At 39.2% G+C, this 72,089-nt stretch overlaps 2 protein-coding genes and 1 pseudogene across 2 annotated transcripts; 2 read left to right on the forward strand and 1 right to left on the reverse strand.

Annotated features, from left to right (window-relative positions):
- Window positions 1-6,393: 6,393 nt before the first annotated feature.
- Window positions 6,394-30,353, reverse strand: LOC145778885 (vacuolar protein sorting-associated protein 16 homolog). Its single transcript, XM_082590476.1, has 18 exons — window positions 30,234-30,353; window positions 28,801-28,898; window positions 24,962-25,052; window positions 18,552-18,681; window positions 17,876-17,995; window positions 17,403-17,559; window positions 16,351-16,463; window positions 15,665-15,959; window positions 15,362-15,438; window positions 14,349-14,480; window positions 13,849-13,979; window positions 13,414-13,558; window positions 13,027-13,161; window positions 12,575-12,781; window positions 11,742-11,924; window positions 11,348-11,517; window positions 10,481-10,681; window positions 6,394-10,099 (listed from the first exon to the last, which is right to left on the reverse strand). Exons 1-18 carry the CDS (start codon window positions 30,278-30,280, stop codon window positions 9,958-9,960), a joined length of 2,574 nt encoding a protein of 857 aa, XP_082446602.1. The 5' UTR covers window positions 30,281-30,353; the 3' UTR covers window positions 6,394-9,957.
- Window positions 30,354-31,309: 956 nt separating this feature from the next.
- On the forward strand, window positions 31,310-36,695 carry LOC145779092 (uncharacterized). Its single transcript, XM_082590663.1, has 3 exons — window positions 31,310-31,907; window positions 32,132-32,707; window positions 36,241-36,695. The coding sequence occupies exons 1-3, from the start codon at window positions 31,310-31,312 to the stop codon at window positions 36,693-36,695; spliced, it is 1,629 nt and encodes a 542-aa protein (XP_082446789.1).
- A 1,091-nt stretch (window positions 36,696-37,786) lies between these two features.
- On the forward strand, window positions 37,787-39,813 carry LOC145779093 (uncharacterized; annotated as a pseudogene).
- Window positions 39,814-72,089: the final 32,276 nt, after the last annotated feature.

Raw genomic sequence — 72,089 nt, forward strand, 5'->3', positions numbered from 1 at the left:
CTTCCGCGCGCATTTTGGCATTGGTTGCTTGCAGTGATTCTTTCACTTAAACAAAACGTTTTGTTTCAGCAGTTTTGAGTTGTTTGATTCTTAAGTTGTAAAGGAGACTCAATTTCTCCAATATTTATCATTTATGCTTCTTCTTTAATCTCAGCAGAGTATAAAACTTGTAAAAGTTTTTCATCCATACGACGTCATGAATGAAATTATATCTCAAATCGGCGTAATGACGTGACATCATCTAAACATTTTACCGAATAATAAATTAACAAATTCGATCGTCAAAAGTGGTTTGGTGGTGGTAAATATTACGTAATGAAAAAAATGTGATAAGGTTGGAAGACATTACATCATGTTTTTTCAATACAAATTGAAGTTTAAAATTTATTCTTTTGTTCATAGTCGTAATCCACCTTCAAAGCGGTACTACAAAGAACAATTTTCGATAAGGGGGTCATCAAAAATGAGTCGACATGACTTTTAACCCTGAGTGGGCTCTTGGAGTCTTGCTCAGTTTGGGGGGGGGGGGGGCTGTCGATTCTTCTTATGCTTTAGGAGTGATATTTCTGTTATTTTGGCACGGTTTCAAAATTTGGGATTCACTTTGTAAAATTATTCACGCTGAGCATATCCGAAAATTAAAACTATGTGAATTTTAGAACTGCTCATATACGTTGAAATGTTGAGGTCATTTATGAGTGTAATTTGTAGCGTGGGTTTACACATTATTTTTTGGTAGAGTAATGAAGAACGTGCATTGTAATGTTGTGATTAATTTTTGTTTACATTATTTTACATACAGCCAATGCCCTTCACGCTGTGAAACAGTTAGGATTAACGAGACATGGGCCAAATTAATTACTTTCATCCAGCTGGTGGGAAAATGTTTCACAATAGAATATGAAATGTTTCAGAGGATGTGCTGAGAAATGCCTTATATCTTTCAATTTATAATCTTTATTCGCTCAAAATTTCAGCTCAATAGAGGTGAACAAAAGTTAGGAAAAGTCAAGAAATCTCGTAGTCGCAGCCTCAGTGGTTTTAGAGATACAACCTGTAGCGCACCCAGCATGGGGCTAAGGGGGCTCAAGCCCCCCCCAAACCTGCCACCAAAAATGAAGTTTTTGTATGTTCCCCATTTATCCTTTTTGCTTACAGGTTAGATATGAATAGCCTAAGACACAACAATGCAACAGGGCTGAGCATTATAACATTATATTTTACATATTCACAAATAGTTTTAACAGTCGAGCGTTTTCGGCTTAACTTAACCATGACCTACTAGAACACGGCCAAATATGTTGCTATTTGAGGAAATTTCTAAGAGTCTGAATTGTTACAATCATAGCTATGACAAACCTGTCATCTTCCCATTTCCAGAAGTAAGTTAAATAAGCAATATTTGCATCTAGACATATTTTTGGCTTGTTTAACCGGAGATTAGGTATGTACGTTGAGCACAGTTTACACAATAACAATTTAATATGTAAAACTTTTCAACTGCATCCTGGAGGTAGCATCGTTTAGTGCAATTGCATGTTCCATTTAAAATATCAAGGATTTTTTGTGAATTGTATGTTGTAAGTTGTTCATTTGATGTGCCAATTTAAATTTTAGTTCGTTTTGTTTTTCGCCAAGTTTAATTTTGAAAGTAAAATATGGCTTTTGGCGAAAGATCCTGCTATACAAAAAACCTAACGACTGTATGATAAGACTACCTCCAGGATGAAGTTGGAAAGTCTTACATATTTTACATTATTATTGCATAAATTGTGCTTAACATACATATGTAAATCTCCGGCAAAACAAGCCAAAAAGATGTCTAGATGCAAATATTGCTTATTTTACTTACTTTTGGAAATGGGAAAATGACAGGTTTGTCATAGCTATGATTGTAACAATTCAAACTCTTAGAAATTTCCTCAAATAGCAACATATTTGGCCGTGTTCTAGTAGGCCGTGACTTAACCCTATCTTAATACGAGCTGTTTTCGTACGCGGAAAGCACGTCACGGGCTATCTTAGCCCCGTGCTAATTAATCGCTAATAACGGAGCTATGAAAATCACAGAGCCAAAATATTTTACAAGATAAATAATAGCCATGTGTATTGTGCGCATAGAAATTAAATTTTTACCCAACAAATTCATTGAAATAAAGTGTTTGAGATGAAAAAACGTCAGAAAGTCGGTTTTTATTCTACTTTCCCAAAAATAGCTTCAAAATTGAAATTTTCGAATTATAACAAAGCATGACTACCTAAAGATACGGCCTGATTTGTCACATTTTGCAGAAATTTCCAGATTTTGCTAACTTTGGGCGAATGTTTCAATACATATTTCTAAAAAATATATTTCTACGCTTTCTTTACTCACATGTTGAAAAACAAAGAAAATTTGATTTCGAAGATTTTAGTCTGATTCAGCGTTTTTCAACTTACTTTTTTTCTTTGGTATTGCTTCCCCAAGTTAACAAAAAGCTTTTATATCCTTAGGAAACAGTAAAAAGTAAAAAAATCTCAGAAAATGTCAGTCAAACACCAACAGTAGCTGTAATCAAAATCTGTAAGATGTGACAAATCAGGCCGCATCTCCAGGTGGCCGTGCATAAAGTAATGCTAAACTAAACAAAAATTTACTTTTGCTCATTAATATAAGGCATTTTTGGGCGTTTTTACATTTCAAAGTAATTGCACTAACATTTATATTGCACTTAAATTAAATTATATATATCTAGCATTGCACGAAAATGTCTAGGCACCTGAGACGAAATGCTTTTTGTGAAGGGTAGGAAAGTAGAAAACTTGCCAGTGTAGGTTTAAAAAATTCGCCAAGAACAAAAACTAAAAGTCAAGAAATTTCACATTTCTAGCAGATTTCTTTCTGAGAAATATTTCACTACTAGAGTGGGGCGTCCTCTTAAAACCCCGTGTCGCTACACATAGGGTTAAGCCCTCATCAGGAACCTGAAAATATTTATAAAAATGCAATAAATTTCAACTTCTTGAAGGTAAAACTACATTCGGAAAAGGCAACTACATGACTAACTACAAAAAATTTTGCACCCCAGAGAACGTGATACCTACATCAAGTAAATGTTGAGGAGAATAGACGCGCCTCCAGCAAATAAATTAATTGTTTGTTTAAATTTGGGTTGTAGAGTTTGATTAACAGCGCTTCCTGAATTTTGTGAAATGTGTGTATATGATATGGTCTTTGATGACATTTAGTTCAGATGATCTCGTGGTCAAATGTCTGGTGGACATACCGTTGTATCGTACATCAATGCCGAATCACACGGACATGTAAAACTATAGGCCTATACGAAATTTGAGCAGCGAGACAAAGGCGTCTGGGACTTTAGTTGAAAATACGAACTAATTTTGAATGTTTTGTTATTGTTTACAAAATTAGTATTCGTGCTAGTTGTTGTTTTCGCACTTATTTGTGTTGGCAAACAGAATTAAGCGAATTCTATTTTGTCATACATGAGGAAAAATCGAGATCTATAGAAGATTGCGAGAGTAGACGTAGAAATGAGCATGGGGTTCACTAGGCCAACTTGTGATCTGATTGAGAGAACAAATCTTGTGCCTTTAAATATTAATCAAATGGATGGGTATTGGCCTATTGTCACTGTCACTATTGTCACAAATCACTCGGCCGACATTTCTGAATTAGCCCCCCCCTAAATTTTTTTCTGGGTGCGCTACTGGATACAACTGTTGATACAAAAAAGTTGAATTGACAGCCCCCCTCCCCAACCTTCAAAGGGTTTGCATTGAGTCAACAGATCTGCCTTAAGGTTTACGTCAGCTCCAGAGATCAGTAAAATATAAGGTTGTCATCTTCGGTGCAACAAGACCATTGATTGATTGGTTTAGTGAGGATTCGTAGTCCCATTGCTTTCATTTTGAGTGATTATACTGATTTTCAATTTATTCCTACAAGACGTTACGTAATGAAAAATATATAACTAAGGTTGGAAGACATTACAGTACGTCATGTCTTTTCAATTCAAAACGAAGTTTAAAATTTATTCTTTTGTTCATAGTCGTAATCCTCCTTCAAAGCGGTATTACAAAGAACAATTTTCGATAAGGGGGGCATCAAGAATATGTCGACATGACTTTTAAGGTTTACGTCAGCTCCGGACATCAGTAAAATATAAGGTTCTCATTCTCGTGATTGTAAGCCGCGGGAAATTTTTTCTCTAAAAAACAGGTTCCCGGGAAGCTAAACATATTTTCCAGCCCTGGTAGAAAACAAGAGAAATTAAATAACATATCACTGTCTTGCACCAGTGGCGTAGCCAAGGGAGGGGGTTTGGGGGTTTCAACCTTTCAAATTGAATTTACGGATGTTAATACACTGTTTACAAGAAAAGCTTTAGCCTATGATGCAATTTCTCGTTAAACTGTGCAAGGATGCAAGCCATTTGCAACTGCTGAGATCGCTTGTTCGAGCTAGATTCTAGATTAACATCTAAACAGCTATTTGTTATACAAAACTTGAATATACCAGAAATAGCTTAAAGTAACTTCATTGTCTCAAAGCTTTTTGTTTGACACTTTTCAAGATGTATGACCTCTATGACCTTACATTTTCTAAACTTTGGGTTGACTTCAGAGCATAAAAGTTAGTGACTTACCGGAATAAGATCGCTTTTTGAATCAACCAAGGAGAAAATTGATAAATAATAAAACTGTAATAATCTCGCAAAAAAAAGCAATCAACCTATGTGTCTAAAACAAAGTTTGACTAATTTTAAACGAAACTGCATTAAAAGAGCGAGTTTTGCCAATACCAAGCATTCAAATATCTCAGTCTGGAATTAGCAACAAAAAAACATAGAGACTTAGCTTTATTTCCGAAAAATGCCGATGAAAACATGATCTTATCCTTTTGCTATGCCACCGGACAGCACCATTTTACAGAAATATTCATACCCACAATTTTGTTGAAAATGCTCTCAGAATGCACCAAACTGAAAGTAATTTTTCAAAATTTTCTGGGGGAGGCCCCCCAGACCCCCCGTCGCTAAGTGTCGCCTTCGGCGAACACGCCATCGGGCTTCGCCCGTCGGCTGTCAACACCCCCCCTTTCAAAATGTTTGACTACGCTACTGTCTGGCACTGTCAATATTTTGCCCCCCCATTGTTGAAGGTCTGGCGGCGCCACTGATAATAGAGGTCCACCATAGTTGCACAATACACTCTAGGTTTAGATAAACTGTCGGGAGCAGTATTGAGGGGCGCCGGAACGATTTTTTACTGGGAGGGGCAAGATTATGAAAAAAGGGCACTTTTGTTGCTGAAAAGCTCATTTTTTTATAGTTTTAAAATAACATATAACGATAATGCTCATCTTTCAGCTCATTATCGAGAAGGCTAATGATACAAGTGTCCGGTATACAAAGAACAATGGCACAGAAGGGCATCATGCTGTTATAATGATGTAATCTACAGTGATACAGAATTTTGTGTCGTGAATATTATGTTGAGGCAAAAATAAAAGATTATAATTAGGCTGAAAGGGACTAGCAGAAATTGCTATATTGTAAAATATAGGCTACAGTAGCTTACATGACCTCAAAAGGGCACCATTGCCCCCCTGCTCCCTATCCACAAAAAATTGAGGGCAGGGGGGCATTCGCTCCTTCCAAATTTGAAGCCTGCATGTTAAAACTGCTTGTGTTGCCTATTAAGTCGTTATGGTAGGCTAGTTGTCCACTACCGGCACTAACACTGTTCAACCTCTTATCAGAACATGGTTTGACAACTTGTCAGCATCGATTTTTCCTTGCTAGATAAGCTTCAGCTCAGCGACGAAAGAGAACTTTTGTGTGACCAAGAGGTGTAATAAGTTTGGTTTGAATCTTTATATTCGCGCTGACAAGTTTTTGATTATCAGTGGCATGAGGCCGGTTACCGAGATGTACTTTCCTCTTGTTGCTGGGAATTATTCTATCCACTAGGTGCCGCTGAATGGAGTCAGTCCTGAAATGCGTTGCTCGAGATGTTGCCATGGCTGATCAGTTTTTAAGTTTTGCTGTCAATCAATACATCTAGTGACAAAATATCAAAAACAATAAAAATAGAAAGTTTGATCTTTTTTTTTAGCAGCTCTGCACACGACTAACCCTCCGACTCCAAAGCCCTGATCGCAAGTCCAACAAATTTTCCCAAAGGCGTCACAACGAAAACAGTTCGAGAACCGCTGATCTAAACCACCACAAGATGTCGCACCGTGCCTTTCAATTGCAGGTAAGTTTTGATTCCACTTTTAGCGGAAAAATGTTGGAAACCCTGTGGTGCAACTCGCTTGATTAAAATTAACTCTCTTCCAAATACTTTTGGAAATGTATCATTTATAACTTTGTTCTGCAGTTACAATTTATTTATTTTTTCACAAGTTAAGCTGGTTCTGCTACACGCGCACTGCGGCACAAACGCGTTAAATCTATGTCTGAAACAAGCACTTAAACAAATAGGATGCTTCTACAACTTCAAAAAACATTTATTCATTTTGAAACATGATTAGATAGGAATAAATAGTTCAGGTGTAGTTATCATTCAGTAAATCTTCAGACAGAGGAAACCCTGTGCAATTTGAACTGTTGTCGCTGTTGTTTCTGCACAAAGTCATCAAAATGTTGCCCATCAGCTACAATTACCCATCAGTTGTGGTCAGGTGTGCATTTTATACTCTAGGTCAACTATTTGTACCCGTGGGTTGTCAATAAAATAGTTTATTACCATTTAATAAACAAAAGAACACGGCAAAACGCAATAAAAGATTTAATTGACTGACAATGGCAGCGGTTGAGAACCATGTGGCATGATTTAGTGGTGCGATACTGATGAGCCCAGCCAGGCCCGCAACCAGCAAATATTTTCGGGGGGGGCATTTAATTTTTATCAAAGAACAAACATTAAAATGATGCATTGTGACATTTTTATGTTAATGTCCACAAACAAAATCGTTAGCATGGCTTCCAACCAGCGTAGCCTACTTTCGGTTTCGATAGTCTACACCAGTGGCGTAGCCAGGAAAAAAAAATTGGAGGGGCCAAATATTTGATGAATTGAAGAGAACGACAAAGTGTTTGATTTAAGACATCGCCACCTGATGTGCAGTGGCATATCCTGGTGGGTTGAGCAAGGGAAGCAATGAAACTGGTGGGGGTGAGAGCGTGCCAAACGCACGCGTATTCTAGGGCGGTCCGGGGCATGCTCCCCCGGAATTTTTTTTGCAAAATTACACTCCAATAATGGATTATAGCGCTTTCTGGAAACACTTTTAGGACAATATTTGTATGAAATTTATTAGCAGATAAACAGCTATTAACTTATTAAAGGTAGCTCTTACACACGAACGGGCAAAATCTGCGGATAAAATTAGAGAACACCAAAAACTCAGCTACACAAAAACCCAACAGAGTAAGCCATTCTGAAATTGCTTCCACAAATTAGTTAAAAGAAACGTAAATTGAGTAAATTTTGCGCGATTTACGATTTGCAAAATTTATTGGTGTCTTTCTGTGGGTCTAAAACAGCGGTTCTCAACCAGTGGGCCATGGCTCACTGGTGCCGGTGGGTCATAGAAGCATTTTGAGGTGGGCCACAGACATATTTTAAAAATTGAAAGATTTATTGAAACATTTTGTTTCATTTTTGTCACTATAGTCAATTTTACACTTGTGTGTTTGTTTAGTTACAATGAATGATGTTGCTGTTTTTAGCTACAAAGTGGCAATCATCATTCTATCTAATTATTGCAACATACAGTAGGCTACAGTTTTACATCAACTCAGTTTTTACAACACTGTATGATGTAATAGACTACTACTTTATGGTTACAATTAAGCCATCTTTATAAGCGGTAGCCTTGTTGAACTTCTGCAGATCCGCGTTTTTGTTTTGTATTTTGTTTATGTATTTTATGTATTTATGTATTTATTTTATTGTATTTTATGTATTATGTATTTATGTATTTTATTTATGCAGCATTTTGTTTTGTGGATTATTTTGGGGAGGAATTGACAATACAGTAGCCTACTTGAAGCTTTAAGTTTGATAAAAATTACATTCAGTATGCAGCCTACATCAATTTTTGATAACAGAGAAGAAAAAGGACAATGCGTATTATGTTGTAAGGTTCTTAGTCATCCAAATTACAAGGAGAAGGATGAAGATGTGAATTTTTTTTAATGAAAAGAAGATACTGTGAAGCGTCAGCGCCTGGATTCAACAAGGGGATCCCAGCAACATTCCAAAGGCAATGTTCTGCTGCTTTTGTTTATAAACCTGTTTTGTAATTTTTTTCTTACATAAAAACTGAATGGGCCACAGAACTTTTATGCAAACAAAAATGGACCACGAAAGAAAAAAGGTTGAGAACCACTGGTCTAAAACAAGTCCTTGTGGTGTTCATAGCCAGATGTCTTGGAAAACGTTATAAATTTCTACAAATTTTATTATATTTTCAACAAAGCGCTCAACTTCGGAATTCAAGCTTTGAAAATTTGGGGGGGGCCATGGCCCCTTTAGCCCCCCTTGGCTACACTTATGGTCTACACTCTACAGTATGGCTGTACGTGTACGACGTACGTCTATTCATAGTAGGCTACATTTCATACTGCATAGAACGCTGAAAATTTTTTCAAAAAATTTCGGGGGGGGGCAAATACCCCCAATGCTTCCCCCCCCTGGTTGCGGGCTTGAGCCCAGCCTCATGGGCGAAACAAGTGTCTATCGCTGTCGATTCTTGTTGCACTCGACTGCCGAGAAACATAAAAGGTTTTGTAAGAACGCACCAAGAACGTAAGATTGCAAAAAAAATAAATAGTAGTAAGAACAAAGAGATAGAAAAACACTACAAAAACGAAAAAAAGCAAACGGAAGGACTTGGACCTGGAGAGCAAAAATCTTGCAACCGACTTTCAACAAGCGTGAAAAAAAGAAGAAATTCTTGAAAAACTGACCACCGCAAATAGGCTGCCAAGGTTTCCATTGCGATGACGGCACAAGAAGTGACTATAGGCAATGCCATTGTGATGTAACAATACGGCTTTCTCACACAATAACATGCGCGACAGTAAGCTTGCGCGAAAAGTCGGGCGAAGTTTGATGGGCATTTTCAGATTTTTTGAGCAATTTTAGAGTGAATTTTATCTCATTGGGGAATAAGAGTGTATTTTATTTGTTAATTACTTGAAAGTTCAAAAACGCATCGCGGGCCGCGAGTTTGATACCCTTGCTGTAGTATGAACCAGAGTGAAGTAAACCCCACAGAGTTTTGACCTATCCCTGGTTTTGACAAAGATTATTATTTTAACATAAGAACGTTTTAAATGGGGTGTAGTTGTAATTTGAATCACATAAGCGCGGCAACACCGGAGCATACTACGACAATAATGCTTCACTAAAACTGAGGACCATGGCTCGTGCTGAAGTTGAAGTTTTTGTCCTTAAAGGTTCAAATTACACCAGGCTCCCTTATCTTTCAACTTAACCATCCAGATATGCCACAGATCCACCACTACGAACGGCGGTAAGGCTTGAAAACAAAATGGTTATACACTACAGATATCAATATTGACAAAAGGCGAAAAGAACGTATGACGATTATGACAAAATGATACATTCTACATTACACAAGTTATACTGCACATTGGTAACCAAAGTTGGCAAAATGAAGGCTTTCAATATGTTTCTACGTTGTCAGACGTTGAAACGATGTAGAATTAGTAACTATTGCTAGCTTGGACATCGCAAGAATCCTCTGATTGCCTTGCAAGACCGACTCCCTTCCAACGCGGGTACGAGGGGTACATCCGCACCATGGGATCATGTCCTCGGTTTGAACCGGAATCAATTTCTTGGCGAATCACGTTCCCACCTAATTGTATGATGGTTCCCTGTTCGTCTGATTGGTAGGAATAGATCACGTGGTAACTATCGACGCAGCACCTGGTTCAATGTGGTTTTAACCTGTTCAGCAACCGCCCTGTGCTCGGCGCCGCACTTCTTGAGCACAAGGTCCAGGTCTACTGCGCTCTTCGTCTGAATAGCGAGTTCGGCGGCTCGTTCCACGCTCCTGCGAAGCACCACAGTTACAATTCCTTATTTTCACAACAAGCAAGATGCAAAACACTTAATAAAAACCACCATATAGGCTATAGGACATATAGGACTTTTAATGACAGTAAGCACAAGAACTGAGCAGAGATCTCTAACATTTCTGTCGAAGGAAAGAAAATTGCGAGACTACAAAAGAGATGGTCTGAGTTGGTGAAAGAAGAGATCAGTGTCACGAATCTGGATAGAATCAACCCCAACAACAGGTTAGCATGGCTGCAAAGTGTTAGCGGGAACAAACGTCAAGTCTCATCTACTAAAGAAGAGACAAATAGATGACGTATGAACCATAAACCTTTAAACCACAAGCTCGATGTGGCCACGATATTTGAAGACTCACCCGATCTTAAGCAGGGCTGGCACTCTCTTGTCTTGAGATATCCTCGACAAATACTTGCTGACCTCTCCCGGGGCAGAGTGCTGCATGCACACCTCGATGAACGGAAGGTAACCAATCGGTGACTTCTTGCTCTTGGAAAAGCTTTCCAGCTCACTGAAGTTTCTCTGTTCAGCTAGAGCCGAGATGCGCAACCACCACCACCTGAAAGTGACCATTAGTTACTATTCATGTCGTTATCATCATTCGCATTACGTGACAATGTGTTTCCACTGTCCTAAGCATTTTAAGAGTCACGCTCCGAGTCAGACCAATCACAAGCCGGCACATTAAACACATCATTGATGGCACGCTCACCTGTCCTAGCAGAGGGGTGCCACAAGGCCAACCTACTTTCTATGAAGCAGAGACTGGGCTGCTTACGATGAAATTTCACCTTCCCTATTGCCTTGCTGTTGCGCATTCGCGGGAGAAGGAACAACCAAGACCAGCCCACAACCGGCTCATCAATACCTAGGCCGCGTGGTGAGTACGTCGCGCGACGCTCAACAGGACCTCGGTTCGGCATAGCCCCAGAGCGAGCGGCTGTGTCTCAGCAAAGACACTTAATGACACCCCAGAATTGTTTGAGCAGCGACCTCCATGGCTATGACACTTCGCTTTCTGTTGTGTTTCATATCTTTGGTTTGGTTTTGAATCTTTATCCTCGGACTGACAAAGCCTTGATAGGTTATCCCTGGTAGTTTCGCATACCGGTTACCGAGATGTAATGAAGGTGTACTGTATGCTGCCCAGCCCTGTATGCTGTCATAATGAGTGCAAAACAAAACAGTTATTAATGCATTATGTCGATGACGTAACCGATCTCACCGTTTGTCGGAAACTTTGAATTGCTTTCGTAGTTGTTCCGCCTTCTTAATGAGGTTTGCCATCAGGAGATTGTGCAATGTGTCATGTAGGGAGCTCTCCACGTAACTCTTATCCGTTTCGTGCTCAAGCTGAGTTTGCTCTCGGAGAAGGTGAAGATATTCCTCGGTCGCCTGAATCAACCACCACATCCATAAACAAACAGGTTCAAACCAAAGCTTTCAAATCAGTAGCCCTGGGCCCTAGCATTTCTGTACCATCTAACGTACTCGCAATGCCTACTCAATCTGTTCTCCAAACAGTTCTGTAGCGCCCACTACATGCATGACTTGTTGGTGCTTAGTAAAACCCGGTTATCCGAATCATATGATGACTGTTGAATATGTTGTAGGCTCACCTTACAGGAGAAATCCTCCCTTGCTTTGCTGAAGCAATCCTGCGCAGAGTGCAAGGAGACGGCGCGATCTTCCGAGCGAAAGGTTCCGAAGCTATCGCGCACGTGACAGTGAGCTAGTTCCAGGAAGTTGTCCTCCTGTTCGTACAAGTCCTTCAGCATCTGCTCATTTTGCTCCTTGCAATGCTGGACAAACAAAACATCAACACGGGTTTAATAGCGCGGTAATGTGATGCAGCGCATTAAAACAAGAGGTGGACGTGAGGTCAGAAACCGATTGCGTTTAAAATGTCACTGAAATCTTCAGCAGCACGTCAGGGCATGACTGTGTAATCAGCAATAAGCGCATTGAAAACCCTCTAAAATGAGAGCACAATTAGATTACTGTAAATGTGACGTCACATTAAACTCATAGCCAGTCAGACAATGCACAAGACGTGTTTATCGTGAAGATGAGTTGAATCAACCACAATCGCTGTCTTCCACAGGCTGACAAAGTTTACCATTATAAATTTATAAATCAACCATAATCATGATACAACAGCAAAGTGGTCGACTTCGACTTGTGGTGTCTCACACTTGGCCAAGCGACCTTCTTCGGACAAGTTGCACTTAGTTATATTCACCACACATCAATCTGTTTTAGAATACGCGACTCGGGTTGAAGTTGACTAAATGTTTCCGCAAGTCTCCACTCTTTGTAAAAGAACTGCACACCAGAATCTAATCACTTATTAACAACCACTTGGCAACGTCCATACCGAGGTAACAACTTCCTCGCGCGATTCACAGCAACTAAACCAAGTTCATAAACAGCTCATCTGCCTGGTACCCACCTTAAGATGCAGCATGTAAGCGACACGGTCTTGGCGGATGGCGACGAGGAAGTCGGAAAGGTTGCTCCGTTCACGGAGACTGGATATAGCTGAGTAGGCGAGGTCGGTGTTGCCGCTAGCCACCGCCTTGTCCAGTGCCAGCTGATGCTTGCCGAGTTTGGAGAGCAATCGAACTTGCTCCGACGCCCGAGGCTCGAACTCAAGCAGCTGCGACAGCAGAAAATGCTCAATAGCTCATGTACTTACTACGCTCCAAGGAGGACGCAATATAATTCAGATACTGGAAGATCGTTAACTATATGAAGTTATCCCAGTGCTAGGGTAGCTAAAGCTTCTCTCTAGCATGAGGATTTGCAATCGTAGCTCATAGCGGCTTTTGTGGATGAAAAGTTGACACATCAACTGACTTGCGTGATCACTCAATCTTGTTGAGCGATCCCCCCTTGATGTACCTTGATAGCGAGGTCCTTCCTACCGCAGTTGATGGCCTTCTCTGCAATGCTGGCATACGACACACCAACCGCCGACTTGAGCTTGTTCCTGATGTCAGTGGCTATCGTCCCATCGGCTACCTCGCTTTGTTGGACCTGAGTAACCGGTTTCAATGGCAATAACAGAGGTTATACCAATGCTGTGAAGCCTGTGATATGTTTCGTAAGTGAATAGCATAGCGAGAAACACTGCAGGCTGAGGATGTAACGGCTACATTGCTGAGTCATATCTATTTGTTAAATAGCAAAGTCTTTCATATTTTTGTTTATAAACTTTTTCTTGCAAAAGCAACGCTTGTTTCCATCGCAACTCCGTAGATGGGGAAGCCCCACATGACGCATGCGCACCTTGTAGCAAGCCCAGTGGGACAGAACCCTGCTTGAACCGATATCCTTGGGCAACTTGAGGTATCTGCATATCTGGTAGGCGAGGTGGAAAAGACGACGATGCACCAAGCGATCGATCAAGCATTCCACGGTCAGATGGTTCAACCTGATAATGGTGGCATGGTTAGATTGGTTAATGTGGAATGATGAGCAAAGACAAAACAACACAAGTTCAACTAAAACGATTTCATTTAGAACCTAACGTTGGTGGTCAAACCCACACGATCATGTTAATAGAACAGAGTTGTAAACCTTCAATCGAAAAAGCCTGCAAAGTTTATGCGGTATGAGTATGACGTGCTTTATGGTTATAAGGTTTTTTTAACTTAAAAAGGTTTACAACCACTTGAGAATTGATAGATGATTTCAACGTGCCGTGTTACAGCCCTTACTCACTGGGTGGCACTGAGTGCGATTCCGGTTTTGAAGTCACGAACAGCGTTTAACACTCTCAGGTTCTGGCATGTCGTCACGAAGAGGTCGGTCAGATGCATTCCAGCGATGAACGATTTCCCGAACGAAGCCGCCTGAATACCAACGGGAAGAAAAATAACTTTCTGATTGGCCAACTTCTATTTTATGACTTAAGCAACCTACAATTTACAGATTTGCCATTGGTAAAAGCCTACCAACACCTACAGCGAACCTGATGATTAAAAGGTCGATCACTATCGAGATGTGGCGATGAATAATCTTGTCTGCGTAAAACCATAAAGTTCAACATTGCTTTGATCAACTGGGTAGTAGGTAGTCTCGTCAAAGAGAGAAAAATGTCATACAAAAATAAATTTGGGAGCGGTGAAGAATGGTCCGATTAAGCCGGTATACCGATTACACATAGATCAATTAAGTGATGGTGACAGTAAAGTTTGAAGGTAATGAAGAAGTAAATAAACCTGCAAAAGCATCTTTTGTAGGCGAGGCTGGTACTCAGCGGAAGCAGCTTCTAAACATTGATGGATGGCCCTTTCAAGTCGGCCCTTCTCCACCAACATACGAAGATATTCATCCGCCTTTTCACTTTGATTCTGAAATTGACAAAGTAACAGTGTCACAATCAATGTATCTCTGGTGGTTAGCTAAATTTTTGTTCTAGAATGGGTGAACTATGTTATTGTATAATTTTGTTGTGGTGTTTCGGCGATTACTGACCGATAGTAACCTTTAGTCACGGAAGCTGTTATTGTGAAATCTGCTTCTAGAAAGTTTCTGTGTACGTGACATTCTGAAAACTTCTTGTTGTTGACCAAAAGACTTATTGACCAAAAGAGTGAATTCTTGTGATGTAATATTACCCTAGTCTCTGGAAGTTTCTGGTCCAAGCAAACCTGTTATAAATAGCCGCGTGATTTGTTTACAATTATTATTCGAGTTGTGTGGAGAGTTGTATATTATGAGAATTAGAAGTTGTAATGAAAAGTGTATTGAAGACGATTGTAAAGTTCTAGCCGATATTGAATAGATTATTAAGTGGACGTTATTGCCAATTGTAAAGTAGCTGATGCCAGTAGTAGTATATTTGTTTTGAAATCAACAAAGTCGTTTACTGTTCAGAATACTTATCTTTATCTCACAAGTAGAACTACTCGATCATTTATCTGATTGGTTAACGTTTGATATCCAAATACACTACGTCCTCAATCTTTCCAAAATGTCTTTAATTACAAGTAGGACTTCGGAGGAATCGTGACAAACAGCAACAGGTTCATTGAACATGTTGTTATGAGGCCTCTCTGTATTCCAAACCATTTGCCACGGCGGGTAGAAGGCTTCAAGTAGATAACACAGTGATACATTATCATTAGACAGTTATGGTTTTTCAAGACACGTGCAAGGGTCTTTTTTTTTTCATGGACAAACAGTTGTGTTATTAAAGCTTAAACTAATGTCGTAAAGACTAAAAACATACATCATACTCCTTGGAGGCATTGTTGAGCAAGGCTCCTGGTTCCATAGACCCAACCTTGAATACTGCTTGCACAGCCGCTAAAAAAACAATAATGAGAATAAATCTCATGCACTGCGGTAATAATAAGGCAACAGCAAAAGATGTCTTCAATGCGATTTAATAAAATTTCGACCCAAAGTGATTATTTCAAAATTGGTATAAAAATGTTAAGATCTAATGAACTACTGCAAACTTAGATTAAAACATTAATTCTGCAATAAAGCCAAGTCTGGTAAAAACAATTTTACATATGTTGGTACTTACGAATAACGTGGTGCAGATACTCGTGTTTGGTGGGAGAGACAATGTGTACACCATCGATGTCTACGCTGAGTATTGCTGCACTTCCTCTGCCTGGTTGGTCTTCTAGTGAGTACCGGACCCAATCCTTCTTGGGGCCCACCACAAGGATGTCCGGGGGGCGGTATAACACAACAGCAATAGTGTTCCTTGCAGAGGGGCTTCCAATGTACATACTAGGGGGTGACACTGAATCACTGCACCACACCATGCTTTTAGGTCGGCTTCCGTTGCCAGTGTTGATTTCACAATATTTTTTCTGCGGGAACATGACCAGTGTGATGTAAAGGTCATCTTACAAGCATAATTTAACTATTTTAAACAAACTCACAGAAAAATACCTTATTCTTCTTGCGTTTGACTTTGCAGTACTGTTATGCAAAATTAAGAGTATTCAGAAGAAAAGAAGTACTCACATCCAAGACCTAACCTTTCCATTTATTGTCAATAATCGAACCAAAATTGTCACTCAACGGTGATAACGTAGAAGGTGTAAAGAGCTCTGTTTATTTAGGCACAGGAAGAAAGTTGCGGAGAATTAATCAAAACGACCATGTCAAGTATAATTGTGAGGGGATGCACGAATTGATTTGAAACAATCACACACATGTTACGTACAGAAGGAAGGAATACAAATACATCCGCGTTACCTGGAAATCCGCAGAGCCAGTCCACAAGCATCCGGTATCGGTGAAGAGAGCCACATGCTTTCCATCCATTGAAGTGCACATGGAAGTGTATGAACTCACTGAGCTGATTTCTCCTGACCAATAAAATATATGATCGTTTAAAGACAAGGAAAGACGTGTTCTGGCAATCATATCACGAGATTGAAATTTGTGACCATAATTGCTGGCAATAACCATGTCAATTTGTCTTGAAAAGAAATTCATCCAATACTTGCTAATCAAAATGACTGCAGTTTCTTCTCCACAGCAACACGTGTGTCATTTTTGCTTGCCATCGCAAGACTAAGTTTTAACATTCAAGGTTGTGTTGGCGTCGGCAAAATTATTTTCGTGTAAGCATTGAAACTTTCAATACATCTGCACAAACGCCTCGTTATTTAGACGTTCTTACGTCAACGAATAAAATACGTGACAAGCTAAAATTACTGTTCTAATTTTGTACAATGATCCTTTTTTTTTCTTTTTTCTACTGATTGGACCTTGTGTAGCCCTGCATGCCACTTGATTGCTTTTATTAACAAAATTGGTAAATTATTCAACTACTGCATTATACCATTTACTGGTAGCGTAAAAGCGTAATAATAGCGTAAAGAAAAGTAAGTCAGTGGAGTGGTGGGAATCGAACCCACGCCATCGAGATTATTACCTCCCTAAGTCTAAGAGACCAAGTATGCGTTGACCGAATCGCTCGTTTAATTTACTCCATACCAGAGAGTTTCGACAAGAACGCTCATGATATCACGTAGTTGCTGCAGTGAGCAGCAGATTATAAATACGCTTATCAGTCACTTGACCGGTATGGTACATGGTAGTTCTAGGTATATTTATGATTTTTACAAAAACTTTTTGCAATAAAGCGAATATCTTAATAGAGTACGTAGTTCTTAGTTAACTTGAGCATTAGACGAAAGATCAACTAAACCTGTGGTCATTTGCAGAAAATATCGCAAAAATAAAATGCCCTACCGGGCAACTGACCGAAAATAACATTTCACGGAAGGCATGGTACCCACCGGAAGGCTTTTGTTGAAGACACTCTCCTCCACTGTTGAGGAGGAATATTTCATTGTCATTGGCAGCAAGAATGCGCGCTGCGGGGGCTCCAGGAAGAACACACCAGCTGCTGGGTGGGGTAGTCCTCCTCCCTGGGATGTCGGCAAGAATGCGGACCTGTGGTGGACGGTAAACCACAAATGTGTTTAAGTAAACAACGCAATCAATAATCATACTCATGAAGTCACCGAGTCATCTGGATGAAAAGAGCGAAAGACAGAATGGTGTGAAACCCATCTGCCTGCAGTGGCATGACTGGCTGATGATGATACAAAAAGTAATTACTGTATTACAATACAAAGAAGATAAACTTCCTAACTGAACATCACTACTTTAATTACACAAGTCGTACACAAAACCTTCCAGATTTAAAGAGCGTAAGATTGGCTTTGCGCTGGTATCGCCCAAACTTGCCTACATAGTCGCAACACACCTTAGGGTCATCAATGTTATTGACAATGAGGAACCGATGAAGTCCATTCAACACTGCGAGCCCGGTCCCGTGCTGGCTTGCAAACACTTCATACTCCACAACCTTGTTCTCACGGCATTCCTGCGTCAATAATCACATCACGTCACAATGCCTCGTTGCGTCACAGCTGAAAGTTATTGGATGTTCAACGCTCTTCACAAGGGTTATGCAAATAATTTGACTTGGGGATCACTTTGCCGCATTTCGTAACACGCCGTATCTTCCAGTTCAATCGTAAAACAAATAAATGCATCAAAAAGCAATGCTGGTACAAGGAAAAGATCTTCGCCAAAATCTTTTTAAGTATAATATTTTTCTATCATGTGGTGGTAGAAATATTTTCGAGTTAATATCAGTTTCACGTTGTCAATATCAGTTTCAAATTACAGTTTCAGTTGAAACTAATACTTATTAATACACTTCGACAGTTGGCATCTTCGCAGTAAACCATTAAACCAATGCCAACAGACTGCAGTCGGAATGGTATTGCGATGAATGTTTCATTGTTTCACACCAACAGGCAATGTCCGGGATATAGAGCTCAGATTGGCACCAAAAGTGTGTATCTCATCTATCCTGACACAATTGGCACACTTCACTAATTGATGTTTCGTCAACAATTTAAAAAGTCTTTCACCATTCCCATAGTAAAAGAGCGTTTATATTCCAGGAAAATGTTGTACAAAAGAGCCTGTCCATCTTCTTGCAGGCAAAGCAGTTCATCTGCATGCGTCCAAGCAATCCCTTTCAACATCCCACTGTTCCATCTGCAAGGAAAATGTGATGTGAAACTGCAAACATGGAGACATCACCACTTCGCAAATGAAACAATATTATTCTTCATTAATTTATCTTTGGAGTCGCGACTGGTGTTGGTGCCACTCTCATCGGCATTGGCGCCGAGTCCCGGGCGGGCGGGCCGCGCCCGCCGGACATTTCAGGAATTAAAAAAAAAAAATTAATGCAATTTTAAAGGGGACCTGAAATGAAAAGTTACAATTTTTTTGGTGATTCTTTAGTGTTTAAGTATTATATTTTTCAAAAAATTTTTTTGATATGCTTTTTTGTTTGGGAGATATAACCAAATGAAAATTGGCCACCTGATGGCGCTATGTGTTTTGTGACGTCATCGGCTGGCAATCAAGTAAACAGCTTCATGCATTTGCCTTAGAAACGTCGCATAGGTCATTGTATATTGAGCATAAACAAGATGTCTGAAACAAGACAAGGATTTCTCTTTGAACCAAAAAGACGGCGACTTGACAGCGAAGAACACCATTCTGATTCGTGCTCTGACAACACCAGTTCAGACAGCAGTCGGATGGAAAATTTGCATTGAAAAAAATGCAGGAAAATAATTTGCTTGAACCAAGTGGTTTATATCAACTAAAAGTAGCCTATGTATTCAGAGTTGCCTAATATGCCTTTGCCTACCCTGCCAATGTTTTACTGTCCTACTGACCTGTGTCAAAGTCTTGTTGTTTTCTCGCTTTGCTATTCGATCCAAACGCCCGATCGTACTCACAGACCTGTACCTAGGTCGATCGAGTTTTGTGGGTACTGTACTGTATTGACAGTGGCTTTCACATATCTTGAAAAATCAAAGACAGAAGAAACAGCTTCAGGGACGAGCAGGTGTTTGGACTTGGTGCCTTGTAGCTCTGCCTGTAGATCGCGTTGGTAATCGCTGGCCAGAAAATGATTGGTGCACACACGGCAGTGCTTGTTTACAGGTGGGTTTTTGAGTTTCATCGCTGAGATCCATTTCTTCAGCTTGTCGTCATTATTCAGAGGTAAACGATGAAAGATTTGACGATTTCCCGGTTAGTACAACCGGGAGCCATACAAGTAGCCACCATTTTAAGGGTGTAAAAACTCCCTTAGCACAAAATTGTTCGCTGTTTCGGTAGCCTACGCGATTTGTTCCTTGTGTTTGTACGCAAAACAATAGACCTTGGATGCCGCTTTGCCAGCCAATGACGTCATCAAAAATTTTGACCAATCAGAATCATTCAATTCAAAAAAGGTTTTTTTAGTAGCTAACTGCTCTTGGCTGATGCTGAGCTTCGTCGGAGTCTGCCTCGCTTTCTGACCTAGTCTTATTCTGAAACGATCCCTGTTCCATATCTAGAAAGCTAAAACCTCAATTGCTAAGGTAACAGGGATCAGTTGTCAGTAGATGTTACAGAAAATATATTTCGCACTTATTCAGTGCATCGTCAGTTCTAATAAAGGGCAGTTAAAACCTACAAGTAATGTTTTAAACAACATTACAGTGACGCAATAATGCCAAAACATGAGCGTAAAAAATTGAAAAAGCAAAAGCGTAAATATTGAAAAAATGCTGAATGAAAACTAAACCAAGTCGGCAGTAAAGTAAATTACGTATCAAATATAAATTATAAACTAGAAATGATGAAAGAGCGATGAGCAAAGCCTGCAAATGTAGCGTTGTGACAAATTACGGCAAAGAAAATAAATTATATGCGGAACACGGCAGTCAAAGGCAGTGATAAACAAACTAAGTACAGCGATAATTAAATGGAGCGTCTTGGAAAACACAAAATGTAGCGTTGTGGAAAAAAGAGTAGGCAAAGACGGCAGTGAATAATAAGGCAGTAAAATATTGAAAAAATACCAAAAATGTAGTGGAGCGTCAAAAAATTAAACTTGTGGCAGAATTAATTTTTGGATATTTATTTTGGCATGTATCCTATGTATCCACTTATCTTCACAAGCATCTAGATTATCAATATTGGGTTGTTCAACAAATGTGACATTGTAGCATTGGGAAAGTTGTGGTTCAGTACTTAGATCATGAAATATAAAGGTTTTTTTAGGTTTTTTAATTAATGGTAACACAAAAAATAAAAAAATTGTTGAAAAACGTTTTATTTCAGAAAGATCTACAAATACAAAAGCTATGTATTTTCGTTGCAGTGCACCTTTAAGTCCCAAAATTTCTGCAACCATCTGCCACCTTCTGATACTAGCCTACTTAACTTATTCGCAGGGTTTTGTCGCCATGTGATAGGCCCTACTAGACCTACTAATTAAGCGATTAGTTTTCGTCAATTCTTGCCATTGTTACGTTCATGCAACGTCAAACAACGTTGATTCGCCGTTAAACGAGCAAAAGTGCCCACCCGTGCCGTTTGTCTCCACTCTGCCACTGGTAGCCCAGTGCTATAAATCAAGTAAATTGCACAAACCTGCGAGGAACTTCATTCGTGGCAAAAGTCTGACCGCAATTTCCACTGTTTTTACATCGTTTTAACATCGCCAGACGTTAAATCGGTGTAAAAACTGTAACATTGTTCTTCAAAGGAGTAATTTTCTCTCAAACGACGTTATCAATTAACTCTGCTTCCAAAATGCTCTATTTTGTCGTCTCAATCATCACAGTTGCGTCTGTTACGTCACTGACATTAAACTGTGCACACCTGTTGGTTTGGCCGGATGAAACCGTTGGTTATCATTAATTGCAATTCGGCTCCTTCGTTATATAACTGTTCTAATTGTAGATTCAATGTAAGCTCGGTTCAATAGCGCAGTTTATCGCTAGATGGCTTCTCGGGAGCTGAATTGCCGTAAAATCGCTTCTGCGTTGCATTACAGCATCTTGTATCTTATCTGTGCGCCCGGCTAGGAGCGACTTATCGTATGAACCCACCGTATTGTGTGTGTATTATCGTGTTGTATCAACAATAGTACTGTAATTATGGAACTAGTACAGTAGCCTATTGCAGTTTTCGTCCTGCAACCCGCACATACCAATCACAAAAAATATGCGGAACTGAATTACCAGGACCAGACGTTGTTGCGTACCAATTACATTTATTACTTGTCTCCAAATCGTGTTAGAGGAGACATAGACTTAAATGTAAAACTAGGCTAGCCCAACAACCTAGCAAAATCGCCTATTTAAAAACGCACAAAATAACCTTTATGACGTGACAGTATGTGTTCGCCCGCCCAGCTATTTTGAAAACTCGGCGCCTATGCTCATCGGTATCAACGTGGCTTGATGTTTCCCGCAATGGTCGAATGATTTCTGCCTTGATATTTTTAAGCATTATTTCTATAAAAAAATTTCTATAAACAAGTCATTTTGTCACTTTAAGTTGGAAAGTAGGGGGTAGCAGAAGTGCGACCGAAAGAAATGTAGCGTCTTTCTGTTACATTGGAAAAAGAGGCGCCTCTACACTAACAAAAATGTAGCACTGCTACTAAAAAAAGTAACGCACTAGTCGCGACGCTACAAAAATAGCTCACTACTACCCACTTCTGCCTGAAATCTAAACAATCATGCCAATGAACTGAATAAGTGGTGAAGTCTTTTGATTTCATGCATGGCTACTAAATTTCTATATATTTATATGCTAATTTTATAATTTAGCTCTTTGCAAGTAATATTTGCAAATTGCAATTACTCAAAAACTCATATACATTGTACAAATGTACAACCATCTTAACATATACAGGGTGGGCCAAAAGTAGGCTTACAGTTATAAAAAGTAGGGTTTGGGTCTAAAAGTAAATTTATTGTTTTCATGTGGGTAACTTTTAAATTTAACCAGATAATTTGAAGCAAGCTTCATCTGACCAGATGATTTTGTCCAACATTTCAACTTGTCCTCTAACAAATTGATCAAAGTTTAATAACTGTAAGCCTACTTTTGGCCCACTCTTATATCAATAATAGCTGTTGTACGCTGGTGACCTTGTCATCACCGACACCTCATTAGAGACACTTGTTGGGAGAACGCAACTTGGAAGAAGGAATTGGAAGCAAAGGGCTAAGAGTGAACATGGGAAAGACCAAAGGAATGATTTCTGGTCTCAACATGAACTCATTGAGAAGATCAGGAAAGCATCCTTGCTCGGTATGCCTAAGTGGAACCGGAAGATACTCTATCTTTTGCTCCGATTGCTCTCACTGGGTCCACAAGAACTGTAGTGAAATAAAAGGCCCACTCAGACCGGACCACAGCAAGACCCATAGACAGTACGGGAATGGCCCGTTTCGGAGACAGCCTTTTTCGGAGATTTTTTGAAAATCTAACGACGCCTTCTGTAAATCCAACATCGCCTTCTGTTTATTTAGAGAATTTTGTACTTTATTCCACAATATTGTTTCTTTTGCATTCCGACAAAGAAAATTAAATTAAATAGAAATTTAGCGAAAAATAAAAAGCGAATTAAATTTATTTTTGAACTATTAAATTAAAATGTTTGCTCACATAAAATTGAAATGTATCCTGCGTCGCCGTCTGTATGCAAACTTAGAATATATTCGAATTCTCAACTACTAGAAAATTCCAATCCCGAGTTTAACAAGTCAATACAAAAACGCCAGAGATGATCCAATCGATGTCAAATAACAAAATAAACAAAAAATAACAGTTCATGCGTCCATTTGGAAATTATGGCTGATACCACATAGGAAGTCCCAACATAGACTGAGGTGGAACATTGCTATGCCCTATGAAGCAAACGACAAGTTTCTTGATGCGATTGCGGTCGTGAGCATTACCAAGACAGGCATGGGTGCGCCTCAACCGTCTCCGTACGGGCGTCGGGCTTTTCCGCTGAACCATGCACCAATGGGGAATGGCCTCTTCCTCCTCCTGGGAATGTGGTGCCGAGGAACAGACCGCAGACCACATCATCAATGACCGCTCCATCTTCAAGCCACCTAACGGAGTGGAAGGTCTGCGTGTCATGGATGATGAAACCAAAGACTGGCTGCTCTCTAGTAGCCTTCCAGTGTAGTCCGAAACATCGTGAATCTGGGGTGGTAAAAGGATAGACCCTCGGCCCCAGAGGCTCACGCGACGACGAGCATCTGTATAATTTTTCAAATTTCGTGGCGGACTATGGTCGACTATAATGCGGGCATGCTCGATGTCCCTTGATTTTTGGATCGCTTTGAACCAGTCAATCAACTTGTTACTTGTTTGCATAATTACGAGCAGTTTCCTTTATGACAGTACGGTACCGTATCGTATGCTATTATCAGGTAGGCTATAAAAACACCTTAATATTAAGCAACAGAAAGCAAGATTGTTAAAACTAACTTTTAAATTGGGTGATCATTCATTTCATTTTCTCTATTGTAAGCTAATTCCTTTGAACATACATATGCCGCTGTGATTTTACCATTCTCCGAAAAAGGCTGTCTTCGAATAGGGATTTCTCCAAATCGGATTCTCTGAAACGGATTCTCCCAATAGTAGCAGACCCCAGGCCTAGACAGTAGATCAGTAAGCGAGGTTGAGGTTAAAAGTGGCACACTTGACTTGGTAGCTGACTTTTGTTACCTTGGAAATACCATGTCTTCTGGAGGGGGTGTAAACTTGCAGCCATAACGCGGTGCAAGTCAGCCTGTAAAAAGTTCAGAGAACTCCTCCCTATCCTCACAAGCAAACAACTTCCTGCTGCAATCAGATGTCAAGTTTACTCCAGCTGTGTGAGGAGTGTCATGCTCTGCCGCTCCAAAACATGGGTATTGGGTAACACTAACAAGCACCATAATCGCCTACAATGTACTGACAGAGCGACAGTAAGATGGATCTGCCTGGTCAAGCCTGAAGACAACATCCAGTCTGAAACTCGCTTATCCAAGCGTAAAATAAGAAATGCTGAAGAAGAACTCCAATTGTGCAGAATGAGATGGCTTGACCACAGCACTAGCACTAGCTGGATCTCTCAGATCAGATGCCTCAACACTGCAGCACAGTGAGGACAAGGCAGACCAAAACGTTCTCGGGAAGAACTTATTAAGCGTGACCGTTTAGTCCTGAATGTGGACTCTGCCAACCAAACGGACCGTGAGGTGTGGAGAGGAAGACTTCGCCCTCGACAGACAGGCCACACCCTCAATATGAGGATTAATTAATGGCCTGTATAGTATGATATAATAAAAATTGGTTGATGATGATGATGATAATCATAGCTATAAGCAGAATAGAAAATTGAAAGTTTTTCTGTTTTACATGCAATCAATGAGCAAGGAACAACTCAAGCTTCAATTGATAAAATTACCTGAATGATGAAATTTGTTTTCCAGCTGCGTTATAGACAACTATCTCTGATCGCTTCCCACTTTTTCCGGGTTGTTCAGATTCAGTAACAGCTAAATAGGAAAGAATATGAGCAATGATTCAAACTATAATGCAGATATGCCACAAATTTTACGCCGTAGACTTGCGGCGTAGACTTTTTGTTTACTCTAATGCTTACAACCACATTTTTTTGGATAGTTGTCGCTTGAGGCTTCACCGTAAAGTTTTCGCGTTTTTTTTAGCGCATAGCGTCAACGCATACTTTTTAATGTCTTTTTTTCGCTACAACACGCCAATACCTTCCAACGCTGCAGTTGAAAGAATGTTTTCAATGGGCAAAGACATATTGAAACCAATACACAGCAAACTGTCAGATGAACACTTTCAGATGCTTGTGTTTCTTTGTGGAATGTTTGGCACCTAGCAAACAAAATGAGTTTCAGCTGACGCCGCCAACTTTTTTTACAAGTTACATTGACGCATACGGCGTATGGTTTTACGAACGTTTGCGTTTATGCTTACGGCGTCAATATTTTTAGTACGCGTGTACATCACTGCTATAATGTACTTTGAGTCATGAGTGTTTTCTGAAAATGGTTATACTGTATACTATTTTATTCAAACTACAACAGTAACATGATAGTAGAAAAATATTATGTTTTGCACAATTTTGTTAATGTCATTTTGCTATTGTTTCAAAATTCTTTCAAGTGTTACAATCTTGGTTTCCATGAGGGCGAGAATTCCCCACTAAGTTTGAATAGGATTTCTTAAAGTTGCCAATTTTCAGCCAAAACAATTATAGGGATACACGACTTTATGCCGAGATCCGAAAGACGCAAACACAAATGACACCTAGGCCTGAATGCCGCAACACATGAATGACGCGAGACTTGGTTAATTATTTATTACTAAAATTAATTGTTATTTTTTTTAATATGGCAGTATTTTTGCACTTAACTAAAATTTAATTGTTTTTTTTTAAAAACGGTAGTAATTTCATTTGTCATGGTAGCAACTTCAATTTTAATCAAAATATAAAAATTGTTTTCGGAGCACTATAATCAAAATAAAGATAAGACTTGGTTATTTCTCACTGAAACTTTTGTTTTAATATGGCAGTAATTTATAATTTAACAAAGTATGATGAAAGCGCCGCTAATTGTTTGCATTTTAATCTTAATGAACATGTCTGCAGAGAAATCTTGCTAAACAGAAACGCCTGGCAAACTCAAAGTGTTAAGTCCTCTCTGGAGTTTCCGATTATTGAAGTGCTGTTGGAGAATTATTACATCCATTAGATGTCGCTGAATCAGGGTTGAAAAAAAAACGTTTTTTTAAAAGCCCAACCCGCCCGGTAAACCCGAGTTTTTTTGGGTTTTATTTAAAAAAGATGCAAAAAAGGTAGATTCATGCTTATTTCACCACAAAACTACTTTTTACCAATGAAGTGCCTCTCATTCACAGTACATGCAGGCATAACTCAATAAAATAGTAGAAAGTGGCATTACTTGATTTTTGTGTACTGTACAGAAATATCCACTGTGTTTTCAGTTTATCCTTGGAAATTTACTTCACTATCACATCCAGTGCTAATCTGAAGTTTGTTTTAAGTGCCTTGTAGTGTTTTTGTTCATTTTTTTTGATTTTCTAATAAAAACGACAAATATGATGCTCTGGGTTTTTTATGTTTTTTTAAGTGGGATTTCAAAAAAACCACCCGGTTTCTTTTGGGGGTAAAATACAGACAACCCTGCGCTGAATGGAGAGCAGTCCTTAAAGTGTGTTGCTCAAGCACACACCTCAAGAGCTGAGTTTTTTTTTTCGCTGAGACTTTTCGATCATTTGTCCGAAATGACTTGAAAAATTTGGGCCATTTTTATTTTCTGTCATTTTTGGTCATATATAGTCAATTGACTATATAATTTTTCAGACATTTTGACCGAATTGACTCTATTTTTTTAGGACATTTTGTTAAAAAATCAGTCAATGACCGATAAATGACTGAAAAAAAAACCCAGCCCAAGAGTCGAACCAGCTCCGCTTGATCTTGGGTCCACGTCTTTTAGGCGCAGACAGTTAGGTGGTCAAATAGGTGCGCACACTGTGGCGTCAGGATATTTAGGTGCAGAGCACTGTGGCGCTCGTTCATTTAGGTGCTATTCCTAGTAAAGTCTGCCGATTGTATCAGCTTGGCAGGTACCGGTAGGGCAATGCTTTTCACACAAAATGTCATATTGAACAGAAAATTATGTTGTTTCGTTAATGCGAGTCTGCTACTATTCGGTGAGTCCGATTCGGTGAGCTCCCAACCTCTAACCCTAAAACAGCAATGATAATTAGGCTACGCTACCCGACAATTAAAAAAATTGTAAGGAATCGGACTCACCGAAACGGGCCATTCCGTGTTAATGCGCGTGTGAAGATGAAGTGCGAGACAACGCTCTACTACTTTTGATATTAGCACATCTCCACAGAACATTTGCTAGGCATCCTGAACACAGGTCGCAGCCAGATGAAACCTTACTTAATCTGTTATCTTTTGCAATTACTTCTACTCGGGATGGATTGGTCGTGTGGTTAGTACCTATGAGACAATGTTCTACTACATGAATACATTTCTATAGGGCATATCAACCCTGGCTACAAGTTGCAAGCATAATTGTGCGACTTTGCTCGTTATTAAACCTAGTCAGGGTTTTGACGGAAAACTAAGTTACTCTTCACTCAAGCCTACCACCCGCTTGAATATAGGCTACGGTATATTTTTACTGATGTTTAGTGTATTTATTATTTGACTCACTAAAAGTGAACTCAATCATATTTGGAAACTTGAATGATTTATTGATAAAGCTTTCGCCGATGCAAACCTGGACTAACAACAAATAAATGCCAAACACGCGCATTAAAATACAATATATTTTTCTGTTCAACATAACATTTTGTATGGAAAGCATGTCCGGATAAAACAGCTTCACTCACGGAAGCCATGACATTTTTTCTGTTCAATATAATATTTTGTGTGAAAAGCATTGCCCTTCCTGCCAAGCTGATACAATCTGCAGACTTTATTAGGAATAGCACCTAAATGAACGATCGCCAGTGCTCCGCACCTAAATATCCTGATGCCACAGTGTGTGCACCTATTTGGCCAGCGCCTAACTGTCTGCCCTAAAAGACTTGCTCCCTTGATCTTGAAGCTTCTTCGTTCCAGAAGTCAGGTGCTAACCAACTGAGCTATCGGGGCGGACGCTGTGAAAAGCTTAATGACAAGACCCGTTGTAGGCCTAATGCATGTAAATTAATGATGGTTGTAAAAACAGAGAGAGACTGTTCACCAGGCATTTGGTAATAAAATTAATTTGCGTTCTTCTGGTGACTAGTTACTGACATCACGAGGTAACCTAGTAAATAGTCACCAGAAAAACGCAAATTAATTTTATTAATGATGGTTGTCACTATAGCTAGAACAAATCGTTATGGCCTACTTGTTGTTATGAAACAAGTCTAATGTGGATTTACGAATATAGGGTCGAGGTACTAGTCAATATCAATGACTGGCTGAGGTATAGATATAAGGTCAAGCTGGCTGATCTGGGTTGCCACCGATGTACAGGTTAACCACAAACCGTAGTGCCGAAGCTCTCCATATTTGGCTTGTGAGTCAAAAAAAACAATCAAGGGAACACGGTAAGTTTCAATCCATTACAACCGAGGGCGCAGACAAAATTATCCTGACCACTCTGATCAGACCGAGGTGGCATTTCCAGCCTTAGTATCAACGCCTATTCTCATATTCATCGATGATTGATTACTTACCAATTAAACCTCCATATTTTGAAATGGCCACCACACTGTTCTCGCTTGTAAAGTCAATTTTGGCATCCCAACACATAGGGTTGTACAAGCACAGTTTTCTGCAAAAAACTTTACAAATCAACCAACCACAATCCCAATTACATTCAGTTGCTTTAAAGCAATACAGAACTGTGTTATGCCATGATAGATAAATAGGCAGGCAATACCTGATCTAGCCACATGAAAATATTAGTCATGTCTGATCAATAAAACGTCAGAAAAAATAAAGATTATCTCCTAAAACACCTTCTGATAAGTTTAGCTTATTTTACACCAGAAAATTATGTCATCTTATTGTTCAGATTAAATGCCTCGTGAACAGTTTCATTCAATTGTCAACATCAATACATTGTTACAATTATATCAAATATATATAGTTATTACTATCTGAACCCTCAACAGCCTGTTTCACGTAAATAAGGATCATCAGAAGGACCTTATTCAAATAAGGTTGTCTGAAAATTTATTCAAATTAAGGTCCTTCTGATGGGGTCTGCTACTATTCGGTGAGTCCAATTCGGTGAGTTCCTAACCTCTAACCCTAAAACGGCAATGATAATTAGGCTACGGTACCCGATAATTTTAAAAAACAATTAAAAAATCCCCCGTTAAGGGATCGGACTCACCGAATCGGACTCACCGAAACGGGCCATTCCGCTTCTGATGATCCTTATTTAGGTGAAACAGGCTGTTAAGGGTTCAGATAGTAATAACTATATTTGATTTAATTTGCTCTGTTTTGCTTTTTTGCTTGGCATTGAGCACTTTTTGTAGTATTAATAGTTTTCATTGTTTTTTTGTTACAATTATACGTATTAGCATATTCAAGCACAGGAGAGCAATGTAAATGTAAGAAATTTTGCATAAAAACTTTTGCAAATATAGATACTTTCTTAATATAAGCGACATCTAACAAAATAGAGATAACAAGATCATCCAAGATAATGGTCAGTTTACAACACTTTATTACGGTCAATTTGATGTCACAGCATGTTTTGCAACAGGAACCTCAAAACAAGATCAGGGCATTCAGTGGCAGCTGACTGTCACAGGGACATTTAATTGGCGTCAATTCTACGTCAAATAGCAAGACTATTTGACGCCAATTCTACTCATCTTTATTGTGCAGATATTTTTGCTCACCAGTGTTGAATTCTCATCACAACATTTATCGTTTCTAGCACTAATGCTAGAAACGATAATTGTCCTGATGAACACCCAAACTTTTCAGTATTCCGACAACATTTATCACTAGATACTTGTTGTGACCAAAAGTTAATATATGATACAAAGTTTTCAACAAAACATTGTATTAAATCATGCACATTTTGGCAAAGTGTCAAAAATTAAACTATATATAATACGGTTTGTCTAAAATTCTTTTCCTCTTTTACCTGATGGTGTTGTCTCCCAAAGGCTTCCAATCTCCAGTTTCAGACATTATGTCACACAGTACAGTGAAAATTTAATAAGCTTACAAGTGCAAAAAAGTAGCAGCAGCTTCTTCTATCTCTGTTTTTGATATAAGCTAGCATTAAAACAAAATTAAACACAACTGTGCCATATTTTAAACTGATTATCCTGTTTTGGTATCAAGCACGTTATAACTAGGGGGTATTTTAATTTCAAGTTTAGCTCTGATTAGTTTAGCTCCTTCACTCTAAAAATTACTTTTTGCATAAAATTGCCTTGCATTGATGTGACCAGCTTTTTGTTTATGGCATTTAAAGTTCAAACATTATTTACTGCTGTACCAAAACACATTAATGATGGAGCAAAACAGCTGCAAACAGTTTTTCTGGTCTTGGATTGTCGTAAAACATGAGAAAGTGGTCATTTCGATTTGTGCGCATCAATAATCAATATACGTAAAAGTGTACTGAAAATACAGATATTCTGTATTGAAGATTGAGAAAACATACTCAAATTGATCCAATAGTATTACATAATTTTTGTCACACAAGTATGCCTTCTTAAGTACGGTAGCTTAAAAGTATTATTTTTACAATAAAGCAGAACTTTAAACCTTCTTTAATATAGACTCATTCCATGATACTTCAGCAAGGGCTGTTACTGCACACCATTAGAATTGTCCAATATATTATATATACATATACAAAATACATTTATACATATTGTGGTGTAGCGCGTGTTGTCACGCACCACATCTCTCTTGCCGACAGCGCAGTGTGGGTTTGCCGATTGCCTGGCTTGGCTTCTCTTGGTTTCCATCGTGTTGGTTCATTCTCTAGTTTTCAGTTAACAGTGTAGCAGTGCAATCGGCAGTTTAAGTAGAGTCTTGTTTCAGTTTGTCATTTAATCCTTTCTGTTAACATTCTTTAAAGCTAGTTTTCAATTGCAGGATATTCACGTTTTAAGTTTATTAAAGCCTACTTTACTGAAATGAGTTTGTTGGTTTCAATGTAGGTCATGTCAATTTAATAAACTTCTTCAAGCAAGAATCAGAAAGATGGACAGACATATTCCTCGTCCTAAAGACCTTTCAGTTGATCCTAACTCCGCTGACGCTCCTACTATTTTCAAGTTCTGGTTTCAGACTGTCACTGACTACATCGCTACACTTGAAGAGGTTCGCCAGGAAGGAACTCCTAATATCAACAAAACTAGAATAATACGTAGCTTCTTGTCCCCAGAGGTATACCTCTATGTCGAGGAAGTTGACGACTATGATGCAATTGTAGATACTCTCAAGAGAACATACGTAAAGAAGAAGAACAATGTCTACGCCAGGCATTTACTAATCAGCCGAAAGAAAGCCAGTGGAGAAACAGTCTTGGAATATCTTAGAGCGCTGAAACTACTCTCTAAGGACTGCACTTTTGCCGACGTTTCTGCCCAAACGTATAAAGAGCAGCTTATTCGGGATTCTTTCATAAATGGCTTACAGTCTCCTATCATCCGCCAACGTCTTTTGGAAGAGAATAACATAGATCTTCAACGTGCTTCGGAACTGAGCGACAGTATAGAAAGAGCACAACAACAATCTTGCATCATGGGGAGAGCGGCAAACACTTCGATAGCCTCAATGACAAATTATGCGCGAGAAGGTAACAACATGCGTCCAGAGCACAAGGATCACGACGTTTCTGCAGACACTTCCAAGTCCAAGGTACAAACCAGAAAATCATGTTACTTTTGTAACGGGCCACTCCACGACCGTTGGTCCTGTCCAGCACACAAACAGAAATGCTACAATTGTGGAAAACTAGGGCATTTTTCCAAGGTCTGTCGTGCAGTAAAAGTTCATCAGTATCTTTGGCTTCTGCTGCAGAAAACCCAGTTGCTAACGCGGATTCTCTTAATTACTCGTCAACGCTTTCCAGGCACAGAGGCCGGTTATATTTTGCTGGAGCTCCTAACTGCCTACATCGCACAGTGGTGGACGCTTTGGTAAATGGACATCCAGTTAAAGCCTTGCTGGATTCAAGTGCCTCGGATAACTTTATTGATAGAAAATTGGTAAACAAGCTGAAGATAAACCTTACGAAACAACCTCACACTGTGACCATGGCGTCGACCCATCACTTGGTCAAGACCGATGGCTGTACTTGTTTGCATCTTGAACTCCTCGATAGAAGTTATCCAAAGATTTGTTTCGATGTCATTCCAAACTCTTGTGCAGATGTGATTTTAGGCCAAAATTTCATTCAAAAACACGAGAAAATCACCTTTCAGTTTTGTGGCCCCGAAAAACCGCTTGTAATTTCCGCAGCAACACCGAAGCTCGTAGCACTTACCTCAGCTCGCGTGGATCCACCAAGTCTTTTCCAATACATGCAACCTAATTATAAACCTGTTGCAGCCCCTTCCCGTTCTTATTCAAAAGATGACGTCTGTCACAATCAAGGTGCAATGCCTCGCGATGGCTTGCTTTGTATCTTCAACGAGCGTGTTGTTTTGGTTGTAGAATTCTGGTGCGATGTGTTATTATCGGTTATGACCTGAAGTAACCTCTGATTACGAAATCTGTATTATGTAAAATGTGTTTTCTGGAATCATTTTCCCTACGTGACATTCTAGAGACTTCTGTTGTTTACATTTAAATGCTGCTTGATAGAACAATGGTTCTTTATGATGTAACCTTACGTAACCTTTTCGAAGTTACTGGACTGAACAACCAACTATAAATAGTGGTGTAGTTTGTGTAATGATTATTATTATTATTATGAGTTGATTATGAGAGTTGTGCTATGAGTTGTGGATTGGTAGTTGATGCAGAAATTATTGGTGATTGAGACTTGAAGTAATTGAATACAAGTAGATGAGAATTGGTGCTGATATAAATTGTGTTCGAAATTAGAGTTATTTGAGAAGCCGTTCGTTAAAGTTCTTCAAGAAGTCAGATTATCATTTCACTAGTAGAATTATTCGACATTTAATTGACTGCTTTTCGGTTTGACCCATTAAACTACGTCATTGAACCTTTCCAAGTCTTTTTCCTGGTAAGAGATAGAAAGAAATCGTGACATTCTGGGGGCTCGTCTGGGATTAACCGAAAAACCGAAGAATACCGAAAGATTTATTGAAAGAATAATAAATTAACAACAAGCTGTCAAAATGGCGGATACGGTCAAACATGAGATGATTGAAGACTTAGGGAGCATGGCTGAACGAATGGGGCTGACTGGTAATGAGAAGTCTCAGTTTGTGATGGAAGAGTATCACAAGATAATGGCCCAAAAAGCTCAGCGAGAAGCTGATGAAAGAGAAGATAGCTGCTCGTGAAATAAGGAAAGCAGAACTTGAAACTGAAGAAAAGCGAGCACAACTTGAAGCTGAAGAAAAGCGAGCACAACTTGAAGCCGAAGAAAAACGAGCACAGCGTGAAGCTGAAGAGAAGCGGGCACAGCGTGAAGCAGAAGAGAAGCGGGCACAGCGCGAAGCCGAAAAGAATCGGGCGCAACGCGAAGCTGAAGAAAGAAGAGCGCAATATGAATTGGAAAAGATAAGACTTGATTTAGAAAGACAAAAGCTGGACATTTTGGTGAGCGATCTAATTCTACTAATGATAATGCTCGAGATGTTATTGTGGCGCAAGTTAGACGTCCAGATTTGCCATCATTTGTTGAAGAAAAAGATGAGTTGGATAGTTATTTGTTAAGATTTGAAAGATATGCTACAATAGCCAAATTAGAGAAGTCGACGTGGGCTACCCAGCTAAGCATGTTATTATCAGGACAAGCTCTTGATGTATATTCAAGACTTTCACAAGAAGAGGCTATAAATTACGACAGATTGAAGTTAGCTCTGTTAAAGCGATACAATTTTACCGAGCATGGATACCGTCAAAGATTCCGTGAGGCAAAGCCTGAACGACACGAAAGCCCAGGTCAATTTATTGAACGTTTAAGAAACCTTTTGTTAAAATGGTTTGAACTTTTGGGGGCCGATCAATCATTGCACGGATTGGCAAACCTTATAGTTAAGGAACAATTCACAGATTCATGTTCAAAAGATCTGTCTGTTTATTTAATGGAGAGAAGTCCAAAGACTCTAGAAGAAATAGCCAGTGTGGCGGAACAGTATTTAGTTGCTCATGATGAGAAGTTGTCGACTGAAGAAACGTTGTCATGCGATAATGACGAGGAGCAAACAAATAATTTTAAAGGAGGTGCGGTTCCAAGAGAAGTACGTTGTTTTAATTGTAATGGCTTAGGTCATAAGGCTGTTAACTGCCGGAGGAAGACTAATAGAAATCATCAGGAATCGAGGAAGTGGTGCAATCGTTGCAATAGGCAAGGACACGAAGCGAAGGAATGCAAGGACAAGTCGTTTTCCCGATCCAATCAGTCTGGAAAAGATAAAGACACGGACGTTTATTGATGCGGTTGTGCGTTAATGATTCCTGAACCCACGCTTGGGGAGGAGAGACCGGATGAAGATGTTTGCGAAAAAATAATACCTGAAGATTACCTGCCAGTAGTAGATGGAAAAGTTGGAAACAAAAAGGTAAAAGTTTTACGTGATTCTGGTTCTACGGGTATAATGGTGAGGAGAGATTTGGTTAAAGACAGTCAGTTAACTGGAAAAACTGGAATTGTGATGTCGATAAATAACACTTCAATCCAAGGACCGTTAGCGAAGATATATATCGAAACTCCGTATTGTAGTGGGACTGTGAAAGCATTATGTTTACAAAACCCTTTAGTTGATCTTATAATCGGAAATGTTATTGAGAGAGATTCTGAAGTTACTTGTTATTCTTGTGGCAAGAAAGGTCACTTTGCTCGAGATTGTTCTGCAGATAATCAGCGACGATCTCGTGGTCACGTGGATACAATGAGTGCGAAGAACCGAGGGGAAGAGGCAGGCGACGACCATTTGGAGTTTGCTATAGATGCAGTAGACGCGGACACTTTGCCAGGGAATGCGTTGCTGACGGCGGACATTCGGAAAACAGACGTTGCCGTGACAACCACTGCTACCGATGTGGGGAGATTGGACACATAGCCAGGAGCTGCCCTTTTGATGAAAAGGCTTGCTACAACTGTCATAAAGAAGGTCATCTGGCCAAAGACTGTCCGGAGAGGAGGTGTTTCCGATGTAAGAAGATGGGTCATCTTGCTCGCCGGTGCACTGAAGATATTGAGGACGTTGGAGACTTTCGCCGAAAACGTGATTATTGTTTTGAGAAACGCTGTCATTGGTAGATCATGCAACAATGGACTAATGAGAACTGTTTTATTGAGTAATTAATTGTTTTGTGGGGTGTTTTGTATTGATTGTGTTGTTGTATTGTTTGCAACAATTTTCTAAGGGGGGGCAGATGTCACAATCAAGGTGCAATGCCTCGCGATGGCTTGCTTTGTATCTTCAACGAGCGTGTTGTTTTGGTTGTAGAATTCTGGTGCGATGTGTTATTATCGGTTATGACCTGAAGTAACCTCTGATTACGAAATCTGTATTATGTAAAATGTGTTTTCTGGAATCATTTTCCCTACGTGACATTCTAGAGACTTCTGTTGTTTACATTTAAATGCTGCTTGATAGAACAATGGTTCTTTATGATGTAACCTTACGTAACCTTCTCGAAGTTACTGGACTGAACAACCAACTATAAATAGTGGTGTAGTTTGTGTAATGATTATTATTATTATTATGAGTTGATTATGAGAGTTGTGCTATGAGTTGTGGATTGGTAGTTGATGCAGAAATTATTGGTGATTGAGACTTGAAGTAATTGAATACAAGTAGATGAGAATTGGTGCTGATATAAATTGTGTTCGAAATTAGAGTTATTTGAGAAGCCGTTCGTTAAAGTTCTTGAAGAAGTCAGATTATCATTTCACTAGTAGAATTATTCGACATTTAATTGACTGCTTTTCGGTTTGACCCATTAAACTACGTCATTGAACCTTTCCAAGTCTTTTTCCTGGTAAGAGATAGAAAGAAATCGTGACAACGTCGCATATATTGAAAAGGAAGTGGAAAGACTATTAGCCGAAGACATAATTGAACCTTCAAGATCTCCGTGGAGATCGCAGGTGCTTGTTGTCCGGAATCAACATAAATGCCGCCTTGTGATCGATTATTCACAGATCGTCAACCGTTTTACACTTTTGGACGCGTATCCCCTCCCGCGAATTGAAGACATTGTCAACAAGGTTGCAAAAGATAAAATCTACAGCTCTCTTGATCTGCGGTCCGCTTACCACCAAGTTTCCCTCTTGCAAGAAGAAAGACCATTTACAGCATTCGAAGCTCTCGGCCATTTGTATCAATACAATAGACTGCCTTTTGGTGTAACAAATGGAGTTGCTGCCTTTCAGAGAGTTATGGATGACTTCATCAAAAGATACAATCTGAAGAAAGTTTACACCTATTTACGTATTTAGATGATCTGACCGTTGCAGGGGAAACTGTACAAGAACATGATGAAAACTTGAATGCCTTGCTTGATGCTGCAGAGAAGAGTGGATTTACTTTTAATAAAGACAAATCGAACATTAGACAATCTACAATCAATTTACTTGGCTACCAAATCTCGCACAACCAAAAGAAACCAGACGCTGAACGACTTCGACCACTATTGGAAATGCCTCCACCAAAAACTCTGAAAAAATTTGTGGTATGTTTGCATACTATGCCAAATGGATTGAAATATTTTCATTGAAGGCTGGTCCACTCTTAAAGGCTGTTATACCTTTGGACGAAAATTCTTTGAATTCTTTTAAAACACTAAAGGAAGAATTGGCGGCTGCTAGTCTGGGAACTATTCGTGATGACCTAAGTTTCGACATCGAAAGTGACGCTTCTGACTACGCTATAGCCGCAATCATCTCCCAAGGCGGTCGCCCTGTCGCTTTTATGTCCCGCACCCTGAGTAACTGGGAACAGAAGTATCCGGCTATCGAAAAAGAAGCTACAGCAATCATTGAAGCCGTTCGAAAATGGGCCCATTTTTTAAAGGGTAGCACCTTTTCACTTGTCACCGATCAGCAATCGATCTCGTATATGTTTGATAGACGCAACCGTGGGAAGATCAAAAATAACAAAATTTTGTTGTGGCGTCTAGAGCTAAGCCAGTTTCATTACGAAATCCGTCACAAGCCCGGAAAAGAAAACATAGCCCCTGATGCACTATCAAGAGTGTCTGCAACTCTGAGCCCTGGCCAAGACTTGCTTTCCTTACATGAATCACTTGGACATCCAGGATATGTTAGATTGTATCACTTTATTCGATCCCACAACTTGCCGTACACCAGCGAAGAGACTAAAGCAATTTGCAACCAATGCCAAACTTGTGCTGAACTCAAACCACGTTTTTACAAACCACCAAAAGGAACTCTTATCAAAGCTACGCAGTGCGTAACCATGGGAACGACTATCTGTTGATTTCAAGGGTCCTGTTAAAGGTTTGAAGCCCTATTTGTTAGTGATTGTAGATGAATATAGTCGCTACCCATTTGTGTTTCCATGCAAAAGAATGTCTTCCGAGTCCGTCATTGATTGTTTAACTAACATATTTTGCCTTTTTGGTTTCCCTGCTTACATCCACAGCGATCGAGGAACTGCTTTCACTAGCCGAGAGATCAAAGATTTTTTTTCTACGCGTGGAATAGCTACTAGTTGCTCATCACCTTACCATCCTCAAGGAAATGGACAGTGCGAAAGGACAAACCAAACGGTATGGAAAACAATAAAACTTCTTTTGAGAACGCACCATGTTCTGGAAGACGATTGGGAGAAAGTCCTTCCACAGGCTTTGCATTCTCAGGGGTCGATCTTAACTTTTTTTTTCACTAGCCCACCGGACTAGTTGCTCCCCGTTTTCACTAGCCCGCACAATTTTTCACTAGTCCGACCAGTTTACTGACTTTTCACTTGTCTGATGACGTATTAACAATAAGTGTTTTGGCTTAGACTGAAACTAACTAAAGGCTTTCAGATTTCAGTACGCACAAGAGAGCAACAATACGGACAAAAACACCTTCTAGGTCACGGAGGCACACGAGCTCTTCAACTACGACAAGGTAGCAATCCAAAGAAGCCTCAATAGCGATAACTACCCAGCTAACACTAAGCGTTAGACACTTTGTAGTAACGTTGAATCAGCATTTGATCACGATATATCAACAAAAAAACGTTAATTTTGCTAACTGCTGCTTGCTGAGATGCAGACTTCTCCGTGCTGACCAGGGTTGCCAACCTGTCTTCACCAAAAAAAGCCAGACCTAGTCACAAAAAAAGCCAGCAAAAAAACAGCTGAAAAAGCCAATTAATATTCATTAAACATACACTTATAAAAAGTGCACAACCAAATAGTGTCCCACCGAACTTTGACTTCAGCGACAACGCAGAAACATAGTTAATGAAAAGACAAGCAACTAGAAAAATTTCTAGTTTCGGCTTCAAAACGAAATTCGGTCGGACACTACAACCAAATATAAGGTAGAAATTACTGCTCGAATTGACGCAGACCGAATTTTTTCCTAAAAAAAATCGCGAAAGATAAAATTAAGCCAAAAAAAGCCAAAATTATGTTGGCTTTTTATTAATTTGACAAAAAATCGATGAAACATGAAAAAAGCTAGAAAAAGCCTAATTTTTCTGGCTTTTTTTGTTTAAAAAAATTAAGCCAAGCGAGTTGAAAAACAGTCAGATTCTCAAAATCTGGCTTCAAAAAGCCAAATTGGCAACTCTGTGCTGACTACTACCACGCGTCGTGTCTAGCAAAAATGCGAGAAAAAAGTAGTCACGTGCTCAGTCGACCGACTTTGCCGCCTTCTTCGTTTGCAGTATTTCAGAGTGACGTCGCCGATCGCCATTTTGTAAACCAAAACTTTTCACCGGCGAATATTTTCACTAGCCAATCGGACTAGTACTGCAAAATTTCTACTAGTCCGCGCAAATTTTCACTAGCCATTGGCTAGCGGACTACCGCTAAGATCGAACCCTGATTCTATTAGGTCATTGCTATGTGTCGCGACTAATCAAACACCCCACGAGAGATTATTCTCATTTGCATGACGAGCCATGTATGGCATGGCAATGCCTTCATGGCTTTTGGACTCCGGTAAAACAGTTTTATTGCGACGCTTTGTGCGTAATAAAGGTGAACCTGTCTGTGATCCAGTAATATTACTCAATGCGAATCCTACTTATGCTCGTGTACGATATCAAAGTGGAAGAGAGGCGACTGTTTCGACTTCGGATTTGGCACCCTCTCCTCAAACTGAGGTTGATGCAGAAGAACGCCTTTCTACAACGACAGATCTTACCTTAAATGTGCCGGATGAACCTGAAATCCATAACATACTAACAAACGATTATAACACGCCGTCAACAGACGCTCCTTCGAATTTAACTACTGACGTTCGCGAAGACAGTAGGCCTACTTGTGATATTACAAACCCGATCACATCAACTAATGAACGGTTTACCGACAACAGTACACCTATCTTGAGACGTTCTACTAGAATTCGAAAGTCACCAGAAAGATATGGCTTCTGAGTCAACATCTTGTCTGGTCCTTTTCGAAATTTATTTGGCGGGGGAGAATGTGGTGTAGCGCGTGTCGTCATGCACCACATCTCTCTTGCCGACAGCGCAGTGTGGGTTTGCCGATTGCCTGGCATGGCTTCTCTTGGTTTCTATCGTGTTGGTTCATTCTCTAGTTTTCAGTTAACAGTGTAGCAGTGCAATCGGCAGTTTAAGTAGAGTCTTGTTTTAGTTTGTCATTTAATACTTTCTGTTAACATTCTTTAAAGCTAGTTTTCAATTGCGGGCTATTCACGTTTTAAGTTTATTAAAGCCTACTTTACTGAAATGAGTTTGTTGGTTTCAATGTAGGTCATGTCACATATATGTTATTTTCCTTTGAATTCTGAGTAAAACGTTCAGCGATTCAAAAGATACTGTGATTTGAACTTGGAACCACATGGAAACAATCTTTAAAAATCAATATTTTGGGCTTCGATGATGATACAGAGCCAATGAAAGAATCTAATTCACCATTTTTGGGGCCAAGGAATTCAAAAAAGTAAACTGTTTTGCTCTAAACCCAATGGAAAAAAGCTATAGATCAAGAAAATATTTTTGGGCGGCAGGCTTGAAAATCAAAAAAAGCCACGCGGCATTCCACTTTTACAAAATTTTTAATAAATGGTGTCTGCTTAAAGGTGTCTGGTTGATACAAAAATGAATTTTCAAATTATAATTTAATGCCTCATAGGCTCAAGAACGATGCTCCTCTCTGCATGATCATTTGTTACAGCTTACAAAATTTCAAAGGACAACAAAACATCACATATCACATCATTGAAAGACCAATCAACTTTTCTGACAAAAAAAAAGAAATCTTATAAACAATGAAAATAGCATCACAAAGTTGTAGTAATCTTATTTCCAGTTAGATACCTTAGTCACCCCAGTTGACTGTACAATGTACATTATTGATATGAATTACAGTGAATTATTGGCATGTGATATGAAATGAGAAAATACATTTTGGATCTTTGCCTTGTCTTCTGGAAAAATTGTGTATTGAAGGGCAGATTGCCGTGCGGTATTTGTTGCTTCTTTCAGTCGAGGTTGTTGGATCTCACAAAGAAAGTGTTGAATAGAAACCCAGCATTTGTCATTTCTTGGTGGCCATACAAACAAATCTTCTGTAGTACGGTATCACCATCACATTGATGAAAAAAATGTACAAACGTGCATCTTCTGAAGCAGTACGGTATCAATTTCAGTTATTATTCCAATCTACCACTGGTCATCATAAAAGCAAGAAACATATTTGGCAACCTTTAGATTACTTGCAGATATGCTCGGCTCATGATCTGAAAAGAAGGTGTGTATACCAGCATAAAGCTCGTCTTCAGATGTCCGCTTGAACATAACTTTTCCAACCGATACTGGTGTAAAATGGTGAAACAAACGTATAGGCACTGTACAATAGGGTGGCTCATTTTCCTTGATGTTCTTTAAAATTTTTGTCAGTTTGGAATAATGTTCCATTTTGCTCACTGATATTTGCAAACCAAAAATTTTTGTTGGGGGTTGACCTTTGACCCTGGTTCACCCAAGGAGAAATTCTGAATTTTTCTGAAAAATTAGTAAATTTCGAAGTGGTTTAGCTGTATCTGAAGAGGAGATTTCTCAAAATTTGACCACGTGATTTTGACGTCACTTCTTCTGTTAACTTCCACGTGGAACATCTTCACCCTACTCCAAGTCTGAGAGTCACTAATAGTGCATGCTTTTAGTGTCATTTTAGTTGATTTTACAACCTTTTCGCAGTCAGTGAATCTATAACATTACAGACCAACAAAAAGTTTTGGCACAAAAGATGAGAGTCATTTTAAAGTATTTCAGGGCCCCTGATTCTAAAAATGCACTTAGTTTTTTCGAATTGGCTCTAGTTTTCGAGATATTCGACAATGAAAATATTTTTGAAATTGTTACTCAAAAGCTTTCAATTAGCAAATTGCTTATTTTCAGCCCTGTTTACCATTATGATGTCATAATTGCACTTGTCTAGTTCAATTCGTTCATATTGCACGAAAGTTCAAAACGCAAGCAAAGGTTGAAATAAACTATGTTTAAACTAAGGGCAGTGGTGCCACGGCTTGTGTTTTAGCACAAGATCTTGTGTTTTTACTTTTGATCTTGTGTTCTTGTGCTTTCCGATCGATTTTTGGCTAAATCTTGTGTTTTTTGATCAAAGTCAAATTAATCGTTGCTACCATGGTTTGAGTTTGGTGGAGAGTTAAGGACTGGAACTAAAAGGTTTCTGGTACCGTACTACTTATACGCATATGGACCAATTTTCCTTATTGAGTGATCAAGCCTGACAAGATCAGCTAAAAACTTGATCTGAAGATAGTACAATTTGTGCTCAGACTCAGAGGTTGTGTTGCTCGATACTAGATAACAAGAGCAGCGAAAAGAGTACTGGTACCTGTACATCAGCATCAAACAGTGGTGTAGCCGGGAATTTTGAAAGGGGGTTTTTTGAGTTAAAACTTTTGACGGCGTGTTCACTTAAGACGACACCCAGCGGCGGGGGGTCTGGGTGCCTCTCCTAGAAAATTTTGAAAATTTACTTTGAATTTGGTGCATTCTGAGAGCATTTTCAACAAAAATGTGAGTATGAATATTCCTGTGAAATGGTGCTGTTCGGTGGCATAGCAAAAGGATAAGATCATGCTTTCTTTGGCATTTTTCGGAATAATGCTAAGTCTCTGCTTTCTTGTTGCTAATTCCTGGCTGAGATATTTGAATGTTTGGTATTGACAAAACTCGCTATTTTAATGCAGTTTCGTTTAAAATTAGGCAAACTTTGTTTTAGAGACATAAAGAGACTGAAAGCATCATTCTAAATATCGTGACGTCACACGGGTGCCAAAGGGGGGGGGGAGGTTGAAGTTACGTCACTGGTATCAAATAATGACAATCATTCACCAAGTGCCAAAATGAAAAAGTGGTATAAATAGCCTTTTAATAGTTGAATGATCCTGATTTTAAAAGTTCGATACAAGAAGACAAAACTGATTGCCTTTTGTGCGATTTGTGATATTAAATTAAAGACCACGAATCGAAAGAGAACAGTGATTAGTAGGCTATGTACCATGTATCTTCATCTTCTAAGCATGTATCTTCTCTAAACTGTTGATTTCAGAGTCAAGTTTTTCTTCAAAATGGGTCGCAAAGGTTCAATTTTGCAATCTTGTGCTTTTGTATCCAAATCTTGTGCTTTTTTTCTTAAATCTTGTGCTTTTTCCGAATTTGCTGTGGCAGCATTGCGTAAGGGAGACATAAATATTCAATGAAAACAGTTGTGAATCGGTAGGCCTACATCACAAGAAAAATATCCAGAAAGTCGTGTGTTTATGAATGCAGCTTTATATTGAAAAGGTAGGCCTACTGAAATGGATAGGACTGTACAAATGAAATTTTATTCTAAGCCTTTGCTAAGGCCAAGTCTTTGCTGCAAGAAGTTTTTTTCTGGTCTATAGGCTAAATAAATGGCATATAGGCTAATAAAATACGCCTTTGACAAGTAGGATGCTGTACAAACAACGCAGATATATTTTACTGCATGAGGCAACGCAGAGGAGCAACACATTCTGCGATAGATACAGCGCTATATAAAAACAAGCATTATTATTACTTTGACATAAAGCTGGGTGATCAAGATCAAGTCCTGGGTTCCTCCTAAAGTATGCAAACATTGCACTCAAACCCGTTTCTGGGCTCAAGGCTAAGAAGTTCAGAGTGCCATGGCATAAAGAGAGCCGTGAAATCACCATGAAAATTGATACTTCTGTACGGTGAGCATGTTCGAACGAAGTTGGAACATCATGTTTACATGGAGTGTGCAAGGCAGTCATTGCGTGGACGTTGCTATTTCTGTTTTTTTGTTTGCCCTCTCTTGTTTCAAGTGGTGATTTGCTTGAAACAATAGGAAAACGGGCATGACTAAGAGTAACCTCAATACCTTCAGTAATGTTTTGGAGCAAGGTCAAGCTTTTTTCTCAAAACCATTTCTACCACCTACTGTAAAGTCTGTAGTAGTTAAAGATTTAGTTATTAAAAGTGGTAGCTGGAATCTTGGCTAACTCAAAAACTAGAGCCAATTCGAGAAAACTTAGTGCATTTTCAGAATCAGGGGCCTCGAAATACCTTAAAATAACTCTCACATGTCCTGCCTTTATATAAAAAAAATTTTTGTTGGCCTGTGAAAATCGATATACATCGTCACATGATTCAAGAAACTGAAAGCAGTAGATATTTACTACGGTGAACGGTGCACAGAGAAAATCATGTCTGAAATGTGGTAGAATTCGACATTTTGAGAGTAATACACGTGTCAGTGTTCATGAAGTTGCTAATTAAACCACTTTGCTTGCTACAAGTTTGTGTTACTGCCTCTTATTGTGTCCATCAAGATGCTAGAGTGCATTAGAAGATAGCGAGTGAGCAGTTTCAGGGATAAGCGAAAATTCGATATTTTGAAAAAATTCAAACCAGGTGAACCAGGGTCAAACGTTGATATTTTTTTGTGAAATTTAGTATAGGAGATACATTTACCAAAAGGAACAATATTACAAACTGACGAAAAATTTAAAAGAAAAAAAAATTTTTTTCGAGATTTTGAGCCAGCCTACTGTACAACCAGATTCATACCGCTTTTAATAAAAAGTTCTTTTGTTGCTAAGATACTCTGGACCCAACAAAAAAATTCAATTCCTTTGATCTTGTGTGTACATTTTATAGAAACCAAAAACTTTCTCTATTGTGAGAAGCTCTGTTTCCAAAGGCTGCATCAAGCTTGTTTGCATAAGCGTTTGCTTCACAGTTCCACCAATACCATCGCATAGTGATTTGCCAAGGCTAGTGGCAAAATACACCCATGAGGCGTCATACCCAAAATCTTCTGTGTGAAAGGTCAAAGTCAGAAAATTCTTGAAGTTTTTATATTTACCGCTGCAGCCATCAAAAAAATACTCAGTTTTGGATATTGATGGAAAATTAATTTTAAGATGATGAACCGACTTGCACTGCAGTGCATACACAAACACGGTGTCATGAGTTAAATCAGCAGACAGGAACAAAATGAAAATGGTTGTCTGTGTCATCAACAACAGCATATAAAACAACTGGGTGTAGACTGCATTGCTCCTTGTTCTAGTGGTAGCTCTGTATCTCATTTTGAATAATGTATGAATAGTTCTCAGCAAAATCCCCAAGAATTATTGCCATGTCCGGTGCAGGGATATCTATAACTACGGGATTGGAAACTCTATCCAGTGATATACATCAGTAGGGTCATCACATTACTACGACCTGCTACAACTACAGAAAGATTAACAAAATAAAATACCGACTAAAAGACACACAAAATTCGATTTTACAATAATAATACAAAATGTACACTCACATTAAACCTTAATTGATTATAAAAGTGCATTTACGCTGCTAGAAAAAAAAACGATGAATCCAATAAATGAATGAATGCAACGAGTCCAAAAACCACCTACTGTTGTTCTTTAGCATTTTGCGTACTGCAAATCAGATCAGAAGTAAATGAGGAGTGCTCAGCAATCAGTGAAATATGCTGTTGTATCATCAACTTGTTCACAGACCAATCCAATACGAAACCAATCCGTTTACGATGTCATCAGAACTAAAACCAATATTCATTCTGGAAATTTCTTAAGCAGCAAACAAAATACAACATAACTGCACTAATGGAATATAAACAAATAAACAAACCAGGTAAGCGTAGACTTTACAATTTACAGCAGGTAAATTGATTGTTACACTTTTGGTTGTTCGTTTAGCTACTGCTTACTGCCCTTTGAGGTCAATTTATGTGATTATTTATCACAGCAGCGCACAAAAAAAAGTGACCCTACTGGTGTATAAAATGGTTTTCCGTTCCACAGAGTTTCCAATCCCGTAGTTATAGATATCCCTGGTCCGGTGAAAGATTTGCTTTAAGTTGCTTCAATTACGGGCTTGACACTTTGAAATATAAGAACGAGAGGTCAGGTTATCCATCTTTGCTGAAGTAAAGTTAAAGAAATTAGACAAACGCATGGTTAAAGTGTTGTTCTGATCAGTCTGTTGACTGCCATTGCTTGAAATAAATGTCTTCAGAATCTCTTACATCGAAGTGCTCATTTAGTTTTGATGTTAGTCCTTCCTTTCCTGGGCAGTTTGAACAATGATGAAACCATACACAGTACACACCCTATCATCTAAATTACGGTACAAGAACTCAAGAAGACCCCATCTTAACACACCATTTTGGACGGAATTCACAAAACTTTGACAAACTAATTTGCCTTTCAGAAAATTGTAATTTAAAGGCAAAGTACAGTTCCTTCAAATTGCAAAGAAGAAGTCACTTTTGCCGATGGATTTTATTCCCCAAGCTGACATAGTCACTGGACCCTGGCATAAACTGAGAAAACTTGTCATCTTCATAAAATGCTAGGACCTGATCTTTGACTGTATCACTAATACCTTGTCTAGCAGAACACACATGTTTTGATAGTACTTAGGCTGTGATCAAATTTCAGCTTCAAGGCCTAAGGTAGTAAGGTACTGTGCTTATATGACAGTCAAATTTTTTTGGCTGTTTTATGTACTGGTATTATATACAGTGCTTCCACTTTTACAAAGCTAAATTACCACTTGTATTACCACATTTGTCCTCAGATTACCACATTTATTACTGTGATTTTCTACGCGATTTTAACCGTATTTCGACTTACTTTTACATTAACAAAGTGGCTATTTTTACCCACTTGTTGCCATAGTTACAATCAGGTATTGCCAGAGTTAGGATTAAAGTTAGTAAGGGTTAGATTTAGTCATAAAGTTAGGGTTTTGATCTTGACCCAGAACTAAAAGCAAATTCCAAAATGCAAGTTTTTGTTTTCAACAGCTTTATACTTTTCTCAGATTAGGACAGAATTCCTTATCTGGCAACGCTATTATTTGGCTATATTTACGTTACAGTATATAGTGTAAAATAAAGTCTAAAACAACTACGGTACCGGTACTCAGTTTATTAACAGTTATTAAAACGTCCGAAATAAGAAAGCAAAGTACTGTACTTGACACCGCAGCTAGAATCTGAAAGACATCTTGACTATGAATATGATCACATGGTCACCCTACGGCCTACGTTCAAAGCCAAAAGTCAGGACGCATTCCAAAATCAAACCGAAAACAGCGGAACATGCTAGTCGCATGCTGTTATAAGTAGTTTTTTGCATTATCTATTCGATTTCGGAAGACAACAGTTTAAATGCTGTTATTTATTGATAGTATTTTATGTCAAATTTTCAAAATTTATAATTTCCACATTTTGGCAACATTTCCACACAAAATTTCCATATTACCACATTTTTACCACAAAGTTTTCATTACCACATTTTTACCACAAGCACGATGAAAATTCCACAATTGTGGTAATTACGGCTGTCTTTAAATGTAGCAAACCTAGCAAACCTTGCAAACCTAGCAAACGTAGCAAACCTAGCAAACCTCGCAAATCACAAAGTTGCCAGATGGTATTTTTTTAATTGTATTTTTTTTTATTTCTTGGCGTTTTGTTTATCGAGTGCATTTTTTTAAAAGCCCTTTTGATTATGTTATTTGTTTAGTGTTGATGTCTTATTTTTATCAGTAAAAAGATATCAAAATCTCTGCTTTGTTGGTTATGGTTAGTTTTGATATAAATACGTTTAAAGCAATGCCTTTGCGATCAACATTTGTGAGATGTTGAAACTTGAAAGGTAATATTAACGCAATTTATATTTGGTAGTCAGACATTCGAGAATCAGTACTTAATCCCTTAGACCATGGTTGGGTGAGTTCACTAATCAGTGGTTCTCTAAAAACCGTGCTGCAGACGATAAATAAAACTTAACTTTTGCAGGTGACCGTAGTTCCTGGGCTACGCCGTGTGACACAAAAGGAAGAAGTTCCTAATGACAAGTTTTTGTGTGTGTTTAGAATGTAAGGCATATTTTGTAAACGAAACCGGTTTTTCCAAAAGTTTTGGTCATTTGAAGTGTGTTTAAAATGCCTATATGCTTTGGCTCCTTTTTGGGCTACGGTACTTGCAAAAAAAATTGGTTTGAAACGTGTTTTTAGCTGGGTAATTTTGTGGAATCTGGCAACTTTACAAAGTTTGCTTCTTTAAATATAGCAAACCTAGCAAACCTCGCAAATCTTGAGAAAGGTTTCTACAATAAATTGATGGCCGATGAGGTTTTCAACTGTTCATAGTTTGCACCAAATAGATAGGCCTAGACTACAGACAACCTTATCATTACTTGCTGCTAGTCTAAATCTATCATCTTTAGGGAGACTATGAAAACCTATTGCGGTAGGCTTTCAAATGAAGAAACCTTCTCAAGCTTTGCGAGGAATTCGGAGTTCGCGACATTTAAAGACGCCCGCTGAGAAAACCTCATAACACAAAAAATGTTTTCCCGTAATTGTACAAATGTTCAAACCTTGTGAGGTTTGCTAGGTTTGCTACCAGGGTTGCCAGATACTCAAGCTATAGTAAGGCCAAATCCATTATAAAATAAGGCCAAAAAAAGGCCAAATTTTTATTTACTTCTAAGGCTAAATAAACGCTAACAACTTAATTGAAATAATTTTTTGAAAATGCCATTTTACGATCAAATATGACAGATAATAATTTAGCACTGTCAGAGCATAATGACCGGTTCGTTTGCATAATTTGATTAATGAAAAATTACTGTAGTAACAGATAAACTAGAAACCATTATTACTTCAATTCATGAACAGTGCTATTCGGAACATCTAGCTAAGCAATAAGCATGAATTTGTCTTATTGAGTATATGTACCAGGCAGGGCCGGATCAAGGTTTTATGGGGCCCTGGGCTGAGCTGAAAGTGGGGGCCCTTATAAAGTGACATTTTTTGCTAAAAATTAATGGTGGAGTGGGGCTACGACACGGGCCCAGTTGCATGTATCTGTGGCACCGAGTCCCAGAGAGCGGACCAGTGGCGCAGCCAGAGAAAAATTTTGGGTGGGCGAAATATTTGATGAATTGAAGACAACATCAAAGTGTTTGATTTAAAGCCTTCGCCACTTGATGTGCAGTGGCGTATCCTGGTGGGTTGAAGCAATAAAAGTGGTAGGGGGATTAGAGCGTGCCGAAGGCACGCGTATTCTAGGGGGTCCGGGGGCATGCTCCCCCGGAAAATTTTTGAAAAATTACACTCAAATAATGGATTATAGCGCTTTCTGAAAACACTTTTAGGGTAATATGAAATTTATTAGCAGATAAACAGCTATTAACTTATTAAAGATAGCTCTTAGACACGAACGGACAAAAACTGCGGCTAAATTAGAGAACACTACTAACTCAGCTACACAAAAACTCAATAGGCTAATTACACAAAAACCCAACAGAGTAAGCCATTCTAAAATTGCTTCAACAAATTAGTTCAAAGAAACGTAAATCGCGTAAATTTTGCGCGATTTACGATTTGCAAAATTTATTGGTGTCTTTCTGTGTGTCTAAAACAAGTCCTTGGGGGTGTTAAAAGCCAGATGTCTTGGAAAACGATATAAATTTCTACAAACTTTATTATATTTTCTACAAAGGGCTCAACTTCCGAATCCAAACTTGGAAAATTTGGGGGGAGGGCATGGCCTCTTTCGCCCCCCCCCCAACTACGCCAATGCAGCGGATCACCTTCTTGTTTGCCCTCGGCTTGCCACCCGGTGCAGTAGGTGGGACCTGTCAGTGTATAACTCCGTTGCGGAAGAATGTGTCAATCTGTGGTGTATCAACGAACTTTAGAAGACGCGATAGAAGAAGAAGAACTGCATCATATTTAACTGACCATCTTGTATCAGATAATGTCTTCAAAACAGGCAAACCATCTAGGAATTTTGGATGGACTTGCCAACGATGAGTAGACGAGACGAGCCATGAATAAAGGCTTTGCAACAATTCAAAAAGCTCAGCGGCAGAACGGCATGTTTCTACAGGACATTTAGGCTACCGATTAAACTAAGTGAATGTGCTGTGCAAGCTCCACATAATGAGCTACACTACATTTCTCGCGCAGAAGAGCTTGAAGACCGTTATACTTGCCACTCATATTGGCAGCATTATCATAACTTTGACCCGTAATCCGTACCATTTTCGGATATGAAAGTATCAAATAAATATGTTTTTTGTTAAAAAAACGAAGAAAAATTGAATAACTGCCCAGCTAGAAATTTCACGTGTATTACACGTAGATTCTACGTACCTTGGGTCGTGTATTATACGTTAATTTTCACGTATAATACACGCATATGTGTCGACACTATTTCACGTGTATTACACGTATATTTGGTGGTGGATTTTACGTGTTTTACGCCCGCATTACACCTAATTTCCTCGTATCTGACAACACTAATACACGTGTTTTCCACGTATATTTGGTGGTGGATTTTACGCGTTTTACACCCGCATTACACCTAATTTCCTCGTATCTGACACGTAGATTCTATGTACCTTGGGTCGTGTATTATACGTTAATGTTCACGTATAATACACGCATATGTGTCGACATTATTTCACGTGTATTACACGTATATTTGGTGGTGGATTTTACGTGTTTTACACCCACATTACACCTAATTTCCTCGTATCTGACACGTAGATTCTACGTTCCTTGGGTCGTGTATTATACGTTAATTTTCACGTATAATACACGCATATGTGTCGACACTATTTCACGTGAATTACACGTATATTTGGTGGTGGATTTTACGTGTTTTACACCCGCATTACACCTAATTTCCTCGTATCTGACACGTAGATTCTACGTACCTTGGGTCGTGTATTATACGTTAATTTTCACGTATAATACACGCATATGTGTCGACACTATTTCACGTGAATTACACGTATATTTGGTGGTGGATTTTACGTGTTTTACGCCCGCATTACACCTAATTTCCTCGTATCTGACAACACTAATACACGTGTTTTCCACGTATATTTGGTGGTGGATTTTACGCGTTTTACACCCGCATTACACCTAATTTCCTCGTATCTGACACGTAGATTCTATGTACCTTGGGTCGTGTATTATACGTTAATGTTCACGTATAATACACGCATATGTGTCGACATTATTTCACGTGTATTACACGTATATTTGGTGGTGGATTTTACGTGTTTTACACCCACATTACACCTAATTTCCTCGTATCTGACACGTAGATTCTACGTTCCTTGGGTCGTGTATTATACGTTAATTTTCACGTATAATACACGCATATGTGTCGACACTATTTCACGTGAATTACACGTATATTTGGTGGTGGATTTTACGTGTTTTACACCCGCATTACACCTAATTTCCTCGTATCTGACACGTAGATTCTGCGTTCCTTGGATCGTGTATTATACGTTAATTTTCACGTATAATACACGCATATGTGTCGACACTATTTCACGTGTATTACACGTATATTTGGTGGTGGATTTTACGCGTTTTACACCCGCATTACACCTAATTTCCTCGTATCTGACACGTAGATTCTACGTTCCTTGGGTCGTGTATTATAGGTTAATTTTTACGTATAATACACGTATAAGTGTCGACACTATTTCACGTGTATTACACGTATATTTGGTGGTGGATTTTACATGTTTTTACACCCACATTCTACCTAATTTCCGCGTACCGTATCTGAAATCAACAATTTAACACATTTGTATTTATTTAACACATTTGTATAACACATATTGTTATAAGAGGCTACTGTCCAATTGTGACCCTTCTAGCACTCATTCGGAGAGTTAATGCTTGTTTTGAACTTTATTTGGAATTAGAGAAGAAAAAGAGAAATAGCAGTGGTGGGAATCGAACCCGCGTCAATGAAATGACTACTTTCTAGCCCTAACCTTAACCCCTAAGCCAACCAGCTGACAAAAAATCCATCACTTAATTTGCTTTCTATCATCTTCTTTTCGCCATTTTTACGTCACTTAAACCGGAGCTTATGATTGGTTGGCGGTTTCATTCTAGTCATTTTTAGTGGCAGAATTTCGACTTGTTAAAGTGGCTACCGTACCAAACTTTAGTAAGTAATTGTTTAATATCAGTAAGCGAGATCACTTAAATTTACACTAAGAACTATCGTTAAAAGATCACATTAATTTGCGACTAAAAAATGTCATGAAGTTTCCTTTTTACATAACGTAATAAAAACGTGTAAAGACACCTACAAAAACACATAATCTAACTTATATCCTAAAAAATGCGGAGGAGCGTGGTTGACACCAATCCACTTGAGTGGAGAATTCTTTCTGTTTATACCGTCCTTGGGAGGTAGTTTTACCTAACACAGATTAAAAATTGCCCAAATGAACGAAAGAACTTCAACACGTTTAATATACGTGGAAAACACGTGTTACTTTTCAACAGATGGAAACGTGCAATACACGTGGAAACAACATATAATCAACATACAAAAAATTCCGGTAAAACATCCTTCTGCTGGGGTAAACATTTTTTCTCTTTTGTATGCCCTCTTCTGGGTGTGATTTTACCTTATATACCTTAAAAATTAGTCACATAATCATAGGATTTTGAACACGTGTAATATACGTGGAAAACACGTGTTATTTTTGCAAAAGTTATATTCACAAAATAATCCCTGATAAAACTTCTAGAATCATATTTACACACTAGTCATACTAAATGATAGCTAAAATATGTCTCTAAAAAAATATTTTTTAAACAAGTGAATTTTTGTTGGTGTACACAAACTCCTTAATAACACCTGAATTCTACCTAAGATACCATACTACCTAAAATCAACCAAAAATCAACGTGCAATAAACGTAGCTTTCTAGCTGGGTGGGGCTGGGCAGGGGTGCTGCAGCACCGCTGCACATATGGGTGAGCCGCCCTTGCTTGTTTGAGATACGAATTAAAGCAGTAATTTCCAGCTGTGCAACTAAAAATATTAGTAGATTTTTTTCTTTGAGGTTGAGGCCCCCAAAAGTGGGGGCCCTGGGCTTCAGCCCAGTCCACCCCCCCCCCCCTTAATCCGGCACTGGTACCAGGGATGTCTACAACTACAGGATTGGAAACTATCTTCAGTGCTATCCTATACACGACTACAGAAGAATTATTAAAATAAAACACTGTTTGTATCAACTAAAGATGGTATAAAATTCAATTTTGCAATAACAATATAAAATATAGCCTTCACTCACATCAAAACTTATTTGATGTATAGAAGTCAGGGATACCTAAACAAACCGGGATGCGAAACTAACGGATTATCCACTTTGATCGTAACAACAGTAGGGCTATCTTCATGTCGTGGAGTGCGCACTTCGCGGTGACATGTGATTTTGTCAACAGTAAGCAGATGCTAGACAGCAGTTCACGTTTCGTTGTTCCTATTCACTGCTGTACTGGAAGATCACAAGAATAAATTAAAAGCTACAGCAGATTAGGTCGAACAAGCTAGTTAGTAGCCTACTTGACCAGCACAAATTCAATACCGAAGCAGGTAGTGGGCTGGTAAGATTCTGTACTGGTAAGACTACTCATTGCAGTTTTAGGAACTGTAACTTGGCCAAATCCAAAATGATGTCAGTTGCTAATCAGCGCTCGGCATATAGCAGCAGTGAAAAATGTTGCACATGAGTCTTCCCATTATTGTGCTATGCTACGCCGTAACTGCGTAGGATAACATTGTAATTTTGGACTAATTTTGGAGATAGTTTGTAACTGTTTTGCCAAAAACGAACTCAAACGGCTCTATGAACCAAAACATGAAGCACCAGCAATGATGGCTAGAAAGCTTCGAAAAGTTACGAGTGCCAGCTCCAACAAAACTGCCGCTTAAACCTCTAGGTTTTGGTATTCGATTTGTTATTATGTGTTTTTAATTTTCTAAGAAGTGATTTTTCATCCTTATTTGACTTTTGAATTATTGTGTTTGTAATAGTTTGATCGTGTAAAAGAAAATGTAGTCAACCAATATTGCTTCCAGTCTATGTAATGCCAGTATTAGTGTTTCTAGCATGTTTTAAACAGAAACTGCAGAAAGTTCTGCATCAGATATACGCTTAAAAACAGCTGCATCGCCGTTTGGCGTTAGCCCTACTGTTGTTAAGCGGTCAAACGGAGTTTCGCATCCCGGTTGTTTAGGTATCCCTGATAGAAGTTTAAAACCACAAATCTAAAAAATCAAAAATAAACGAATGCAAAGATTCCCTGTCGTTCTGTAGCATTTTGCGTATTGCAAACCGGATCAGAAGTAAACGTAGAGTGTTCAACAATCAGTGAAATGTGTTGTCGTCTGGCTTTTATAATAAACTTATTCACAGACCAACCCAGTACGAAATCAATACGTTTAAGATGTCATAAGAACTAAAACTAATACTCGGTTTTGAAATTATTTAGCAGCAAACAAAATACGACAAGATTGCACAAATGGAATGCAAACACATCACATTAACAAACAAGGCAAGTGTATACTTTACGGTTTACGGCAGGTGCAACTTAATAGAACCGCCCTGTCCACCGCTAACACATTCTCTACTCTCTACCTATGTCTCTACTCACTAATTAAAATTAAAACAAATATAGGTCAGCCTCTAAGTGATACTTTTATATTACAATTGAAATTGAATTTCCTTAAAATAATACTTTCTAAACCGGTCAAAACTTGCAGCCATAAAAAGGGCCAAATAAGGCCAGATTTTCTGGCCTTATTTGCATCAATTTTTTTAGGCCAACTGCAATTTAAAAAGGCCAGTTTTCTGGAATTTGGCCTAAAAAAAGGCCATCTGGCAACCCTGTTTGCTACATTTAAAGAAGCAAACCTTGCAGAGTTGCCAGATTCCACAAAATTACCCAACCAAAACACGTTTCAAACCAATCCCAAAAACAAACCATTTTTTTGCAAGTAGCCCAAAAAAGAGCCAAAGCATATAGGTATTTTAAACACACTTCAAATGACCAAACCTTGGAAAAACCGGTTTCGTTCACAAAATATCCTTTACTTTCTAAACACACACAAAAACTTGTCATTAGGCACTTATTCGTTTTGTATCACACTGCGTAGCCCAGGGCTGGACGTACGGTCGTCTGCAAAAGTTAAGTTTTATTTATCGTCTGCAGCCCGGTTTTTAGAAAACCAGTAATTAGTGAACTCACCCAACCATGGTCTAACTAAGGGATGGAGTACTGATTCCCGAATGTCTGACTACTAAATATTGCGTTAATATTAACTTGCAATAGGCTATCTCACAAATGTTGATCGCAAAGGCATTGCTTTAAATGTATTTATATCAAAACTAACCATACCCAACAAAGCAGAGATTTTGATATCTTTTTATAGATGAGAATAGAACTTCTGCAACATCAACACTAAACAAGTAACTTGTTCAAAAGGGTTTTAAAAAACATGCACTCGATAAATAAAAAGCCAAGAAATTTAAAAGAATACAATAAAAAATACCATCTGGCAACCTTGTGGTTTGCGAGGTTTGCTAGGTTTGCGACGTTTGCGAGGTTTGCTAGGTTTGCTACGTTTGCTAGGTTTGCTACGTTTGCTAGGTTTGCTACATTTAAAGACGGCCGTAATTACCACCAAAGTGGAAGCGCTGATTAAATAACCACCGTCATTCTGGCAGAATAATTCTGCGCGATCCGCCTAAAAAAATGATCCGTAAAAATTTGCGCGATTAACAATGCGATGAAAGCATAGATATCTTATATATAGATATGCAACTCAGTGGTGCGTAACGATGTTTGAAGGCTAACAGCGTAGCTATGGCTGTATGCATTGACTTCAAACTTGGCACAGCAAAACAACTTTATTTTTAATATATTTTTTTGGTTTTTGTTTAAATAAAACTTTCTTCGTTTTCAAGTTGACGTATGGATTGCTTGTGATGACGTCACATTCTCGTTCCGCATGGACTGCTTTATGGAGATTCTGGCGATTGAAAACAAATCACAGTCACAGAGGGTACCTCTAAATACCCATTGTCTGGCATTGTAGGCATTGTCGGGCATTGTCAGGCATTGTCGGCTTTTTGGGGGGTTGTGGAGCATTTTCAGGGGTTGTCGAACATTTTCAGGGGTTTCAGGTATTGTAGAGTAGGCTAACTACTTTCAGGCATTGTTGGGAATTTCTAGGCATTGTGTAGGATTTCCAGGCATTGTCGATCATTATCAGTGGTTGACAGGCTTGTGAGGCATTGTCGAACATTTTCAGGCATTATCGAACATATTCAGGGGTTGTCGAGCATTTTCAGGGGTTGTCAGGCATTGTAGAGTAGCTACTTTCAGGCATTGTTGGGAATTTCCAGGCATTGTCTAGGATTTCCAGGCATTGTCGATCAATATCAGTGTTTGACAGGATTGGTAGTCATTATGGAACATTTTCAGGCATTGTCGAACATTTTCAGGGATTGTCGAGCATTTTCAGGGGTTGTCAGGCATTGTAGAGTAGCTACTTTCAGACATTTGTTTGGAATTTCCAGGCATTGTCTAGGATTTCCAGGCATTGTCGATCAATATCAGTGTTTGACAGGTTTGGTAGTCATTATGGAACATTTTCAGGGATTGTCGAACATTTTCAGGGGTTGTCAGGCGTTGTAGAGTAGCTACTTTCAGGCATTGTTGAGAATTTCCAGGCATTGTCTAGGATTTCCAGGCATTGTTGATCATTATTAGTGGTTGACAGGTTTGTCAGGCATTGTCGAACATTTTCAGGGGTTGTCTAGCATTTTCAGGGGTAGTCAGGCATTCTAGATTAAGCTACTTTCAGGCATTGTTGGGCATTTCTTAGCATTGTCTAGGATTTCCAGGCATTGTCGATCATCATTGGTTTTTGACACGTTTGTCAGGCATTGTCGAACATTTTCATGCATTTTTATTCTCAGCTCTGCATGCGCAGCAGAATGATCCCTTTCTATTTTGCGTAGGTTGTAAACGTATTTACAGTATACACAAACACAGCAGCGTTTAAATGATCTGGCTATCATAAGTATCGACAATGCCTGACAAACCTGTCAAAACCTGGTAATGATCGACAACCCAAGAAAACGTTCGACAATGCCTAACAAACCTATCTAACACTGAATATGTTCGACAATGCCTGGAAATCCTAGACAATGCCTGAAGATGTCCGACAATCAGTGGCGTAGCTAGGGGGGGAAGGAGGGGCGGACCGCCCCGGGCGGCACGTCTGGGGGCGGCACTTTCAGACTACGATTTTTGATTTTGATTATAATCTGATAAAAACGCATTTCATTTTCACACAGGGCCGGATTTAACTGATGGGGGGCCCGGGGGCACTTTTAGATCAGGGGCCCCGTGCAAAAAAATTCGCCTACGGCGCGAAACACCCCCTCGACGTCTACAGTAGCATCAATCCAGCACTGCACAGCATTTTGCAGAAACCACAAAAGCTAAAAGAAAAAACTAACACGAAATCACATTTTTTTCACGTAGGGGGCCCTTTAAAAGTCGGGGGTCCGGGGTACCTGCACCCTCTGCCCCCCCCTAAATCCTAGACAATGCCTTGAAATTACCAACAATGCCTGAAAGTAGCTACTCTACAATGCCTGACAACCCCTGAAAATGCTCGACAACCCCTGAAAATGTTCGACGATCGCTGAAAATGTTCGACAATGCCTGAAAATGTTCCATAATGACTACCAAACCTGTCAACCACTGATATTGAACAACAATGCCTGGAAATCCTTGACAATGCCTGGAAATTCCCAACAATGCCTGAAAGTAACTACTCTACAATGCCTGACAACCCCTGAAAATGTTTGGCAATGCCTGAAAATGTTCTATAATGCCTAACAAACCTGTCAACCACTGATAATGATCGACAATGCCTGGAAATCCTACACAATGCCTGAAAGTAGCTACTCTACAATGCCTGACAACCCCTGAAAATGCTTGAAAATTTCCGACAATGCCTAACAACAAGCCTGTCAACCATTGATAAGTAGGTAAAGACCTTTTTTGGAGCTGTAGTTTCAGGACAAGCTGAAGTTTTATTCAATTAATCTACTGAGTGTTACCAAAATGAAAGTTACTGCTGGCTACCGAAAGCTGTGCTATAGCATTTGGTAGCCTAGTTATGGTGTGTACCAAACATTAAAATTGTCTTGGTTTGGCGGTTGGATCCGTGATGCTAATGAAGCTGTCTCAGCAGGGGGGAGGATGCCCCCTGCCCTCAAATTTTCTCTGAATGGGGGGCAATGGTGCCCTTTTAAGGTCATGTAAGCTACTGCACATTTTGCAATATAGGCTAACAACTTCTGCTATTCGCTTTTAGCCAAGTTATAGGGCCTATAGCCTACAGTAGGCCCACACAAATTATCCCGTGGACACATTTTATACTTTGCAGCAGATTGTGATGCTATGAATGGGAAATTTACCTTTCGTTTTTTGTTCAAGCTATTTCAATCATTCATCTGTCTCACATTTCGACTTTCATGGCTAATAACGGGAAAACGAACGAGTTGCCCAGCATTATCGCTACCGTATATTTCACTCTACAATCGTTCCGGCGCCCCTCTATCTCAGGTTTGTAAACTGCCTACAACAAGCTTTAATGAGTCACTGGAAATAAGCTTAAATGGTAGTTCCAACGATCATGAAACAGAAGTTGCATAACCTACGTGAAGAAAGATTATTGTCTTGATTTTTCATAGTAGGCTATTCTGTGAAAACTTGAAATATACGTCAAACAAAATATTCCAAAGGAGCTCAAAAGCCGCCACTCGCCAAGCCCAAACCGTACAATAATAGCCTACCATAGATACGCTAGCCAAGCTGGCAACCTTGATTGTTGATTGTGTCCATAAAGTCAGTCGAGCGTGACGATAATTCCACGATTGCTGAGTTGCATATCTATATATAAGATATCTATGATGAAAGTAGCAACACTCGGAAGCTGATAAAATCACTTCTCGTTACCACATCAAAGCAAATCTTATATTTTTTCCATAGCCAAATGAACAGTGAACACAGAAATTTAAATAAAAAACTCGACTTGTCAAAGATAAAGCAACTGCAATTGCGAAAAGTTAGACAAAAAATCGTATCTATTAAGACTGCTATATGTGCTATGGCAAGAAAAGTAAGCATCACAAAAACAACTATAAAAATACTTTCCCGAAATATTTTTCGGAATTTTATTTTTGAATCGTGTTCAGAATTAAATTTCCTTTCCAGGGGTGTCAATTTCGTGGTGGGGCAGACGAAGGAAACGCGAGCAGAATAGTTTAAAAATTGGGGAAATGTCTTACGTATTTAAAAACAAATAGAGATTTTAACGTTTATAGACGCCTTCAATTAGGCGTCTATAAAAATATTTTCCCGAAATAGTTTCCGGAATTTTATTTTTGAATCGTGTTCAGAATTAAATTTCCTTTCCAGGGATGGCAAGCTCGTGGTGGGGCAGACGAAGGAAACGCAAGCAGAATGGTTTAAAAATGGAAGAAATTTCTTACGTATTTAAAAATTAATAGAGATTTTAACGTTTATAGACGCCTTCAATTAGGCGTCCGTAAAAATATTTTCCCGAAATATTTTTCGGAATTTTATTTTTGAATCGTGTTCAGAATTAAATTTCCTTTCCAGGGGTGTCAATTTTATGGTGGGGAAGACGAAGGAAACGCGAGCAGAATGGTTTAAAAATGGAAGAAATGTCTTCCGTATTTAAAAATAAATAGAGATTTTAACGTTTATAGACGCCTTCAATTGAGCGTCTATAAAAAAAAATTCCCGAAATATTTTTCGGAATTTTATTTTTGAATCGTGTTCAGAATTAAATTTCCTTTCCAGGGGTGGCAAGCTCGTGGTGGGGCAGACGAAGTAAATGCGAGCAGAATGGTTTAAAAATGGAGGAAATGTCTTACGTATTTAAAAATAAATAGAGATTTTAACGTTTATAGACGCCTTCAATTAGGCGTCTACAAAAATATTTTCCCGAAATATTTTTCGGAACTTTATTTTTGAATCGTGTTCAGAATTAAATTTCCTTTCCAGGGGTGTCAATTTCGTGGTGGGGCAGACGAAGGAAACGCGAGCAGAATAGTTTAAAAATTGGGGAAATGTCTTACGTATTTAAAAACAAATAGAGATTTTAACGTTTATAGACGCCTTCAATTAGGCGTCTATAAAAATATTTTCCCGAAATATTTTTCGGAATTTTATTTTTGAATCGTGTTCTGAGATAAATTTCATTTCCAGGGATGGCAAGCTCGTGGTGGGGCAGACGAAGGAAACGCGAGCAGAATGGTTTAAAAATGCACAAGAAAGGCAGAAGAACGACGGGTCGCAGTTTGTCCTCGTTTTCTATCATGGCCGTTTTGAAAAATTTTATTGACTTTACGGGTGTTCCTTGAGGAAGCTTGCTTGTGGAATCGCAGTCTAAAGCCCCTATGGCGTTAATGTTGCTCGGTTCATTGACTTTTAGCAAAATGTAAGCGTCTACCAGACGTTTGCTTAGCCAACCAACGGCCGATGGATTTGTATAGTGCTTTTCCAATTCGCTCTTGATTTTCCTACAGGGGTTATTACACGCCGTAGTAAGTAAATCTAGCCAGGACACTTCGTGGTTTTTGTCTATTACGAGAGCGGTATCAGATAAACAGTTACGATTTATTGCCAAACCGTGCCACACCTTTGTTGAAAATTCCTTCATGTGCCCGAAATCTTTTTTTATAGCAGTCCAAAAGTCATTATCCGTTTGTCATCACACATAGAGGTTGCAAAAGCAGTGTTTTTATAAACAGCCGATGTGGACATGGAGTCACTTATGACATTGCCGTATCGAATATGCTTTTTTGATTCATTGTTAGTGTAAAACCCAGTTGAACGACGTTTTTTTGGTTTTCTAAATTTAGAAACTACCAGACTAGTGCAATGGTTTGACCGATCTTTCAATGTTTGTTTGTTTTTGGAAGAAATGTGAGGTTTTCTGTAACCTTGGTGGATATAATGTGCAGAGTATATTTTTTCACTAGTTCTGATTTCATTTTCATATTGTTCCACAAAATTATCGATACTTACAACTCGCTTTCCTTTTAAATAAATTTGTTTCAAATCCCAAAAATGCTGCTCAATGATTCCTTGAGTTAAGTTATCCCGAGAAATATTTCTTAATTCGGAAGAAATAACATTTTTAAACCAAGAGGAATACCGAAAGTAGAGTTGATCATTTGGGCATTGATGATGAGACGAATGCCGGGATAAGTCTCCCAGAATTAGCTGCGAAGTTGTACTAATTCGACTTAAAACAATTCGAATGAGTTGGAAACAAAAGGTTTTGTCCATATAAACATTTTTGTGCTTTAGCTTTGAATTGCAATGGTTAAGGTGATACGAAAAGTTATTAGAATCTAAAAAAGCGACAAGTCGGTTATGGTAGCGTAAGTAAAATGGAGATTTCAATTCTTGTTTTTGATCCTCACGCATGCTGGTATGAAAAGGTCAGTCAGGTCGTTTACATCGGTTTCTTCAATTTCATTTGTTACTTTTGATTTAGTTTCGTAAGGTTTAACGCCTTGACGCAGTCTGTTAAAATGATAGTCCACTTGAAAAGACGTTCGTTCGCAATTGGTTACCCAAATAATGCTTTCCATTATTTCGTCCAGTTCACTCAGGGTTGTAGGCTACATGCAAATAACAACGAAATCCAATGCATTGCAGTCAATCTGTGTTGTTTATGTTTGTAATGTTTTTTTGCCATAACTGTAGCTGCACGCATGGCATGACTTAAACAATTATTGTGAACGAACGTTTTTTCTAAGTCGCACGTTATTGCCTCGCCTGTAACTACTCTCCAGCATCTGTTGTAATAATCTAACCTTGTCTCATTGCACATAGCACTTAATACAGCATTCCACATAGCCATGGAACCGTCAATCATCATCAATGCCGGTTTTTTTACTTTCCCGCAAATTTTTACAGTGTCCATTAAAAATTTTCTCAGAAAACTTCTTTTTCCTGGTAAGAGATAGAAAGAAATCGTGACATTGACCAGACCTCGATAAACAACAAAGTATCCCTTTGTACGTTGATCCAATGTCTCATTGCTTGTGATAAACGCAAACATGAAAATAACACACTCAAAGACTTCAACTTTCTAGAAATGCCACTGTGTTTTCAAACCTTTCTTTCGAGTTGTGGAAAAAATTAATCTGTCAGTCGGGAAATTATCCCAGCATATTGCATATCCTCAATGGAAGCAAAGGAAGCCTCAAACCCTGTCAAAATTGAAAATAGAGAAGATGAAGTTTTTCAGTAAAATGATTTTGTAATTTCTTAACCTGAATACGAATTAAAACAGCTTCCAACTCAGGCCTCGACACTGAAGGCGGCCATCGCGAACATGGCCGCGATTAATGTACAAAAACCGACATTTGTCCGCTAGGTCTCGCACTTCCGTCGGCCGCATTTGTCCGCCATGAAGTTCCGAGAAAATTTTACGCAAGCGGTCTTGTGAATAAAGTACATTGCCACTTGTAATCACAAAGGATTAGAAAGCAGTCAAAGCACCCGATAAATTACAATACACACTGTCTATGCTTGAATTGTTAACATTATTGATTGCGAACCAGGTGACAATTGGCGGAAAGGTTTAACAATAGCTACGAAGCGTGGCATAGATTGACCAAGTTTGGCAGCTATTGCTAATGCTTTGCTGACTTTTAATGCAGAGAGCGCAACCGTACAACGTGGATTCAGTTTGCTTTCTCGGTTACGAACTCCAACAAGAAATCGCTTGCGTTGTTCAACTGCAGATACCAGTAAACTTATGTGTTTGAGGTTAAATGCTGCATCATACAAAACATTCAATTATGACGTGGCATACGCGCACTGGCACAGTAACGCGAAGCCAGCACGCTACAACGTGAGCGGTGAAATTGTTGAGGAGTTAATTCACTTTGTAATTGCGAACCATTAGAGCGTAACGTGTTTTTTTATTTGGTCATTCTTACTTGTTTTTATTCCTTTCTGTTGTACTGTATTTTTGTTTTGCGTTATTTTTGAACGTGTGTTAGTGTGCAATAAAAGATGTCTGCGGCCGGGTGTTGCAAGGTTGAGTTTCGCTGATGAACGTTGAAGAAATGTTTGTCTGTTCTAACTTTTCTCAGATAAAACACGACAACGTTTCTCAGCGAAACTTAATGTTGTAGCTAGTCAGGAAGTGCATTTTTTTGTATCAGCTACTTGAAACGAAGTATATTCATCAGAAAAAATGACCGAAATAAATAAAAAATGACCAAATTTTTCCAAGTCATTTCGGACAAATGACCGAAAAGTCTCAGCGAAAAAAAAACCCAGGTCACGGTCATGTGGTTTCCCAACAGCACAGTATGGGTCTAAGTATGGGGTCAAAAGTGAGGCAGGGGTGATGACAGTAAAATCCCTAGGGTCGTCACTCAAAGGTATCAAAGGGCGTTCGTTCACGATCCGAACAGCACTGCTTGTGTACGTAAGCAGTTCAATAAAATTGGGCTTACGTATTGAAGTGTCCAAAATGTGAAAAAAGTACTTGGTCATATCGGCCACGAAACCAAATCTACTCAGCCGAAATCTAGCCAAGAGATCTGCCAGAAGGTTTAACAAATCAGGACACGAAAACATTACATCATTAACACAAGTTCCTCGAAATTCAGACTTGCCATCGTAAATAATACGCTTTTTTAATTGTGACGTCACAAAGTATGGTAAATACCACTCCAATCCTTTTACATTTACTGCTTCACCAGCACGCTCAATATAGCCATTAGATTTAAGATCCTTTATGGTGTCAGTAAGGAAATCACGAAGTTCAGGTTGTTTTAAAGCCTTCTTCCTTAAAGCAGCAGCTCGATCTGACGCCAACACAAAATTGTTAATTAAATCAATATCTTCCTTCAACGGTACAGGTATCTCAAATCGACCATCTTTCAACTCAATATTCGGTTCAACAAGTTCTCTAGCCAAAATGTCATTGCGAGACAATTCATAGGTTTCATTTTGCAAGGTCAAATCCTGAATGACTTTATTCAGGTCTGCTATTTCCATGTCACGAGACTCAATTTTACGCTGAAAGCCAGAGATGACATCCGACTCTAAAGACGTCTGCACTCTGCACACGTTAGCAACGCTTTCATCTAAGGGTGACTTACCACCACAAGCCAACCAACCGAGAGGAGTGAGTAAAGCATGCAGTTCACTACGATTCTCACCAACACGCTCTTCTTTAGCCCACATCAAATAAGCGTTGTCGTTGCCAATCAGTACATCTACAGTACTACAATTATTCATATGAAACATATTGACGTCATGAAAATGACGAAAACCACTTAAATCCTGCTTATGTGGTAAAGTTTTAACATCGTCAGCCCAAGCTGGGTTAACCACCGAAGTTATATCACAAAACCGTTCATTCGTCTCGAACGACTGAATGTTGAGTTTAACAAGGTCAGCACAAGTAGGTTTCTGACCAGCCAGAGTATCCATTTTAAACGACGTTTTGTCATACGATTTAACGCCAAGTTCGCACACCAAATCACTCGAAACAAACGTCAACTGCGAACCAGGATCATGCTGACAATACACCAACTTCGATTTGCCAGTTATTGGATTGAAAACACGAGCAGCAGTAACGCGATTAAAGGCTGCTTTAACATTTCCAATCTTAACATTACGCACAGGAACTCTAGCACCAGCATCATCTTTGCCAATCGAATCCAAAGAATCACGTGACGTCACATAAAAATCATGCAGAAGAAAATAGTGTTTCCTATCATTGTTAGGGCCACACTTACGACAGTTGTTTGCATGAACGCAATCCCTAACCATAAGCTGGCGCAAACAATTTAAGCATTTGCCAGCTTTCACAATGACATCTCTCCGATCTTTAGGTGTCAAGCGCAAAAATTCTTTACAATTAGACAAAAAATGATATTCAACTTGACCACGTGACGAACAATAAAAACATGCCGGTATGTCTCTACGTCTGGCCACACCACCGCGCGGTGAGCCAACAGCAGTCGAGTACTGCGAACTCTCTGAAATCACATTATCATGGGGTTTTACCGACGTCTGCCTAACCGGACATGAAGGCAATTTTCCTTTGCCAAACTTTTTAAAATGCTGCGACTCACTAGAATCGCCCATTAGCATAATACTAAAATCAGTCGACTTGCGCGTTTCCTCCCGTACTACAAATTCAAACAAACTCTGAAAAGTAGGCTCATCAGTGCCACCATACTGATCACCTAAAAAGTCAAGATAACGCTGCTTAGCGTCAAACGGGAGTCGCTTTACCAAATCCAAAACAAAACGTCCTTCCAATTTGTCACGCTGACCATAAGCTTGCGTGTAAAGAAGACACTGCGACAATTCATCTTTAAACTCTTTCAAATCACTGGAAGAGATCGAAATTAATTTGCTACCATAGCGGTACTTTCTAATTTCCGGTTCGGCGAAAAGACCTCCACGAACTCCAAAACGCTGGGACAAGCGAGCTAACGACATTTCTATCCTGTCTTCCTCTGACAAGCCAGGAGTGTCGGAAACCAAATTAGCAATCGTTTGCGCAGCTGTTCTAACACAAGCTGCTTGTAACAAAGTCAAACGAGTTCCTTTAAAAGGCGAAGCTGCCATTAAGGCCGTAATACGATTTTTAAAGAAGATAAATGGCATATTATTACCATCGTAACCAATCAAGGCCTCCTTATCGAAAAACGTCCTACTATTTTGGTATTCAAAAAAGCAATCCTGTTGTTGAGAACTCGACTTAGCGGGAGAAGACAAGCTATATCTCTTAAGGGGGTGAGGGGGCTCAGTCACATGCACAGCCTGATCACGATCCTCACACACGTTAAAATCATTAGACGCGAAATGCCTCTCACAACCACCCAGATTACGTGTAGCTGGGCGATCCAAAACTAGCGGCGCAGAAAACTGTGAAGGGGGCAAAGCATTACTGCTAATGGCGGCCCCGTGACCTGATATGGCCTGCCCGACCGCAAAGAACATCATTAGGCTTAAACTCAGTCGAGTCGACGGCGGTCGAGTCCCTGTCGCCACTGAGTGTAGACATATTAAATGTTGGGGTTGAATTTAACAATTAAAAAATTAAGTTACACAAACACACAAATTATTAAGTTATAAAAAAACTTAACTGCAAAGACCGTAAAAATACAAAAAGAATTTAAATGCACAATACCGTAGTTGTACGGGTATATATATGAAGTCCTAAAGTTCCACAAAACTTGCTTGGATTCGTCCACTTGAATCTTCAAGCACAGATCGATTGTTTTTAATCTTTTATCTTGCCAGTGAATGTCAATGTAGTTTTTTCTTCAGAACCGACAAAGAAACGCCTTTAATTTTTAGCTTGAAGTTTTTCAGTACCAACTGAGAAGAAATGTCTTTAATTTTCTTTTGCTTCTGTAGACTACCAACCAACAAGATCTTCTTTTATTATTTCTTTGCTTCTGTAGCATACCAACCAACAACTTCGTCTTTTATTATTTTGCTTCAGTACCAAACACTAGACAGAGTCAGGGATAGAGTAACGTCTTTTATTATTTCTGTCTTGCCTGTGCTTTCGTACAAACATTAGCCAGAGAATCGTCTTTTATTATTTATGCTTCTGCAGCCTACCAACTGACAAGAACTCGTCTTTTATTATTTATGGTCACAGCGGTAAACCATAATCTCTTCGTGGGAAAATTGTAACATAAGATTCCCGGATCCGTTCGTCTGTATGTAATGACCGAAAGAGAAACACTCTTTTGAAACCATCTATTCAAAATTGTATTTCTGTAAAATTAGCCTCAAAGCTGTCGAAAATGGGGTGCAACGCGATACACCACTAAAAACTTGTCACTACAATCCAAACTACTTAGATAAAAGACGGAACTTTCGTCCAGCTGACAAGCACTTAGCAAAACTGTTAAATATGCGACCAACTTCCAAGTATCAATTTTAAGAATGAGAGAATAAATTTCAATATCTCAAACTCACGTAAACAGTTACTGTGACGTAATAGTGAAACATTGTCATGCAATTTAAACAGGTGTTCAAAGGTGATGATGCAATGTTTCATCAGGTCTTACGAACAATGGTGCAATATTGGCTCATTTTCTAGCAATTTCCATGACGTAAGATGCCAGCTAGGTTAAGTAGACCATAACGGTTTTTATATGACGTTTGATTTGGTGAAAATTGTCCGTAACAGTTAGATATATTTACATTTTGAGGTTCTTACACTTTTACAATAAATTATTATTTTGCCCAGATCTATTTTGTATTGATTCAGCGCTTGTAAACGTTGCTGATTAGGCCTACCAACTTAATAGTTTGGCTAATTTGTCAAGTGAAGCAAATGAAACAATAATCCAAAGTGCACTATGCATGACATGTAGGCTATTTCAAAATAAATCGTGGCATCGATACTTACAACCTATGTGAGTGCAAATGTAGAATGACTTTAACCAGTTAAGTGCGTAATTAGGGAATGTCCCTCCGGGAATGTCCCTCGCAAGACTTGCGTGGGTCCGGCTTAACCGCCTACGAACCGGCGTCGGTCGCTTTCGTTCAGACATGTGCAGATGGGGCCTGGCTCCCTCACCGGGATGCGAGTGTGGCGCCACAGACCAGACAGTAGATCATGTCGTCCATGACTGCCCAATCCATCAACCACCACATGGAACGCTTGGACTGAAGACCCTGGATGACGAGACTGTAGAGTGGCTGATGACATCATGCCCAAACATATAGTCCCGAAGAACAGCTCATACGACGAAGAAGAAGTGCGTAATTAAATTTCGCTGGTCGACCGCACAGTGCGGAATTATTTTTCGCAATTTTAAGTGGTTAATTTCAATCGACTCTGACACTTTTTGTGTTGAAGCTACAGCAAAACAATCTATTAATAAAATGTTCAGTTTGAAATTATCTTTGAAAATAGCTGCAATATGATGACGTCATATCAATGACGTCATAATGGCAATCAAAATTCCACAATCAAAAACATAATACACAAAATGAGAAACATCAATAATTTTTTACAGTGTGATAAATGCGGAAGCAAGGCTCTACACACAGTGCTTTGTCACATTCTTGGCACATGTAACAAGTTTCAGTTCGTTTTTGGTGTGAATAGCACACATGGCACCGGCGTGAAGGTCTTGCCTTTCTGGCAGTAGGTGAGATTCGTGCTGGATAATGTGAAGCATAAAGACGAATAGGAGTGTCCTCTCTTGATGGTCTTCCAACAGGCTTTGAAGGGCCATCTCTGTAATTTTCTTCTATCAGCCTGTCAATTATAGAGAGAATAAATTGTAATCTGGACTTTGATCCTCCATTTTTCTTATAAAGTATGAAGGCATTGAGTGTTGCCATGTCCATAACGTGCCGGAATTGTTTTTTGTAATACGTCTTCATTCGTTTTCCTGTAGTTGAATAGGAAGCCAAGTATGCATCACTTAGATCAACTCCACCCATTTTATCATTGTATGTTAAGCATACTTGGGGCTTTTGCTTTACCTCGGACCGCGTTGCTACTTCTGTGGTGGATGCATCATGGATGGTGCTGATCATATGGACATACCTCTTGTCCCTCCAGCGGAGAGCCATCAGTTTTCCCCGAAATATTGCCTTGACTTCACCTTTTCGAAGAACTGTTTTGCTGAAACCGTCAGGTAAACCTTTTCTGTTCGCTCGCAAGGTGCCAATAGCATCTGTGTTTCTGCCACAAAGTTTGTCGAACAGATCCGGTGAAGAGAAAAAGTTGTCTAAGTGGATGCAGTACCCTTGATCCAAAAGATGATGGACAAGGCTGAGGACACACTTGCTTCCCATATAATATTCATTTGCGTATTCAGGGCGGTAGGCAGTTCCTTGTCCAGTATATACAAAGAAGTCCCAAATGTAACCTGATCAAGACTCACATAGTTCGTAAGATTTTATGCCATAGCGAGCTCGCTTTGAAGGAATATATTGCCGCCATCCCAGCCGACCCTTCCACAACATCAACGATTCATCTACAGAAACATCTCGCTCTGGCATGTAAATTGTGGAAAATTTTTGTTTCATGTGTTCAAGCACGGGCCACAATTTATATAGCTTCGGTGGAATGTCTCCTGGATCACTTCTGTTATCAGTGAAGTGCAGAAATTTGGTCAGGAGAAGGAATCGGTCTCTGTCCATTATTTTGGCAAAAAAAGGTGTTTCAATAGATGCTTTTTTGCTGAAGTAGTCAGCGACAACAGGCTTCTGAACAATGCCTTGCAAAAGCAAGAGAGCAAGATACAACCTCATCTCTTTACAGTCTGTATCTATCCATTTTGTCACACGTGATCGTCGTCTCAAATGAATACCATGGACCTCTTTGTGCTGTGCAGCATATAGATTAGTTTGATGAACTATCATATTCACCAAACTATCATCAATAAATAACTGAAAAAATTCAAGTTCATCCTCAGGATTGACTATATCAACCTTCATACCAGGAACACCAGTGAAAGAAAATCTTTGTCTAACTTGGCCTTGATCAGACCAAGCAGCATCCTGAGGAGGAGACTGTACATCCCAAGGTGTAACGGAAGTTTCACTATCAGTCACAGGCAAATGGCTAGGATTGTCTGTTGGCCTGCCCTGTGGCACAGTCCAGCTTGAATCAAGAACGTCACTGTCATCGTCACAACTTATTGCCCCAATCAAGCAGGGCTCTTCATTTTCACTATCATCCTCATCTGAACTTGAAGCAAGAAGCTCATCAATATCTTCTTCAGTCATATCAGACAAACATATTCTTTTACGCCTAGAAGCCATAATTTAGCTATATTTATGTACCTAAACTTGTGGTTATTCTGAAACGTTACCAAAAAGTTATCATTAGCTTTACAAGTAGGCCTATACTTGCTTCCCTTTCTCAATCTGCATTCTGTGCTACGCCAGGTAGCCTAAGCTATATTTGTTAGATAACTCTTCATTTGCACGCAGTTATACCAATTCTTGGCTAGAACATTGCCAATAACAACCAATGTGTATTTAGCCAACCGTGAAATATCTAAAACATAGAAATCTAAAACTTGTTTTTATAGCGATAAGGGACAAATGAGTTGAACTATAACTGACTAATTTATAATGTAAATCATGAGAGGAGTGGAGGCGGCATTAAATCTTGCATTAATCCTCTTAAATCTATGAAAACAAAAATTCTAAAGATACAGAGATTGAGAATAAACCTTTAACGTGATAACGCAACAACTTCTCATACGAAAAAAAACAAAACGTCACAGCTGCACAACGCTTTGTAGTGAGACCCCGCCTTGACGTGATATCACGTCATACGCACTGTAAGGAAAATTTTCCATGACGTGATATTCCGTCATACGCACTTAACTGGTTAATCTATGATACAGCCACGATTGTACAAGGAAAGAAACAGCCTTTTAGTTCATTCATAGCTTGTCACGCCAGTGTCGGAGCCATGTAAGAGCATTGTTGGTGATGTTTTTGAGGTCGTTGTCATCACATGAAGGGCTAAGGGGGCAGTTGGTGAGGATGTGCTTCATCGTCTGATTGTCTAGGCCGCAGTCACACGTAGGGTCAGGAGTCATCTTCCATCGGAAAAGGTTGCTTTTATTTCTCCCGACTCCGCAGCGGGCTCTATTTAGGCAGCACCACTCTCTGTCCTAAGCATCTCATTAACAGCTGTATACAACTTCAATTACGGTACTGTATATTTCGGAATGGCCCGATTCGGTGAGTCCGATTTGGTGAGTCCGATTCGGTGAGTTCCCTATTCGGTGAGAGCCTTTTTCGGTGAGAGCCCTATTCGGTGAGTTTTTTTTTTAAATTATTGCGCGCCGTAGCCTAATTATCATTGCCGTTATAGGGGTTTGGGTTTTTGGGGGTTTGGTTTTTTTGGGGTTTTTTTTTTTTTGGGGGGTTTTGGGGTTTTTTGGGGGTTTTGGTTTGAGGTTAGGGGGTTTGGGGTTTTGGGGTTAGGGGTTTTAATTAGGCTACGGTACCCAATAATTTTCAAAAAAAAATTCAAAAAAATCACCGAATAGGGCTCTCACCGAAAAAGGCTCTCACCGAATCGGACTCCCCGAATAGTAGCAGACCCGTATATTTTGTGCAAGTAATTTACAGTCCTCGAAATTAGCGGCGGCACACGGCAATTGCCGTGGTAAATGCCGCCGCAAACGTCATAATGGCCATTCTGCTACGGCAATAAAAATGCCGTCGCAAAATAAATAAGCATTTAATTCGGACAAAAATTGTTCAAAATTTCTTCCTGTTTGATTTACTCGCAGCAGGGGCGCCGGAAGCGGGGGGGGGCAGGGGGGGTGAATGCCCCCCCTGCCCTCAATTTTTCTGCAGATGGGGGGGCAGGGGGGGGCAATGGTGCCCTTTTAAAGTCATGTAAGCTACTGCACATTCTACAATATAACAATTTCTGCTTTTCGCCTTAAAACTCGTTGTTTTTTCGGCAGCCATCGTGGCCTACCGGGAGCTCCTTCTCGGCGGCCAAATCTGCGTGCTTGGAGGCCAAAATACAAAATAACGATAGCACAAGTAAATAGAATTAAACTTGCAACAATGCTAAAATCATCACTTAGCGTTGTTGAAGTCTGGGTCTGGGCGACGTCCTACAATAGAATCGTTGCACCACGCAATAACTGCTTCATCGGGATTGTAATCCAGTACTGCGAGACCATCTAACGACACTCGCACGAGTGTCTCCAATGTGGCTGATTTTAAAGAAGTTCGCCACTCATCTAGAATTCTTTTTAGCAACGAAAAGCAACGTTCGACATGTGTTGACAATGACGGCAAGGTAATAAAATAAGTATTTCAATGATGTGAAGGACATTACTAAAAGAAGCATAATTTTTGCAAAATAGGATGATAAAATGTTTTCCCCTCGAATGTCAACTAACCTAGTTCTCCTTTTTAACAACGATTCAATGTCCGACAACATCGATTCGACATAAAAATGACAATATTGCCAGCCGATGTAAATTAGCACTTTCGAATAAGACTTTATTCAAATATACATCGGAAATTACAAACAAGACTTACAGCGCTGTTGATCGGCTGATCGCAGATGGATATATTCCAGCAATAACAAATATTCCCACACAATGCAACAGTGGCGATTATGACGCGCTGACCTAATTTTGCGTCACTCTTTGACA

The sequence above is a fragment of the Aplidium turbinatum genome, chromosome 10, assembly GCF_918807975.1.
Source record: "Aplidium turbinatum chromosome 10, kaAplTurb1.1, whole genome shotgun sequence".
In the NCBI taxonomy this organism is placed as follows: domain Eukaryota; kingdom Metazoa; phylum Chordata; class Ascidiacea; order Aplousobranchia; family Polyclinidae; genus Aplidium; species Aplidium turbinatum.

Excerpts from the sequence above, each read along its gene's own strand:
- LOC145778885 (XM_082590476.1), bottom strand. The coding sequence starts at position 30,280 with ATGTCTGAAACTGGAGATTGGAAGCCTTTGGGAGACAACACCATCAG. Across the intron at positions 15,439-15,664 it reads GTATCTGCACCACGTTATTC|CGGCTGTGCAAGCAGTATTC; the intron begins GTAAGTACCAAC and ends TTGTTTTTTTAG. Across the intron at positions 13,980-14,348 it reads TACAAAAGATGCTTTTGCAG|GCGGCTTCGTTCGGGAAATC; the intron begins GTTTATTTACTT and ends GTTGGTATTCAG.
- LOC145779092 (XM_082590663.1), top strand. The coding sequence starts at position 31,310 with ATGGACAGACATATTCCTCGTCCTAAAGACCTTTCAGTTGATCCTAAC. Across the intron at positions 31,908-32,131 it reads GACAAATTATGCGCGAGAAG|AAAACCCAGTTGCTAACGCG; the intron begins GTAACAACATGC and ends CTTCTGCTGCAG. Across the intron at positions 32,708-36,240 it reads TGACGTCTGTCACAATCAAG|AGATAGAAAGAAATCGTGAC; the intron begins GTGCAATGCCTC and ends TTTCCTGGTAAG.